The sequence below is a fragment of the Kogia breviceps genome, chromosome 5, assembly GCF_026419965.1.
Source record: "Kogia breviceps isolate mKogBre1 chromosome 5, mKogBre1 haplotype 1, whole genome shotgun sequence".
In the NCBI taxonomy this organism is placed as follows: domain Eukaryota; kingdom Metazoa; phylum Chordata; class Mammalia; order Artiodactyla; family Physeteridae; genus Kogia; species Kogia breviceps.
The window spans coordinates 135660524-135732612 of record NC_081314.1 but is presented as its reverse complement, the minus strand read 5'-3'; the positions used below and the strand labels follow the sequence as shown (position 1 = coordinate 135732612).

The window sequence follows — 72089 nt, the reverse complement described above, 5'->3', positions numbered from 1 at the left end:
TACTCTATTGAAAACTTCAACTTCCTTGCTGTGCTCTCTAAGCCCCTTCCGTACAACTTTTTCCTTTATATAATTATTCATCATTTGATGTATTTGTTCTCACCTAGAAGAATGTATGCTCCTTGAGGACAGGGACTTTTGTCTCCTGATTTCTTTTCCATAAAATGATCCCCCAAGCTTCAAGCAAGACCTTATAGTTTATGCACAATATATATTTGTTGAATGAATAAATGTGAGAATGAATGAATTTAAAGCTACCATAACTTACTAATTTTGTATTATTTCATGTTGGAGGGTTGACCTCAGTTCTCATTGGAAGAATTTTGACATCTTCATCTATCTATTACAACTCTTTGGTCTGTTCACATTTACATATCTGGGTAGCCCAGGACCCTGGTAGGGTCTGTCTTTTAGTTGTGTGCTCTTGATCTATTTATTTATTTTAATTTTATTTTTATTTTTTGTGATATTTATTTATTTTCTTATTATTTTTAAAACATCTTTATTGGAGTATAATTGCTTTACAATGGTGTGTTAGTTTCTGCTTTATTACAAAATGAATCAGTTATACATATACATATATCCCCATATTCCTTCCCTCTTGCATCTCCCTCCCTCCCACACTCCTTATCCCACCCCTCTAGGTGGTCACGAAGCACTGAGCTGATCTCCCTGTGCTATGCGGCTGCTTCCCACTAGCTATCTATTTTACATTTGGTAGTGTATATATATCCATGCCACTCTCTCACTTTGTCCCAGCTTACCCTTCCCCCTCCCCGTGTCCTCAAGTCCATTCTCTAGTAGGTCTGCGTCTTTATTCCCATCTTGCCCCTAGGTTCTTCATGACCATTTTTTTTTTTTTTTTAGATTCCATATATATGTTTTAGCATACAGTATTTGTTTTTCTCTTTCTGACTTACTTCACTCTGTATGAAAGACTCTAGGTCCATCCACCTCACTATAAATAACTCAATTTCATTTCTTTTCTAGGTCCATCCACCTCACTATAAATAACTCAATTTCATTTCTTTTTATGGCTGAATGATATTCCACTGTATATATGTGCCACATCTTCTTTATCCGTTCATCTGTTGATGGACACTTAGGTTGGTTCCATGTCCTGGCTATTGTAAATAGAGCTGCAATGACCATTGTGTTACATGACTCTTTTTGAATTATGGTTTTCTCATGGTATATGCCCAGTAGTGGGATTGCTGGGTCGTATGGTAGTTATATTTTTAGTTTCTGAAGGAACTTCCATACTGTTCTCCATAGTGGCTGTATCAATTTACATGCCCACCAACAGATCAAGAGGGTTCCCTTTTCTCCACAACCTCTCCAGCATTTATAGTCTGTAGATTTTTTGATGATAGCCATTCTGACTGGTGTGAGGTGATACCTCATTGTAGTTTTGATTTGCATTTCTCTAATGATTAATGATGTTGAGCATTCTTTCATGTGTTTGTTGGCAATCTGTATATCTTCTTTGGAGAAATGTCTATTTAGGTCTTCTGGCCATTTTTGGATTGGGTTCTTTGTTTTTTTGATATTGAGCTGCATGAGTTGCTTGTATGTTTTGGAGATTCATCCTTTGTCAGTTGCTTCATATGCAAATATTTTCTCCCATTCTAAAGGTAGTCTTTTCGTGTTGTTTATGGTTTCCTTTGCTGTGCAAAAGTTTTAAGTTTCATTAGGTCCCATTTGTTTATTTTTATTTTTATTTCCATTTCTCTAGGAGGTGGGTCAAAAAGGATCTTGCTGTGATTTATGTCATAGAGTGTTCTGCCTATGTTTTCCTCTAAGAGTTTGGTAAGTCTGCCCTTACATTTACATCTTTAATCCATTTTAAGTTTATTTTTGTGTATGGTGTTAGGGAGTGTTCTAATTTCCTTCTTTTATATGTAGCTGTCCAGTTTGCCCAGCATCACTAATTGAAGAGGCTGTCTTTTCTCCATTGTATATTCTTGCCTCCTTTATCTAAGATAAGGTGACCATATGTGCATGGGTTTATCTCTGGGCTTTCTATCCTGTTCCATTGATCTATATTTCTTTTTTTGTGCCAGTACCATACTGTCCTAATTACTGTAGCTTTGTAGTGTAGTCTGAACTACACTACACTACTGAACTACTATTTCGACTACTAGTTGAAATCAGGGAGCCTGATTCGATCTATTTAATGAAATTTTTTAAAAGTATATTTGACTTACAATATTATATTAGTTTCACGTGTACAACATAGTGCTTCAATAGTTTTATAGATTATACTCCATTTAAAGTTATTATAAAATATTGGCTATATTCCCTGTGCTGTACAATGTATGGTTGTAGCTTATTTCCTTTATACACAGTTGTTTTTATCTCTTAATCTCCTAACACTATCTTGCCCCTACCCCATTCCCTTCCTCCTTGATAACAAGTATTTTGCTCTCTAAGCAAATTTTCCATCTGAACTCACCATATGACAGCTGCTTAAATAGCATCCTCACATGCTGTGCATACATCCAGCTGAGAGAATTATCTAGGAGAACATTACCTTTACCTTGGTAAATGAATATCTTTTTTTCTTCTGTCAATTAAGACTTTTAGGTGAATATATATGCACCAACCTCACTAATGATATGTATGTTTTTTATGTTTTAAGAGGAGCATTCCCTTACATTTTGCACAATAGAAGCCAAAACTTAATGAGTGCTTATGCGGTAAGAACTACCGTACTAATTTCCTTACTCTTTCTTTTTGTTCTCATAACAATCCTGTAAGGTAGGTACTATTAACCCTTGTCCCATTATTTAATTTATGATATTTTACATAATTTAGATCATTGAAATCATATTGTGATTTTTAATATAATTAGCATTTTACCACTAGGGATTTCATTTGACATTAAAATGCCTTATAAATATTTTTTTAATTATGGCATAGTGGTCCATAACATTAATATACTTTTCCCTTATTGTAATTTTCCTCTATCTTACTATTTCTCTATTATTGAACATTTAAGTGGTTTCCCTTTTTTTTCTTATTGTAAATACAACTGTGATAAAAGTCTTTGTGCATATGCTGTTATCATTGTTTTATGTCTTATCCTTAGGCTGAAATCTTATGATTATTACATGTACTGTACAGCTTTTGGAGTCTTTTGGTTGCTTTGTTTTCTAGGAATGATCCATGACTTTGGTTCTATGTTTTCTGGTAGCTGTCATAGAAATTAATTATATGATTTTGTGTCTATAGGATAAAAATAAATCTGCTTCTCAAATGATATTGTGTCTGGTCCTGAGATCTGAGAAAACATACTTCCATGAGAGTTCATAATATACAATACAATGAAGTAAATGATATCTATACAGTAAAGAGAATTTCATGTGAGAATGCAAAGTCCTTGAAGTCAGGTTTTTTTTTTTTTCCATAATTATAAGAATAAACTTCAGAAAACTGGTTCTTACCAGAATTCTCAACAATGGCAGATGGCATAACTACAAAGAACACATTAGTAAGTTAATCCTATTGTAGTTGGAGAAAATGTCATAGTCCAGATATTTTAGGTCTTCTACTTTGAATTTATCCCAGGATATGTGTTAGAGAGTTCTACATAAAAAAATGAGCATAACACTGAAGGATCCTGTATGAATTTTGTTTCTCTCACTAAGTTCAGACAACTACTTTATCCCACTGATTCTAGGTGAAATTTCTGGAACAGTACCAGGAATTCAGGAATTCTATTTATGTTCTGGTTAAATGGAAAGCCATGTGGTTCAACAGTTAGCTATGTTAACAGTAGAATTTTATGAAAGTTACTGTCACCTGCTATAGGTTTTTTTTCCTTTATTTAAGAATATGAGGATTGCATTCATGATACTTCAATACTGTAGACTTTGGATCAATCTGTTTTTTGATCTTTTGGGAAAGATCTAAAGGAAAATCAAAATTGACAACTGCACCCATGTTGCCAATTCAGTTTATATTTTACTTTTATATTACTGTTTATATGAGAACCATCTCAGGCTGCCAGGATACTGACCTGGGAGAAATTGTCCTGGTTACAGTGTAAACATCATCTAAGTAATAGAATATAAGGAGACATTGCAAACATTTAAAATAAAAGGTGATGTAGTCCTGACGGATAGTTTATGGGGTTAAAAAATGGTAAAGATAGACAAAATAAACTTCATCAATTAAATGAAGACAGCAGTTGCAAAGCTAAATACAATATTTACCTATTAATACATCAAAGGAAAAACCTGTAATAATAGGAGCAGAAGCAATCTGCAGTTACCAAGAAGATGAGGTAGTGGGCTGCCTTCCTGAGGCATGAACAAGGGCCATTGCAGTAATGGATCATAAATGTCTTCATGCTCATCTGTCTAGGGCAGCCCAGAATATTGCTTAATAAATTCATTAAAAATGGGCTGGGTCAATATGTTTCCGGAGTACAAGAGGTAAGGGGTCTATCCCCAGGTATATGTTAACAAAAATAATTTCATTATGTAATTGATTCTTCTTAGCTCACAGAGGACAGAGAGAAGTATCTAGAATCTCCCAAAGAAAAAAAGTCAAATCACCAGAAGTCTCCTAGGAAAATATTAATTGTCCTGATAAATTTATCCCTCTTCAAAGTCTAGCTCTTCAGCTTATAGGCTCAGTTAGATGGTTTGGTGCATTACTATATTGAGAATAAATCCATTTCTCAGGGGCCGATGAACATTAACAAGTTCAGGTGGGTCATCTATAAAACCTATAGTCAACTCATTCATATATGAAAAGAAATAATTGTTGCTGGAAATGCAATACTTAAGTGTGCTTGATTTGAGAATTCTCCTCATACTTAACCTACATGGAAATCTGAATTATAATCTGATCATTTTATTAATTTACAGAGACCAATTACTGTTACAGGGAAATGGAAATACCAAAAGCCCATTTTATCTCCACATCACCTCTATTTTATATGGGGAATGGAATCATAATGAGAAGCCAATTTGTTAACTTACCCTGAGAAATCACTGTTAGAATGGCCAAAAGACTTAAACCCAATATAATCAGCTTACTCTTTTCCTGTAAGGAATGGTAAGACTGAACATAATTAAAAAGTTGTTTTCTGGGTCAAGAATCAGAACACAGGCAGTTACATAAACTGAATGTTTAATGACATAAAACTAAGATAAGTTAATAAATTCATTATACAGTGTATTTAATCATCCTAATGTGACTAGAAGTACTTGAAGTCCCATATTAAGGTCACCTTTGCCTTGAAGAATACTTGTGTCCCTCAATGTAACTCTGACATACCAGAGAACCTCACTAAAGCTTTGATAGCCCCTATCAAATCATATCAAAGTGAATACTTTGCTCGGTGAACTGTTTGCAATCTATGCCTAGGAAACTAGTCAAGACTTTCCTTTATTATTATAAGACTCCAGTAGGAAGCTTGTAAAAAAAAAAATGAGATAAATTTCCCTTCTAATAATTTTGACTTTGGTTTTCAAATGGTTGATCTACTTACCCCTTTCTGTAAGTAATTATGTAACTCAAAAAATTGACTGCTACATATGTAGGAGAATTACTATCTTACTTTTTTTCTATGGGTGAAGGGAAATTGGAAATAGTAAGAATAATGTTTTTACTAGTTAAAGAAATTCTTCAATATCTCAATAATTTAGAAATTTGACTGTCCCACACTAGGCCATAAAATGTGTGGCCTATGAAATCATCTAACTCAGCTTTTATTAATTTCATGTGCCTCGATTTGGTTACTGGCTGTCTGTCCGTACATCTCTTGCAACTATATTTAAAATGCTGTGTTCACATACTTTTTTTTGTGACAATAATCACAATTTTCAGTGTTTTGGTACATTGAAGGATACATAACCTCCAGAACTTTATGACACTATCTAAGATATTATTACTTTATTGTTCCAAACATAGTATTTATCTCATCGGTAATATTTCTAGCAAATTTGGAGTGTACTGACACTAGGTGGCAGTAGTGATCACCTGCTTTAAACACAAAAAAGGTAACTATATATTAAAGATAGCCAGAACTATAAAAGGCAAAACAGAATGAAAACAAGTGCGGCAAAAGTCTTATGAAATAAAGTATAAATGAAAAGTATTACATAGTCTGAATGTATTACTACACATTGATAAGATTGCAATTGGTAATAAAGTTACAACAGTGAGCCAAGAAATAGAGCTTGAAATAATAGGAACTGAAATATTAGAAATAAGCAAATTTAAGAAAAACATAACTGGTGTTAGATAATTTATTGTAAAATTATAAATTTAGGAAAGATTATGTATAGAAAAATAATTGACATAGATGAAACGAAAAATATAATTGATGCTGTAGAAAAATAGTAATGTTCTTAATTATAGGTTCTTTTTAACATATTTGTTGAATATTTAGAAAAACCGTAAGCACATTTATGTTTCTGAAAAAGCTCAATAATTTACAAAAATAATAAATTTTGCTTGTATTGTCAACTCATGATGCTAGAAAACTAGAGATTAACTTAACAAAAACTTTACTGAAATATGTACTTTAATTAAATAATGTGTTAAAAAAATAAGAGAATAAAACATTTAGAAAATGAGACATGCATAATAAAATCTAAATTTGTATCTCAACATATAAAATGAAACATATGCAGAGCTTTAAATGTTCAGGATTTAGCAAGACATATTTGTATAGTTCAAAAGTTAGGAAAAGGCTAAAAAGGCAATTACAAAATATGTAAGAAGAAATAATAAAAATCAAAGCAAATGCTAAAAAATAAGAGTATAGAAGATTTGTAGGGGTAATAAATTGATCAGTAGTTTGGAAAAATCAAGAAAATAGGAAAAAACCTCTTGATGTAAATGTTGTGTCTGTGTGTGTGTGTGTTTCTTGTGTAATGAAATTAAACATGAGCAAGAAGATATAACATAGCAACAGAAGGGTTTATTTCCCTTCAAATAATAGTACAACAGCATTCAGGTTGCATGCTAAGAAATTGAAAATATCTGAATAACACTCATGTTTTATTCCATAAATACTTCAAAAAGGAATGGACAATTTAATTTGATCAATAATTATGAAAGCAAGTAAAAATAGTCCCAATAAATAGTTCCAAATTATTTTTTTCTAGATGTTCAAAGATCAGATAGACCAACATGAAAATACATTTTGTAAAGTTAACATTATTTTTGTACTTAAAAAGTATACCACAAAAGGTGACTAAAATTCAATTATATGAATACTTTGTAAAATTCCTAAATAAAACACTAAGAAATAAGCATAATGATAAATTGGACTTTTTATTGTATTCTCATAAACTATTAATTCTAATGATGGTGCCATGTTGTTTTCTTTTCCATATTTTTATATCTACTGAAAAAGTTCTAATGTGGAAAACTTCTTTATTCAGATAAATATTAAGATAATTTTGGAAAGTTCACCAAATATCACTCTGTGATATTGATTAGGATTCTATTATTTTTATGAATTAAAATGGAAAGATAGTGATCATTTCTGTATTTTATATTCTCTTACAATGGATGGCATAAATCTTCATTCTTTCAAGTCTTCTATATCCTTCCATAAAGTTTTTCACCAGTGTTATGCACATTTCATGAAAAATCGTTTTCTCTATTTGACATTGTTATTGAAATTAGAATAAGCTTTCATCCAATTATACTTTCTAAAAGGCTTTGTTCATATGCCTGAAAGTCTTTGAGTAATGTTTATTTTATAACTCTCCATATAATTTTTACTCTCAAAAATAGTTGATTTTCTTGTGTTTCCCAAATGTGTCCATATGATACATTTTATAATGATATTGATATTCCACTATATCATCTCTCAGTTTATTTTCTTTTCCATCATCTACATAAAGATGATCAATAACAGTGGTAATTGTGGAAATCCTTGCCTTATTCCAGTGTTCATTCACAATGTATAACCATGGTTTTCATACTGATAATGCAGTTTAATAGTACATTAAATGAAGCAATCTTCTTGGACAACAAAAAAATGAAGGATTAGCTTCCCTTTAGCAATACAGAGTTATTTAATAAAAAAGATATATCTTTACCTTTTCAATTATTATCACTATTGGAATTGTGTCAAGAAAAGGATCTGGATTTTTAATATCAGATGTTTTTAAAAATATCAATCCATAGAAAATTATTGTGTTTTGCCTCTAATAATTCTGTCTCATAAAAACCCTGATCCTTTCCATGGTAAATAGAGCTTTCCTGCCATATTTATACCATTAGTCTTTATACCATCATCATTCTTTATACTATCAGCAACAACTAGATAGAAGTGGAAACATTTTATTAACAAAAATAGCATAGTAATTGGATATTGTATATGGCAATAAAGGAGCAAACAAGCCAAAAAAAACACCCAAAAAACTATTGGACTATTTTGCCAGGCAGGACTCAATGAGAATGTAGCATTATTTATTATTTTTATACATTTACAATCCCTTGTCTAGAACTTAAAATATCATTGACTCTTCACATTGTATTATTGATGTTTTATGTGATCTTTGCAGTATTGGATAAATACTTCTTAATGTGTCTTTTCCTGAACATAGGATTTGACTAGGAGCTATTGAGAAAATCAGTTAAATCAGTATAAGTGATTAATTAACAAAGGAGAAGTGTATTTTAGATCTCACTATACTAAAAATACCCCTCAATATACACATTTTATTCTATAGACCTCAAATAATGCATGTGTTACACTAACTATAACACACAGAGGTGCTGTACACACACAAAAATTATATACATACTTACTTTTTACTGGAAAACATGCTATAGATATCTCATGTTTAAGAAATGTTGATGCTTATAAAAGTGAAAACCATATAACCACATAAAAACATACAAACCAGTAAGAATGACAGTGCTATAAATTAGCCTAAAAACATTATTTACAATCAAATGTCAAAATCAATCCTGTCAAAAAAGTAAAACAAAGCAAAAGCAGTATTTATCTAAACATTTGTTTTCTCTGCCAAAATAAACGTCACGAAAATGTTGGTGATTAAACAATAGGATCTCATGGTGACCTGGAGTCTCTGTGCATCTGTGCTTCAAGTCTGTAGAGGGGTGATGTTCTTATTTCAAGGCAAGCTTCAATAATATGTGTGGCTTTCAAGCTATGCAAACTCATGACGCTTGGTTACAGAGATGAAGTACGGCAATTTTGTTTTTATTGCTAAAAGTATACGATATACCTTCAGGAATTTATGAGGCAGCAGTAAAGGAATTCCAGCATTAATGGGTGTGGGCATCCCCTCTAAATGAACACATGGTCTTCATGCAAATTAGCTGATGAAATGCAGGGCATGGTGGCTTGTGGTTCGTCACACCTACTACAAGGGTGTATAAAAGGCTCCAAGGAAGCCGAGAAGTTCATATTCTGCAAGCAAAAGCTTTGCTCTCACCTACATCTTCAACTATTGACAAGATGAGCTATTACTATGGCAACTACTACGGCGGTCTGGGTTATGGCCTTGATGGCTTGGGCAATGGCTATGGCCATGGCTGTGGCTATGATGGCTACAGATACGTCTTCTACCGCCCATGTTACTATGGAAGATATTGCTTCTCTGGCTTTTACTGAGAAACCCTGCATTCAACCTCACACGTGACTGAGAACTTTCAGCCAATTCTCTTCTTCTTGATTCTACCGTCTGGACACTTCATTCCATTGGTGCCTCTCTCAGATGAAATTATCATGAGCCAATCCTAGGTCACCTTGATAGATGTTCATATTTCAGCATACCAGGACTGACTTGATAAAAATCATCTGAACTTGCAATTCTAATTTGGGACTGTGTGGTGGATTTACAGTTTGGGTAATAATTCTCCTTTTGGATACATACTTTGGCAGAACTCTCATTCCAAATTGTTCACATGAGATCTGTGAAAATGTACTTTCATTAAACTTACTTTGGCTGGCATTTTAAATGTGTCCTAGTTGTCTGTCCTTCATAAATAGGATTTCTGTACATACGGGCATTGAGCATGAGTTTATGCATGTGTCTGTCTGCAATCTGTGTGTGTGTTCTTCATGAAAGTTCCGACAGTGGCATTGTACTTGCAATCCTATGTAACCATGAGGGTAGAGAGACTGTCCAGCAATTCTTTTCACATTTTATTAAAAGTATATCAACGAAGCAGCTGCAGCTGCTCTTAACCAGCCTCATATCTTCACAGTGGGATTGTTATGCAACATTATTGCATCATTTGCCAGTGTTGTATTCTACGGTCTGCTGTCTTTTGCTGTTTTCAAGCAGGACCTAACTCTGCTGTATTGTTGGAAACTGTGTTCTTAATGGATTTCTTCTACTGAGGCTGTTTTTTTGGCTTCACTTAAACAACAATTGAAGGAGCTCAAACAACCTTCAGAATCACAGAGTAATTGGTTTACTAAGTCGCCATCCTTGCTTTCAGGTACACAGGACTATAAGTTATATTTGGATACATGCCTCAGCAAGTCCTTGCATGGAGTGCCCAAAGAGACACTTGTCATACTGTAGAACTTTGCTCCTCAAAATGTCCTACCTTGATTAGGTTTACTCCCTTGATAATCAAACTAATTATACTTAGGCAATTCGGTTTGTGATTCTATTTAAAGGGCCAGAAGTCCCAGTGTTTTGTGTGTGGGTATGTTAATAATCATTTCTGTTTCCAGGTTTCCAGAACAGCTTGCATTGTCCTTGGCTGTTCTGTTTACCTATTCTTTGTATCTCCCGGTGGTATCTTCACCTTTTATTCAACTTGCTTCATTGGTAATAAAACCCTGCAAAAATGGAGATTGTATGGAACTCTACTGCCTCTCTGAAGTACTTTTTTTTTCAGTTATCAGGAAGAAATTTCTTTTAAGATGTCTTTGAATGAATGACAGCTTTTGAAAGACAACTGCAGTCAAGCTATAACCACAAAATTGGTCAACAATTGACCTACTTGTATATTAACATATGACAGTGACATCCTTAGCTTCGGAGTTTATAAACCAAACCGATCAGACAGAATACATGAAATCCAGAAAAAAGGGGGAGAAATCCTGAAAGATGCTATATTTAATTTTTTTCAAGCACATAGGATGATCATGACAAACGAAGCAGTGTCTCTGCTTACGAAAAAATATTGATAATGCATGCCTTCAGCTGTTGACTCACAAAATAGTAGGAACAGAGACTGGTAACAAATTTTAGACATGAGGTAGAGCGTGTCACATGCAGTACAAGTTCAAGGGGCCAATACCAAAGTTTTTATGAACTGTACAAAATAATTATACATTAGCCCATATTTCAAAAATATTATTAGATGAACTAGTGTTGGACATCTAAGAAAAAGGCTGCTAATTGTCAACAAGAGCTTTAACTTATTAATTTGGTTGTGCTTGGTGATGCCACGCTGGCACCTCCCATGACAGATGTAATCATGCATTTATTCAACCCAAGAGTAATTATCATCACATTGTGCCCAATCTGTACTAAGTATAAGCGGTAGAAAGACATAAAAAAGTTTCCAGGGATATTGATGAACTTACTGGTCAGATGGAAATTCAGATAATAAATATATGATTACAATTCTCTGTATTGACTTTTAGAAAGATTTATGTATTGGGAGCAATTGAACCCCATAGGTGGGGCATTCAATTAAGTCTGTGTTGTCAGTGAAAGTTCCCCCCAAAAAGATACTGCCCGAGCTTAGTATTAAATAAATATACCAGAAGGGAGGATTTAGAATGTGTTGGGCATAGTGTTTGTTAGCCTGATTCTTTCAGCAGTTTGTTTCCCCATAATCAATAACTAGATGCAGTTTTCTCTAGTAGACATGTACTTATTCATTTTCAGGAGAGTTTCATTTAGAAACTAGAAATTGGAAGGTGGAGTTAGATTGCCTGGGAAGCTCTTCCAACTTCATAGGTGATAACCATCATCAACAATAATGGTAGCAGTTATCTAGGAATTGCTGCCAGTGGGAATATGAAATCGAAGAGAGATAACTTAGAAGAGTCAGTGGCCTGGTTTGTAACCATTATAAGTCTAAAGAAGATTAAAGTTCTAGAACCAATTGTATCAGAAAGGCATTAGTTTGATGGTCATAGATTTTAATCAGGAATATACTGCTTTAGGCTTTCATTGGATTCTCTTTAAATGAAATATCACTTAAGGATATTCTCACTTAGCAAAGAATATCATATTTTCCGGGCTTCCCTGGTGGCGCAGTGGTTGAGAATCTGCCTGCCAATGCAGGGACCCGTGAGCCACAACTACTGAGCCTGTGCATCTGGAGCCTGTGCTCCTCAACAAGAGAGTCCACGATAGTGAGAGGCCCGTGCACCGCAATGAAGAGTGGCCCTTGCTTGCCACAACTAGAGAAAAAGCCCTTGCACAGAAACGAAGACCCAACACAGCCAAAAAAATAAAAATATACATAAATTAAAAAAAAAAGAATATTGTATTTTCAAAGCACTTTCCTATGTTTCCTTCAGTAATATTTACAACAACTTTTGGATTTACACAGCCATTTTGATCCCAGTTTTTCAAAATAAATTTTAAAAAACTCTCCAATGTCACATTAAATGACATAACCAGACCAAAAGCTAAATTGTTTAACTTTGGTTTACTGATCTGTACAGAGGAGGAATCTTTCTTTGGGTAAAGAACAGTGTACTCATTTGAAGTTTGACAGATGGAATGTGGCATTAAAGCAGTACTGATTTTGTAGCTATGCTAAAAGTCAGAAAACTGGTCCTTAGAAGCTCAGCCTCCAATACATTTACTTTTGAAATTAATAATAATGTGCATAATATTCCAAATTTACCATCTTATTATTTTCTCAATTCTTCTTGAACCCCTTCTGAATTGTAAATGTGTGACAAAACTTAGATGATGAAGTTTAGGACTATTGCTATGACTTAATTTTAGGAATTTGAGTGTTAAAAGCATTCAGGATAGAAAGGTTAAGATACTATATTAGTTTTCTACGGCTGCTTAACAATAACTATACATTTATCAAGTTAAAGCAGCATCCATTTCTTTGCTCTCACTTCTGTGGGTGGGAACTTGGTCAAGGTGTCCCTGGGTTCTCTGCACAGAGTATCCTAAAGCTGAAATAAGGGGATCAACTGGGCTGAGTTCTTGTCTGGAGGCTCTGGGGAAGAGTCTGTTCCCAAGCTCATACTGGTGTGGACAGAATCCAGTTCCTATGTTTGTAGGATTGGGTCCCCATTTCTATACTGACTATCAGCTAAAGGCTACTCTGAGTAAGTAGAGGTCACTTCCATGCCTGGCCACGTGGGCCCCTCCACCTTCAAGCCAGCAAAGACATGTCATATCCTTACGCTCTGAGCCTATGACTTCTTATTCTGCTACCAGCCAGAGGAAACTCTGCTCTTACAGGGATCTTATGATTAGGTTAGGCCCAACCAGATTATCTCCCTTTCTTAACTGTGACATATGAAATAGCCTGATCACAGGAGTAAAACTCATTATATTCACAGTGTTGGGAGCACTGCAGGGTGTGTACACCAGGAAAGGGGATGGTTAGCCATGTTAGCCAGCTTAACATGCTGCCTAACCAAGAGACATGTTCTCATACCACCCTGAACAAACACCTCCCACCCGATTCAGAGCAACCCCAAAGCCCTGCTATGACCTCCTTAGGTATTTGTGTAAAATTATGTCTTAAATGGCGCTGCTAAGAGTGCTTTCAGTACCATCTGCCTGCCATGCTCTTCTCTCAGGCAGCCCTACATGGCTCATGTTCTCACCCTTCCAGTCTTCACTTAGAAGACACTTATTTAGGATGGGCCTTCCCCAACAATCTGTCTACAACTTCAGTTCACCCATTGGTCATTGCCTATCCCCCACCTCTGCTTTATAATTTGTCCTTAGCAGTGACCACTATCACTACCTCTTTTGATTGATTACCTGATTGCTGGGTCATTTGCCCTACTCCCCACTAGAAAGTAACCTTCTGGAATACAGGGCTCTTGTCAGCTTTGTTTACTACTGTGAAATATCTTTTCCAGTGCCTAAAAAAGTACTGAGCACAAAGTAGCCATTCGGTAAATATTTGGTGAATGACTAAATTAAGTCTGTATTTGTTGATGGTCTATCTCCCCCAGTAAAATGTTAGCCCCCTGGGGATGGGGGATTTGTTTTTCTTTTTACTACTTTGTTTCCAAGATAAGTAGGTAAATGTTCTCTATTATTTGTTGAAGGAATGACAGTTAATTTGAATTTGGAGGAAGCAGAAAAAGAAGCTGGACTCAGGTATAAATCCAGGTCCCTGGCTTTGATAGCTGATGATTTTTGAAGTTGTGAGCCAACATTAAAAACAGTAAGGAAGAGAGAAACAAAACAAAACAAAACCATTGACCACATGGTGGGTGAAAGGGAAGATGATTGGTGTTTTTTTGTCTTTAAAAACGTTTCACATATTGAATTTGAGGTAAGTTTCAAAGAGAGTAAGTGTGCTGATGGGAGAGAGAAGGTGGGGAGTTGCCAGTTACTGTCTGATGGTGACTGCTCTGGGAAATGAAGAGGTGGTAGGCAAGAGTGAGAGAACAGGAGAGTGAGAAGGTGTTCTAAAAGACAGACAGATCTTGGCATGACTGTGGGTACAGGGGAAGGTCCAATAAACATAGGTTTATGGGCAGAGTTGAGTATTCAGTTGGGATGAGAGGAAACATATTTGTGATGTAGCTAATCTTCAGAGTTTTACGAGGTGATGATTCTTTTTTCAGCTATGCACAGTAAATGCAAAGTAATTAATTTGCTAATATATTTCATTACTTATGTTTATTAATATAATTTTTAAAATTTAAATATAAGGTGTGCGTGTATGTGATAAACGATATTTTTCAGCCAGTACTAAGACGTGAAACTCCCTGTACTATTGTTCTAGTCACAGACATAGAAGCTCCTAAAAATACTGTGGATTGTATGAAGGGAAAAAGGATAAGAGGTGACATTTGGTAAGGTATACTACTGGTATTCTTTGAAGCAGGGAGTAAGAGGGTGTATTTTTCAGTGATGTATACTCAAGGTATAGCCTGTGTCTGAACCATACTGGGCACTCAGTAGATGTTTCTAGAGGGACAATTTACAATTTCATGAGATGCAACACAAACCCGAGGAGAGGAGTGTGTTTTTAATATAAGTCTCACTGACATTTTGAAGAGAAAGATAAATAAAGAAATAGGAAGATAATGAAAACTATTAAAAATATCATATTAAAATAGAACACATAGATAAAAGATAAAACACAGTTTTCAAGTGCAGAAGGATGGAGCAGCAGGAGAAGTTTCTGACTAACAGAAACAAATCATTTTGTTTGTGTCAAATCACTTGAAAATATCAAGAGCTAACAATGAAAAAGCAAGATGGTCTTGATATAGAGAGGTAGAACCACAAATCTGGAATCACACAGTTCTCTGTAGACATTTAGCTAAAGGACAATAACCCAGTCTCCCAACAAATCAATATCCCATGATTATGTTCCAGATTATACCAGGGTCAAGACAACTGCCCAGACCTCCAAAGAGAGCTCCTTGTTGACTTCATTTTCCATTCATTTTTTTCACACAAAGTCCACTAGTTACATAATACTTGTATATCAATGCTTTAATATCTCATCCTATGCTAGAATGTAGCCTCCATGAAGTACATGGACTAGCTTTCCATTTTTACCCTGAGTATATTAATGCCTGAGAAATAGTGATCATTAGGTAAATATCTGTTGAATGGATTAACCCCAAAGGGTTGCGCAGGCTGCCTTCAGCAGGCTAACAACTCCCTTAGATGTTTCTAAATGCCAATATTACATTAATCAATACTCATGACGGGGTTTCTATAGAATTAAGAAAAGCTAAGCTATGAGTAGCATGCTTTGTTTTATTAAGTCAACTAAAGTAGATTTAAAACAAAATATTTAAAACTTTTATTTTTTATTTCTTTTTTAAAGCAATTATCTTTTTCTTAAATAGTTTAAGTATTTCTTGTTTAAACGTTTAAGAGTTTTCTCTGAAGTTGTTCTCCTTCTGAAGGTCAAACAACTTTACCCTCACCTGGCAATAGAGACAGTATCCTGTATGAACCACATAGTGAGCCCCCAAAACACAGGTTCTTGAGCCAGAAAACTGGTTTTGAAGCTCCTCTCAGCCACTGATTAGCTGTGTGAACTTGTGCAGATAATTAAGCAGGACAGTAATAGTACTACAAAGGATTGTTTTGAGTTTGAGTTCAACACATGTAAAGAACTTCAGATAGTAGAGGCCTTCCCTGGCAGTCCAGTGGTTAGGACTTTGCCTTCCAATGCAGGGGGTGTGGGTTCGATCCCTGGTCAGGGAGCTAAGATCCCACATGCCTCGGGGCCGAAAAGACAAAACAGAAACAATATTGTAATGAATTCAATAAAAAGACTTTAAAAATGGTCCCCATCAAAAAAAAAATCTTAAAAGAAAAAACTTCAGATAGTGCCTGGCTCTTATCAGTTGCTTATTAAATATTATCTATTATCATAGTTTATTTTAAAAATGAAAGTATACATGACACACGAGGTCTAGAAGCATCCTATCTGGTTGTTTCCCAATCAATGTGTCATTTACCTGTGTACTCTCCATCGAGAACCATCCAAAAAACTTCCTTTTTCTGGACCCCCAAAGATCTGTGGGAATTTTTAAATTGCTTACAAGTTCTTGCACTTCCTTTGCAGCTATTGGAGGTACAACGATGGAAAAAAGAAAGCTTATATATTATTACCTTGACAAATTGGCTGATGCCCAGAGTCTACTGAGTTGAAAGACATTTTGAGGGAATTGGATTTTCTCCTTACCCATTACAGTTTGTTCAATTTTTCCACAGTTGTTTCAAAACCACAGAATAAGACTGACTTTTATATGAATATACTTAAAAGGCATATATGGATTAAAGACAAAATAAATCACTGTTATAAGAAATAAAATGATTCCTAAACATGGATATTTGTCAAAATCTTAAGATGTTAGGGCAGTAGTATCTCACAAAAACAAAAGACTGGAAAGAGTGTCTTTCTACAGGAACCAGTGTGTCATAGAGTGAATGGGGGAGAGTTTGGTCCCTTCTGTGCTGGCTAAGAGGCAGTGCGGGATGAGAATGAGAAGAGGAGGCAGATAACTTGGTGTTTCATGTACAGACAAAATTTAGGGCTGGAGGTTTGCTTCTCTTTTAGGAGTTGAAGTAGAAGAACATAGGAAGTAATTCCTAGGTTGAATCGCATGAGAACCTCTGTTATTGAGGATAAAGCAAAATGACTGATCTTATTGGGTTATGACCAGGACCAAAGACAATAGTCTTTTAAAAAATTTACCTTAAATTGTATTGAAACTAAATTCTTCCAGCTAAAGTAGATTCAAATAGAGCACTTCTTTACCACTAATAATTTCCTTCAGTTTGTAGTTTGCAAAGTTCCATCAACACAGAAATATATAAACACCTAATCACACTCTACTCTTAATTAACTGGTAGGGAAAACTAGTGTAGTAAGTGTAAAAGAAGTTCAAAAATCATCAATATTCTTTGATATGCAATTATTTTGAGCTTTTATTTAAAGTGGGACAAGCTGAATATACTGGTCTCAGGTCACTTGCATCTATATCTAATGATAGTGGGAATAAACAGTGGAATAAACAAAAATATAAGGCAGCTGTGCACTATGGGAAAATAAACTCCCCAAACTGCAGTGCGGGAATTTCAAATTTACCTGATGAACTAAGATTTTAGTCCTCAACTGTCACTAAAGATCATTGTTGTATAACTGTTGTCTGGGTTGCAGGTTTCTCACTTGTTTATAAAATAATAAAGGACACAAATACACGGTACCGCAAGTTTCTCTGAATCCTGAAATTTTAAGATCTTATGATAATCGGGAATTTAGTATCTGGAATCAGAATAGAGTTGGGGGTAGGGAGCTATTTATAGTGATTAGAAGGATCTCTTTTTATGCAATCTTCAACGGTATATACCAAGCATGTTACTGTACCTGAAATGTGATGATTGAGAAATTCCTTTGCCTTCAGTTTGTGGCTCTTTTAAAAATTAAATGACATCACTGCACTACAAACTGGGGTTCTCAGCTGACTTTAAAAGCACTTTGTTTTAAGACATACAACATAGTTGATTGTCATTTTTCATAGGACTAGTATTTTGGAGGAAATTATGGTTCAATTTATGTGAATGCTTCGGAGAAGAAAGATAACACGCATAATTTAGAAAAGAGTCAACAGCCATGGAACAGCAAAGGGAAGGGTATAATTAGAGGGTAAATGCAATCTCATGCGATGCAATTTGAAGAATGGAAGCTTATAGAAATTTGTTTATGGAGCTTGAAACTCAGAAACCCAAACAAGTTTAGGGATTATAAACACAATAGTGTCTTATTAGCAGTGAAATAATTTTCTAGGAATTCAAATAAAACAGAAAATAAAATATGTCAGATAACTTTAAAATAAGGAGTCGTGAAAAGAAGTGGAAGGCGTGGTTTGAAGTTAGGAAACAAGATAGTTGACATAGTTTTCAAATAATGTGTTCTTTTGGGTGATGCTTAGAGGCGTGGCTTTCACGCTCACCAGCATATATAAATGCTCTTGTGCAGTCACAGTCACAAAGCTGACCTACAATACCAAGTCAGACGCACCACTCCTGACACCATGAGCTACTACGGCAACTACTGCCGAGGCCTGGGCTACAGCTGTGGAGACTTTGGTGGCCTGGGCTATGGCTACTGCCACGGATATGGCAGCTTCCGCAGGCTGGGCTATGGCTGTGGTTATGGAGGCTATGGATATGGCTGCTACCATCCGCATTACTATAGAAGATACTGATGTTCTGGCTTCTACTGAACAATTATATGAAGATTTATAATTTGTGGACCTCGTCTTCTGTGAGACTCTGATTCATCTAGAAAACTTGATTCCATAACCTGCTTGCTTCATTTATCCTGTTTTGAGAATGAAACTGGTATTTGGACCACCTGGTTTCGGATATTAATATGAAGACAACTTGATGAACTAGATGCTGGTGTTTGTTTAGTGATGCTCTCAGGGATTCTCCTTCTATATAGGACAAAGAATCATTATACCCTAGCAAGTCTTTGCCTTTTAGCTTCCGATGTCTAATAATAAACTTTTTCTCACCTAGTAAATGTGTTTTAAGCCTCAGTTTTTTAATCACATTAAAATTGCTGTGATGCATTAATACAATCATCAATCATGGCAACGTTTTCTTCTTATAGCTAAGAAATTTACCAATATGTCTTATTTCATAATTATCTCTTCCTCCTTCTTTTTCCTTTCTTCTTTCCTTACCTCTTCCTTCTCCTTTGCCTCATCTTCTTCTCCTTTATTTTATCATTCTCCTCTTCCTCGGGCTTCCCTGGTGGCACAGGGGTTGAGAGTCCGCCTGCCGATGCAGGGGAGGTGGGTTCGTGCCCCGGTCCGGGAAGATCCCACATGCCGCGGAGCAGCTGGGCCCGTGAGCCATGGCCGCTGAGCCTGCGCGTCCGGAGCCTGTGCTCCGCAATGGGTGAGGCCACAACAGTGAGAGGTCCGCGTACCACACACACAGAAAAATAATTAATAAAAAAAATAATAAATTCATTTGAGGGCTTCCATGGTGTCGCAGTGGTTCAGAGTCCGCCTGCCGATGTAGGGGACACGGGTTTGTTCCCAGGTCCGGGAAGATCCCACGTGCCGCGGAGCGGCTGGGCCCGTGAGCCGTGGCCGCTGAGCCTGCGCGTCCGGAGCCTGCGCTCTGAAACGCGAGAGGCCACAACAGTGAGAGGCCCGCGTACCGCAAACAAACAAACAAAAAAAACCTCTCCCCAAAATACTAATTTAAGGCCAGAGGTATCTGAGGCAAGTTTGTCCTTCGGTGAGTGATGGAATTTACTGACTAAGAGTGAAAATGAATCATGAGGATTTTGAATGGATTATTCTATCCAACAGTTGACTATTCTAGGAATGCTAAAAGTGTAAATGCTTTTAGCATTCCTAAAATGCTAGATATGGTTTATCTAGATTGTTCATTGTAAATGAAGCTGAAATTTATGGACCACAGTTCTGCTGAAGATTGGAAATTACCAATGTAGCCAGATGAAGGCTATGTGAATATCAAACTTTAGATGCTGACATGTCTGAAACCTTCTCTTGCCTATTAGATTTCCTCACTTGGAAAGAAAAATGTGTCTTTTGTGGAAAAGTGGATTCTGAAAACCATATCGGGTAGTTTGAGGTCTGTCATATGTTGATACAGAGAATACTGTTGCTCCTTTTTTGAGTCCTTTGCTCGCCATTAGTGATGTTGATGCTGTGTCAGACTTGTGTACCATGAGAATATGACAAATCAAACCTTTGTGGTTGCTCACCTACTAATAAATATAACAGAAGTGTGCAATTCTTAATAGTAAATATTAAAACATATAGAGGTTAAAGAAGGTCTAAATATGAGGAAAATATATCATGACTGTGGATCAGAAGAATCATTATTATCTGCTAACTTTGATTTCTAGATTCAGTGCCATTATAATAAAAAATCTGAACAGAATTAGTTTTTACTACTTTTGTCTTTTAACCTTCTTACTAGCCTTATAAGCGGTTGATCTAGTACATTAACATTACATCCTTATGATACTGAATCATCCATTCAACAAACAGAGAATTAAAAAAGAATTATTCTAGTGTACTTTTAAATCTTTCAGGAATTAAAACACTGAATATAGGTTTTGCAATTTTTTTTTGTTGAGTGTATTCTGAAATATTTTATATATTTTTTTACTTTTGTTAATAGGTATTTTTCTATCATGATATCTTTTACTTCCTTGTGTATATGAAACCTATTCATTTTCTTTGACAATTTTATACTGTGTTACTGATGAATCATTTTAGCTTTTGAGTTCGTTTCATCATTGATTCGCAAGGGTTTTTCCAGATATGCTACTGTGTTGCCTGCAAGTATAGTTTAATTTTTTAAAATCTTTTTCTAGTTCTTACTCATCTATCGATATTTTGTGCCCAACTGCATTTGCTAATATCTCCAGGACAAAGTTTACTACTAGTGCATAGGGTAGGCATCTTTGCCTTTCTCCTAAATTTTGTGGAAATGCCTCTAGGGTTTCACAGTTACCTAAAATGCTAACTTTAAGTCAATTTTATTATGTTAGAAAATGAACCATCAATTCTTATCTTCTTGAATGCTTTTATAAAGAATGAGTGTTGAAAGTGGCCAAAAGTTATTCAGCATTTATGGAAATAGTAATATGATTTTTCTCCTTGAATCAATTAATGTGATGCATTATATTAATGAGTGTCCTTATATCGACATCACTTATATTCTTCAAGTAAATTCCATTTCCTTATGATGTATTCTTTTTATGATGGTATTATATTCTATTTGCTAATATTTTTTGCAGAATTTATGCATATGTAGTCAGAAGTAATATTAGTGTGTAATTTTCTTTCATGTGTGCCTTTTTCTTCATTGAATTTACATAAATGTCAGATAAGTGATTCAGAAAACATATTTGGAGACTTCATTCATTTTCAATGCTCTTGAACAATTTATGTTGCACAAGGATTATGTCTTAGAATTTTTGGTAAACTAGCCTTTGAAACTAATGGAACCTCCAGCTTTTTGTGTGTGGAGCAGTTCTTTCTTTTTCTTCTCAAAAATTAGTCTTTAATATTTCTATCTCTAATGGGTTCAATTCTAGTGAAACATTTCCCCTAGAAAATTATGTATCTTATTCAGGGTTTTCCATTTTTTTAAATTTTTTAAAATATTAAATTAATTTTATTCGAGTACAGTTGCTTTACAATGTTGTGTTAGTTTTGCAGTATGGCAAAGTGAATCAGTTATACATGTACATATATCCACTCTCTTTAGGATTCTTTTCCCATATAGGTCATTACAGAGTATTGAGGGGATTTTCAAATTTATTTGAGTAAAAGTCTACAAAGAAGATTTCCCCCTCTCTTTTGCTGTCTCTCTCTCTCTTTCTTTATGCAGTTATACATGTTTACTTACATTTAAATTATATTATATATATTAGTTCATTTTATTTATATTTTTCTTCTTCCTTAAAAAATTAATTTAGCTGGTAGTTTTTCTATTTTTTGTTTCCGATGACCATAATTTTGAGTAATTAATTATTCTATTGTTTTTTTACAAATTTCTGTGCTTTATCTGATCGATAGCTGTTTTGATCTTTATTATACCTTCCTTCTGCTTTCTTTTAGTTTACTTGTTTGTACCTCTATTGCATACTTGTATTTTACTTATATATGTGCTTAAAACTAAATTTTTTTCTGCTATCTTTGTAATGTATACACCATATTATAATATGTAGCATTTTCACTATCATTATTACCATTTAAAAATTCTGTGATTTGTTTGTATTTTTTTCACTCAAGATTTCATAGTTCTGTGTTTGTTTTAATTTCTGGGTTTTTATTGATTTATAACTATTAATTTCTACTGTATGACATTATTATGAGAGAATATTTTTATAATATTTCCTTCATGGAATTTTTAATCTTTCTTTGTGATATAATACATTTTTGTAATGTTTCATACATGCAAGAGAATAATTTTTATTTTCTATTATCAAAATGTAAAGTTATATATAATTTTAAAGTCAGTCACTATGGTTTATATTATTTTGGTCCTCCATATTATTACTTATGCTTTTCCATTTTATCTGTCTTGTTCTGACATTGCTGTGTTGTTTACATCTCCACGCATCTCTAGTATATTTTACTCTGTAAAGGTGGTTGCCGTGTTGTTTTTTCATATACAGTCGTAGCCATTATTTCTTTATTTTAAAGTGTCTAACTTTATAGGATGGCTTCCATTTTGTTTTATCATCTGGTTAGATTCTACTTTGATAACAGAGTTACAAACAACTGCTTTTTCATTCTCCTTTGACTGATATACATTTCCCTATACATTTTTTTTTTTTTTTTTTTTTTTTTTTTTTTTTGCGGTACGCGGGCCTCTCACTGCTGTGGCCTCTCCTGTCGCGGAGCACAGGCTCTGGACGCGCAGGCTCAGCGGCCACGGCTCACGGGCCCAGCCGCTCGGCAGCACGTGGGATCTTCCCGGAACGGGGCACCAACCCGCGTCCCCTGCATCGGCAGGCGGATTCTCAACCACTGCGCCACCAGGGAAGCCCGAGGTAAATATCTGTTGAATGGATTAACCCCAAAGGGTTGCGCAGGCTGCCTTCAGCAGGCTAACAACTCCCTTAGATGTTTCTAAATGCCAATATTACATTAATCAATACTCATGATGGGGTTTCTATAGAAGTAACAAAAGCTAAGCTATGAGTAGCATGCTTTGTTTTATTAAGTCAACTAAAGTAGATTTAAAACAAAATATTTAAAACTTTTATTTTTTATTTCTTTTTTAAAGCAATTATCTTTTTCTTAAATAGTTTAAGTATTTCTTGTTTAAACGTTTAAGAGTTTTCTCTGAAGTTGTTCTCCTTCTGAAGGTCAAACAACTTTACCCTCACCTGGCAATAGAGACAGTATCCTGTATGAACCACATAGTGAGCCCCCAAAACACAGGTTCTTGAGCCAGAAAACTGGTTTTGAAGCTCCTCTCAGCCACTGATTAGCTGTGTGAACTTGTGCAGATAATTAAGCAGGAGAGTAAAAGTACTACAAAGGATTGTTTTGAGTTTGAGTTCAACACATGTAAAGAACTTCAGATAGTAGAGGCCTTCCCTGGCAGTCCAGTGGTTAGGACTTTGCCTTCCAATGCAGGGGGTGTGGGTTCGATCCCTGGTCAGGGAGCTAAGATCCCACATGCCTCGGGGCCGAAAAGACAAAACAGAAACAATATTGTAACGAATTCAATAAAAAGACTTTAAAAATGGTCCCCATCAAAAAAAAAAATCTTAAAAGAAAAAAACTTCAGATAGTGCCTGGCTCTTATCAGTTGCTTATTAAATATTATCTATTATCATAGTTTATTTTAAAAATGAAAGTATACATGACACAGGAGGTCTAGAAGCATCCTATCTGGTTGTTTTCCAATCAATGTGTCATTTACCTGTGTACTCTCCATCGAGAACCATCCAAAAAACTTCCTTTTTCTGGACCCCCAAAGATCTGTGGCAATTTTTAAATTGCTTACAAGTTCTTGCACTTCCTTTGCAGCTATTGGAGGTACAACGATGGAAAAAAGAAAGCTTATATATTATTACCTTGACAAATTGGCTGATGCCCAGAGTCTACTGAGTTGAAAGACATTTTGAGGGAATTGGATTTTCTCCTTACCCATTACAGTTTGTTCAATTTTTCCACAGTTGTTTCCAAACCACAGAATAAGACTGACTTTTATATGAATATACTAAAAAAGGCATATATGGATTAAAGACAAAATAAATCACTGTTATAAGAAATAAAATGATTCCTAAACATGGATATTTGTCAAAATCTTAAGATGTTAGGGCAGTAGTATCTCACAAAAATAAAAGACTGGAAAGAGTCTTTCTACAGGAACCAGTGTGTCATAGAGTGAATGAGGGAGAGTTTGGTCCCTTCTGTGCTGGCTAAGAGGCAGTGCGGGATGAGAATGAGAAGAGGAGGCAGATAACTTGGTGTTTCATGTACAGACAAAATTTAGGGCTGGAGGTTTGCTTCTCTTTTAGGAGTTGAAGTAGAAGAACATAGGAAGTAATTCCTAGGTTGAATCGCATGAGAACCTCTGTTATTGAGGATAAAGCAAAATGACTGATCTTATTGGGTTATGACCAGGACCAAAGACAATAGTCTTTTAAAAAATTTACCTTAAATTGTATTGAAACTAAATTCTTCCAGCTAAAGTAGATTCAAATAGAGCACTTCTTTACCACTAATAATTTCCTTCAGTTTATAGTTTGCAAAGTTCCATCAACATAGAAATATATAAACACCTAATCACACTCTACTCTTAATTAACTGGTAGGGAAAACTAGTGTAGTAAGTGTAAAAGAAGTTCAAAAATCATCAATACTTTTTGATATTCAATTATTTTGAGCTTTTTTTTTAAAGTGGGACAAACTGAATATACTGGTTTCAGGTCACTTGCATCTATATCTAATGATAGTGGGAATAAACAGTGGAATAAACAAAAATATAAGGCAGCTGTGCACTATGGGAAAATAAACTCCCCAAACTGCAGTGCGGGAATTTCAAATTTACCTGATGAACTAAGATTTTAGTCCTCAACTGTCACTAAAGATCATTGTTGTATAACTGTTGTCTGGGTTGCAGGTTTCTCACTTGTTTATAAAATAATAAAGGACACAAATACACGGTACCGCAAGTTTCTCTGAATCCTGAAATTTTAAGATCTTATGATAATCGGGAATTTAGTATCTGGAATCAGAATAGAGTTGGGGGTAGGGAGCTATTTATAGTGATTAGAAGGATCTCTTTTTATGCAATCTTCAACGGTATATACCAAGCATGTTACTGTACCTGAAATGTGATGATTGAGAAATTCCTTTGCCTTCAGTTTGTGGCTCTTTTAAAAATTAAATGACATCACTGCACTACAAACTGGGGTTCTCAGCTGACTTTAAAAGCACTTTGTTTTAAGACATACAACATAGTTGATTGTCATTTTTCATAGGACTAGTATTTTGGAGGAAATTATGGTTCAATTTATGTGAATGCTTCGGAGAAGAAAGATAACACGCATAATTTAGAAAAGAGTCAACAGCCATGGAACAGCAAAGGGAAGGGTATAATTAGAGGGTAAATGCAATCTCATGCGATGCAATTTGAAGAATGGAAGCTTATAGAAATTTGTTTATGGAGCTTGAAACTCAGAAACCCAAACAAGTTTAGGGATTATAAACACAATAGTGTCTTATTAGCAGTGAAATAATTTTCTAGGAATTCAAATAAAACAGAAAATAAAATATGTCAGATAACTTTAAAATAAGGAGTCGTGAAAAGAAGTGGAAGGCGTGGTTTGAAGTTAGGAAACAAGATAGTTGACATAGTTTTCAAATAATGTGTTCTTTTGGGTGATGCTTAGAGGCGTGGCTTTCACGCTCACCAGCATATATAAATGCTCTTGTGCAGTCACAGTCACAAAGCTGACCTACAATACCAAGTCAGACGCACCACTCCTGACACCATGAGCTACTACGGCAACTACTGCCGAGGCCTGGGCTACAGCTGTGGAGACTTTGGTGGCCTGGGCTATGGCTACTGCCACGGATATGGCAGCTTCCGCAGGCTGGGCTATGGCTGTGGTTATGGAGGCTATGGATATGGCTGCTACCATCCGCATTACTATAGAAGATACTGATGTTCTGGCTTCTACTGAACAATTATATGAAGATTTATAATTTGTGGACCTCGTCTTCTGTGAGACTCTGATTCATCTAGAAAACTTGATTCCATAACCTGCTTGCTTCATTTATCCTGTTCTGATAATGAAACTGTTATTTGGACCACCTGGTTTCGGATATTAATATGAAGACAACTTGATGAACTAGATGCTGGTGTTTGTTTAGTGATGCTCTCAGGGATTCTCCTTCTATATAGGACGAAGAATCATTATACCCTAGCAAGTCTTTGCCTTTTAGCTTCCAATATCTAATAATAAACTTTTTCTCACCTAGTAAATGTGTTTTAAGCTTCAATTTTTTAATCACATTAAAATTGCTGTGATGCATTAATACAATCAACAATCATGGCAACGTTTTCTTCTTATAGCTAAGAAATTGACCAATATGTCTTATTTCATAATTATCTCTTCCTCCTTCTTTTTCCTTTCTTCTTTCCTTACCTCTTCCTTCTCCTTTTCCTCATCTTCTTCTCCTTTATTTTATCATTCTCCTCTTCCTCGGGCTTCCCTGGTGGCGCAGGGGTTGAGAGTCCGCCTGCCGATGCAGAGGAGGTGGGTTCGTGCCCCGGTCCGGGAAGATCCCACATGCCACTGAGCGGCTGGGCCCATGAGCCGTGGCCGCGGAGCCTGCGCGTCCGGAGCCTGTGCTCCGCAATGGGTGAGGCCACAACAGTGAGAGGTCCGCGTACCACACACACACACAAAATTAATTAAAAAAATAATAAATTCATTTGAGGGCTTCCCTGGTGTCGCAGTGGTTCAGAGTCCGCCTGCCGATGTAGGGGACACCGGTTCGTGCCCCGGTCCGGGAAGATCCCACGTGCCACGGAGCGGCTGGGCCCGTGAGCCGTGGCCGCTGAGCCTGCGCGTCCGGAGCCTGCGCTCCGAAACACGAGAGGCCACAACAGTGAGAGGCCCGCGTACCGCAAACAAACAAACAAAAAAAACCTCTCCCCAAAATACTAATTTAAGGCCAGAGGTATCTGAGGCAAGTTTGTCCTTCGGTGAGTGATGGAATTTACTGACTAAGAGTGAAAATGAATCATGAGGATTTTGAATGGATTATTCTATCCAACAGTTGACTATTCTAGGAATGCTAAAAGTGTAAATGCTTTTAGCATTCCTAAAATGCTAGATATGGTTTATCTAGATTGTTCATTGTAAATGAAGCTGAAATTTATGGACCACAGTTCTGCTGAAGATTGGAAATTACCAATGTAGCCAGATGAAGGCTATGTGAATATCAAACTTTAGATGCTGACATGTCTGAAACCTTCTCTTGCCTATTAGATTTCCTCACTTGGAAAGAAAAATGTGTCTTTTGTGGAAAAGTGGATTCTGAAAACCATATCGGGTAGTTTGAGGTCTGTCATATGTTGATACAGAGAATACTGTTGCTCCTTTTTTGAGTCCTTTGCTCGCCATTAGTGATGTTGATGCTGTGTCAGACTTGTGTACCATGAGAATATGACAAATCAAACCTTTGTGGTTGCTCACCTACTAATAAATATAACAGAAGTGTGCAATTCTTAATAGTAAATATTAAAACATATAGAGGTTAAAGAAGGTCTAAATATGAGGAAAATATATCATGACTGTGGATCAGAAGAATCATTATTATCTGCTAACTTTGATTTCTAGATTCAGTGCCATTATAATAAAAAATCTGAACAGAATTAGTTTTTACTACTTTTGTCTTTTAACCTTCTTACTAGCCTTATAAGCGGTTGATCTAGTACATTAACATTACATCCTTATGATACTGAATCATCCATTCAACAAACAGAGAATTAAAAAAGAATTATTCTAGTGTACTTTTAAATCTTTCAGGAATTAAAACACTGAATATAGGTTTTGCAATTTTTTGTTGAGTGTATTCTGAAATATTTTATATATTTTTTTACTTTTGTTAATAGGTATTTTTCTATCATGATATCTTTTACTTCCTTGTGTATATGAAACCTATTCATTTTCTTTGACAATTTTATACTGTGTTACTGATGAATCATTTTAGCTTTTGAGTTCGTTTCATCATTGATTCGCAAGGGTTTTTCCAGATATGCTACTGTGTTGCCTGCAAGTATAGTTTAATTTTTTAAAATCTTTTTCTAGTTCTTACTCATCTATCGATATTTTGTGCCCAACTGCATTTGCTAATATCTCCAGGACAAAGTTTACTACTAGTGCATAGGGTAGGCATCTTTGCCTTTCTCCTAAATTTTGTGGAAATGCCTCTAGGGTTTCACAGTTACCTAAAATGCTAACTTTAAGTCAATTTTATTATGTTAGAAAATGAACCATCAATTCTTATCTTCTTGAATGCTTTTATAAAGAATGAGTGTTGAAAGTGGCCAAAAGTTATTCAGCATTTATGGAAATAGTAATATGATTTTTCTCCTTGAATCAATTAATGTGATGCATTATATTAATGAGTGTCCTTATATCGACATCACTTATATTCTTCAAGTAAATTCCATTTCCTTATGATGTATTCTTTTTATGATGGTATTATATTCTATTTGCTAATATTTTTTGCAGAATTTATGCATATGTAGTCAGAAGTAATATTAGTGTGTAATTTTCTTTCATGTGTGCCTTTTTCTTCATTGAATTTACATAAATGTCAGATAAGTGATTCAGAAAACATATTTGGAGACTTCATTCATTTTCAATGCTCTTGAACAATTTATGTTGCACAAGGATTATGTCTTAGAATTTTTGGTAAACTAGCCTTTGAAACTAATGGAACCTCCAGCTTTTTGTGTGTGGAGCAGTTCTTTCTTTTTCTTCTCAAAAATTAGTCTTTAATATTTCTATCTCTAATGGGTTCAATTCTAGTGAAACATTTCCCCTAGAAAATTATGTATCTTATTCAGGGTTTTCAATTTTTTTAAATTTTTTAAAATATTAAATTAATTTTATTCGAGTACAGTTGCTTTACAATGTTGTGTTAGTTTTGCAGTATGGCAAAGTGAATCAGTTATACATGTACATATATCCACTCTCTTTAGGATTCTTTTCCCATATAGGTCATTACAGAGTATTGAGGGGATTTTCAAATTTATTTGAGTAAAAGTCTACAAAGAAGATTTCCCCCTCTCTTTTGCTGTCTCTCTCTCTCTTTCTTTATGCAGTTATACATGTTTACTTACATTTAAATTATATTATATATATTAGTTCATTTTATTTATATTTTTCTTCTTCCTTAAAAAATTAATTTAGCTGGTAGTTTTTCTATTTTTTGTTTCCGATGACCATAATTTTGAGTAATTAATTATTCTATTGTTTTTTTACAAATTTCTGTGCTTTATCTGATCGATAGCTGTTTTGATCTTTATTATACCTTCCTTCTGCTTTCTTTTAGTTTACTTGTTTGTACCTCTATTGCATACTTGTATTTTACTTATATATGTGCTTAAAACTAAATTTTTTTCTGCTATCTTTGTAATGTATACACCATATTATAATATGTAGCATTTTCACTATCATTATTACCATTTAAAAATTCTGTGATTTGTTTGTATTTTTTTCACTCAAGATTTCATAGTTCTGTGTTTGTTTTAATTTCTGGGTTTTTATTGATTTATAACTATTAATTTCTACTGTATGACATTATTATGAGAGAATATTTTTATAATATTTCCTTCATGGAATTTTTAATCTTTCTTTGTGATATAATACATTTTTGTAATGTTTCATACATGCAAGAGAATAATTTTTATTTTCTATTATCAAAATGTAAAGTTATATATAATTTTAAAGTCAGTCACTATGGTTTATATTATTTTGGTCCTCCATATTATTACTTATGCTTTTCCATTTTATCTGTCTTGTTCTGACATTGCTGTGTTGTTTACATCTCCACGCATCTCTAGTATATTTTACTCTGTAAAGGTGGTTGCCGTGTTGTTTTTTCATATACAGTCGTAGCCATTATTTCTTTATTTTAAAGTGTCTAACTTTATAGGATGGCTTCCATTTTGTTTTATCATCTGGTTAGATTCTACTTTGATAACAGAGTTACAAACAACTGCTTTTTCATTCTCCTTTGACTGATATACATTTCCCTATACATTTTTTTTTTTTTTTTTTTTTTTTTTTTTTTTTTGCGGTACGCGGGCCTCTCACTGCTGTGGCCTCTCCTGTCGTGGAGCACAGGCTCTGGACGCGCAGGCTCAGCGGCCACGGCTCACGGGCCCAGCCGCTCGGCGGCACGTGGGATCTTCCCGGAACGGGGCACCAACCCGCGTCCCCTGCATCGGCAGGCGGATTCTCAACCACTGCGCCACCAGGGAAGCCCGAGGTAAATATCTGTTGAATGGATTAACCCCAAAGGGTTGCGCAGGCTGCCTTCAGCAGGCTAACAACTCCCTTAGATGTTTCTAAATGCCAATATTACATTAATCAATACTCATGATGGGGTTTCTATAGAAGTAACAAAAGCTAAGCTATGAGTAGCATGCTTTGTTTTATTAAGTCAACTAAAGTAGATTTAAAACAAAATATTTAAAACTTTTATTTTTTATTTCTTTTTTAAAGCAATTATCTTTTTCTTAAATAGTTTAAGTATTTCTTGTTTAAACGTTTAAGAGTTTTCTCTGAAGTTGTTCTCCTTCTGAAGGTCAAACAACTTTACCCTCACCTGGCAATAGAGACAGTATCCTGTATGAACCACATAGTGAGCCCCCAAAACACAGGTTCTTGAGCCAGAAAACTGGTTTTGAAGCTCCTCTCAGCCACTGATTAGCTGTGTGAACTTGTGCAGATAATTAAGCAGGAGAGTAAAAGTACTACAAAGGATTGTTTTGAGTTTGAGTTCAACACATGTAAAGAACTTCAGATAGTAGAGGCCTTCCCTGGCAGTCCAGTGGTTAGGACTTTGCCTTCCAATGCAGGGGGTGTGGGTTCGATCCCTGGTCAGGGAGCTAAGATCCCACATGCCTCGGGGCCGAAAAGACAAAACAGAAACAATATTGTAACGAATTCAATAAAAAGACTTTAAAAATGGTCCCCATCAAAAAAAAAAATCTTAAAAGAAAAAAACTTCAGATAGTGCCTGGCTCTTATCAGTTGCTTATTAAATATTATCTATTATCATAGTTTATTTTAAAAATGAAAGTATACATGACACAGGAGGTCTAGAAGCATCCTATCTGGTTGTTTTCCAATCAATGTGTCATTTACCTGTGTACTCTCCATCGAGAACCATCCAAAAAACTTCCTTTTTCTGGACCCCCAAAGATCTGTGGCAATTTTTAAATTGCTTACAAGTTCTTGCACTTCCTTTGCAGCTATTGGAGGTACAACGATGGAAAAAAGAAAGCTTATATATTATTACCTTGACAAATTGGCTGATGCCCAGAGTCTACTGAGTTGAAAGACATTTTGAGGGAATTGGATTTTCTCCTTACCCATTACAGTTTGTTCAATTTTTCCACAGTTGTTTCCAAACCACAGAATAAGACTGACTTTTATATGAATATACTAAAAAAGGCATATATGGATTAAAGACAAAATAAATCACTGTTATAAGAAATAAAATGATTCCTAAACATGGATATTTGTCAAAATCTTAAGATGTTAGGGCAGTAGTATCTCACAAAAATAAAAGACTGGAAAGAGTCTTTCTACAGGAACCAGTGTGTCATAGAGTGAATGAGGGAGAGTTTGGTCCCTTCTGTGCTGGCTAAGAGGCAGTGCGGGATGAGAATGAGAAGAGGAGGCAGATAACTTGGTGTTTCATGTACAGACAAAATTTAGGGCTGGAGGTTTGCTTCTCTTTTAGGAGTTGAAGTAGAAGAACATAGGAAGTAATTCCTAGGTTGAATCGCATGAGAACCTCTGTTATTGAGGATAAAGCAAAATGACTGATCTTATTGGGTTATGACCAGGACCAAAGACAATAGTCTTTTAAAAAATTTACCTTAAATTGTATTGAAACTAAATTCTTCCAGCTAAAGTAGATTCAAATAGAGCACTTCTTTACCACTAATAATTTCCTTCAGTTTATAGTTTGCAAAGTTCCATCAACATAGAAATATATAAACACCTAATCACACTCTACTCTTAATTAACTGGTAGGGAAAACTAGTGTAGTAAGTGTAAAAGAAGTTCAAAAATCATCAATACTTTTTGATATTCAATTATTTTGAGCTTTTTTTTTAAAGTGGGACAAACTGAATATACTGGTTTCAGGTCACTTGCATCTATATCTAATGATAGTGGGAATAAACAGTGGAATAAACAAAAATATAAGGCAGCTGTGCACTATGGGAAAATAAACTCCCCAAACTGCAGTGCGGGAATTTCAAATTTACCTGATGAACTAAGATTTTAGTCCTCAACTGTCACTAAAGATCATTGTTGTATAACTGTTGTCTGGGTTGCAGGTTTCTCACTTGTTTATAAAATAATAAAGGACACAAATACACGGTACCGCAAGTTTCTCTGAATCCTGAAATTTTAAGATCTTATGATAATCGGGAATTTAGTATCTGGAATCAGAATAGAGTTGGGGGTAGGGAGCTATTTATAGTGATTAGAAGGATCTCTTTTTATGCAATCTTCAACGGTATATACCAAGCATGTTACTGTACCTGAAATGTGATGATTGAGAAATTCCTTTGCCTTCAGTTTGTGGCTCTTTTAAAAATTAAATGACATCACTGCACTACAAACTGGGGTTCTCAGCTGACTTTAAAAGCACTTTGTTTTAAGACATACAACATAGTTGATTGTCATTTTTCATAGGACTAGTATTTTGGAGGAAATTATGGTTCAATTTATGTGAATGCTTCGGAGAAGAAAGATAACACGCATAATTTAGAAAAGAGTCAACAGCCATGGAACAGCAAAGGGAAGGGTATAATTAGAGGGTAAATGCAATCTCATGCGATGCAATTTGAAGAATGGAAGCTTATAGAAATTTGTTTATGGAGCTTGAAACTCAGAAACCCAAACAAGTTTAGGGATTATAAACACAATAGTGTCTTATTAGCAGTGAAATAATTTTCTAGGAATTCAAATAAAACAGAAAATAAAATATGTCAGATAACTTTAAAATAAGGAGTCGTGAAAAGAAGTGGAAGGCGTGGTTTGAAGTTAGGAAACAAGATAGTTGACATAGTTTTCAAATAATGTGTTCTTTTGGGTGATGCTTAGAGGCGTGGCTTTCACGCTCACCAGCATATATAAATGCTCTTGTGCAGTCACAGTCACAAAGCTGACCTACAATACCAAGTGAGACGCACCACTCCTGACACCATGAGCTACTACGGCAACTACTGCCGAGGCCTGGGCTACAGCTGTGGAGACTTTGGTGGCCTGGGCTATGGCTACTGCCACGGATATGGCAGCTTCCCCAGGCTGGGCTATGGCTGTGGTTATGGAGGCTATGGATATGGCTGCTACCATCCGCATTACTATAGAAGATACTGATGTTCTGGCTTCTACTGAACAATTATATGAAGATTTATAATTTGTGGACCTCGTCTTCTGTGAGACTCTGATTCATCTAGAAAACTTGATTCCATAACCTGCTTGCTTCATTTATCCTGTTCTGATAATGAAACTGTTATTTGGACCACCTGGTTTCGGATATTAATATGAAGACAACTTGATGAACTAGATGCTGGTGTTTGTTTAGTGATGCTCTCAGGGATTCTCCTTCTATATAGGACGAAGAATCATTATACCCTAGCAAGTCTTTGCCTTTTAGCTTCCAATATCTAATAATAAACTTTTTCTCACCTAGTAAATGTGTTTTAAGCTTCAATTTTTTAATCACATTAAAATTGCTGTGATGCATTAATACAATCAACAATCATGGCAACGTTTTCTTCTTATAGCTAAGAAATTGACCAATATGTCTTATTTCATAATTATCTCTTCCTCCTTCTTTTTCCTTTCTTCTTTCCTTACCTCTTCCTTCTCCTTTGCCTCATCTTCTTCTCCTTTATTTTATCATTCTCCTCTTCCTCGGGCTTCCCTGGTGGCGCAGGGGTTGAGAGTCCGCCTGCCGATGCAGAGGAGGTGGGTTCGTGCCCCGGTCCGGGAAGATCCCACATGCCACTGAGCGGCTGGGCCCATGAGCCGTGGCCGCGGAGCCTGCGCGTCCGGAGCCTGTGCTCCGCAATGGGTGAGGCCACAACAGTGAGAGGTCCGCGTACCACACACACACACAAAATTAATTAAAAAAATAATAAATTCATTTGAGGGCTTTCCTGGTGTCGCAGTGGTTCAGAGTCCGCCTGCCGATGTAGGGGACACCGGTTCGTGCCCCGGTCCGGGAAGATCCCACGTGCCACGGAGCGGCTGGGCCCGTGAGCCGTGGCCGCTGAGCCTGCGCGTCCGGAGCCTGCGCTCCGAAACACGAGAGGCCACAACAGTGAGAGGCCCGCGTACCGCAAACAAACAAACAAAAAAAACCTCTCCCCAAAATACTAATTTAAGGCCAGAGGTATCTGAGGCAAGTTTGTCCTTCGGTGAGTGATGGAATTTACTGACTAAGAGTGAAAATGAATCATGAAGATTTTGAATGGATTATTCTATCCAACAGTTGACTATTCTAGGAATGCTAAAAGTGTAAATGCTTTTAGCATTCCTAAAATGCTAGATATGGTTTATCTAGATTGTTCATTGTAAATGAAGCTGAAATTTATGGACCACAGTTCTGCTGAAGATTGGAAATTACCAATGTAGCCAGATGAAGGCTATGTGAATATCAAACTTTAGATGCTGACATGTCTGAAACCTTCTCTTGCCTATTAGATTTCCTCACTTGGAAAGAAAAATGTGTCTTTTGTGGAAAAGTGGATTCTGAAAACCATATCGGGTAGTTTGAGGTCTGTCATATGTTGATACAGAGAATACTGTTGCTCCTTTTTTGAGTCCTTTGCTCGCCATTAGTGATGTTGATGCTGTGTCAGACTTGTGTACCATGAGAATATGACAAATCAAACCTTTGTGGTTGCTCACCTACTAATAAATATAACAGAAGTGTGCAATTCTTAATAGTAAATATTAAAACATATAGAGGTTAAAGAAGGTCTAAATATGAGGAAAATATATCATGACTGTGGATCAGAAGAATCATTATTATCTGCTAACTTTGATTTCTAGATTCAGTGCCATTATAATAAAAAATCTGAACAGAATTAGTTTTTACTACTTTTGTCTTTTAACCTTCTTACTAGCCTTATAAGCGGTTGATCTAGTACATTAACATTACATCCTTATGATACTGAATCATCCATTCAACAAACAGAGAATTAAAAAAGAATTATTCTAGTGTACTTTTAAATCTTTCAGGAATTAAAACACTGAATATAGGTTTTGCAATTTTTTGTTGAGTGTATTCTGAAATATTTTATATATTTTTTTACTTTTGTTAATAGGTATTTTTCTATCATGATATCTTTTACTTCCTTGTGTATATGAAACCTATTCATTTTCTTTGACAATTTTATACTGTGTTACTGATGAATCATTTTAGCTTTTGAGTTCGTTTCATCATTGATTCGCAAGGGTTTTTCCAGATATGCTACTGTGTTGCCTGCAAGTATAGTTTAATTTTTTAAAATCTTTTTCTAGTTCTTACTCATCTATCGATATTTTGTGCCCAACTGCATTTGCTAATATCTCCAGGACAAAGTTTACTACTAGTGCATAGGGTAGGCATCTTTGCCTTTCTCCTAAATTTTGTGGAAATGCCTCTAGGGTTTCACAGTTACCTAAAATGCTAACTTTAAGTCAATTTTATTATGTTAGAAAATGAACCATCAATTCTTATCTTCTTGAATGCTTTTATAAAGAATGAGTGTTGAAAGTGGCCAAAAGTTATTCAGCATTTATGGAAATAGTAATATGATTTTTCTCCTTGAATCAATTAATGTGATGCATTATATTAATGAGTGTCCTTATATCGACATCACTTATATTCTTCAAGTAAATTCCATTTCCTTATGATGTATTCTTTTTATGATGGTATTATATTCTATTTGCTAATATTTTTTGCAGAATTTATGCATATGTAGTCAGAAGTAATATTAGTGTGTAATTTTCTTTCATGTGTGCCTTTTTCTTCATTGAATTTACATAAATGTCAGATAAGTGATTCAGAAAACATATTTGGAGACTTCATTCATTTTCAATGCTCTTGAACAATTTATGTTGCACAAGGATTATGTCTTAGAATTTTTGGTAAACTAGCCTTTGAAACTAATGGAACCTCCAGCTTTTTGTGTGTGGAGCAGTTCTTTCTTTTTCTTCTCAAAAATTAGTCTTTAATATTTCTATCTCTAATGGGTTCAATTCTAGTGAAACATTTCCCCTAGAAAATTATGTATCTTATTCAGGGTTTTCCATTTTTTTAAATTTTTTAAAATATTAAATTAATTTTATTCGAGTACAGTTGCTTTACAATGTTGTGTTAGTTTTGCAGTATGGCAAAGTGAATCAGTTATACATGTACATATATCCACTCTCTTTAGGATTCTTTTCCCATATAGGTCATTACAGAGTATTGAGGGGATTTTCAAATTTATTTGAGTAAAAGTCTACAAAGAAGATTTCCCCCTCTCTTTTGCTGTCTCTCTCTCTCTTTCTTTATGCAGTTATACATGTTTACTTACATTTAAATTATATTATATATATTAGTTCATTTTATTTATATTTTTCTTCTTCCTTAAAAAATTAATTTAGCTGGTAGTTTTTCTATTTTTTGTTTCCGATGACCATAATTTTGAGTAATTAATTATTCTATTGTTTTTTTACAAATTTCTGTGCTTTATCTGATCGATAGCTGTTTTGATCTTTATTATACCTTCCTTCTGCTTTCTTTTAGTTTACTTGTTTGTACCTCTATTGCATACTTGTATTTTACTTATATATGTGCTTAAAACTAAATTTTTTTCTGCTATCTTTGTAATGTATACACCATATTATAATATGTAGCATTTTCACTATCATTATTACCATTTAAAAATTCTGTGATTTGTTTGTATTTTTTTCACTCAAGATTTCATAGTTCTGTGTTTGTTTTAATTTCTGGGTTTTTATTGATTTATAACTATTAATTTCTACTGTATGACATTATTATGAGAGAATATTTTTATAATATTTCCTTCATGGAATTTTTAATCTTTCTTTGTGATATAATACATTTTTGTAATGTTTCATACATGCAAGAGAATAATTTTTATTTTCTATTATCAAAATGTAAAGTTATATATAATTTTAAAGTCAGTCACTATGGTTTATATTATTTTGGTCCTCCATATTATTACTTATGCTTTTCCATTTTATCTGTCTTGTTCTGACATTGCTGTGTTGTTTACATCTCCACGCATCTCTAGTATATTTTACTCTGTAAAGGTGGTTGCCGTGTTGTTTTTTCATATACAGTCGTAGCCATTATTTCTTTATTTTAAAGTGTCTAACTTTATAGGATGGCTTCCATTTTGTTTTATCATCTGGTTAGATTCTACTTTGATAACAGAGTTACAAACAACTGCTTTTTCATTCTCCTTTGACTGATATACATTTCCCTATACATTTTCGGGGCACGAACCCGCGTCCCCTGCATCGGCAGGCAGATTCTCAACCACTGCGCCACCAGGGAAGCCCAAGGTAAATATCTGTTGAAGGGATTAACCCCAAAGGGTTGCGCAGGCTGCCTTCAGCAGGCTAACAACTCCCTTAGATGTTTCTAAATGCCAATATTACATTAATCAATACTCATGATGGGGTTTCTATAGAATTAAGAAAAGCTAAGCTATGAGTAGCATGCTTTGTTTTATTAAGTCAACTAAAGTAGATTTAAAACAAAATATTTAAAACTTTTATTTTTTATTTCTTTTTTAAAGCAATTATCTTTTTCTTAAATAGTTTAAGTATTTCTTGTTTAAACGTTTAAGAGTTTTCTCTGAAGTTGTTCTCCTTCTGAAGGTCAAACAACTTTACCCTCACCTGGCAATAGAGACAGTATCCTGTATGAAGCACATTGTGACCCCAAAAAAACAGGTTCTTGAGCCAGAAAACTGGTTTTGAAGCTCCTCTCAGCCACTGATTAGCTGTGTGAACTTGTGCAGATAATTAAGCAGGACAGTAATAGTACTACAAAGAATTGTTTTGAGTTTGAGTTCAACACATGTAAAGAACTTCAGATAGTAGAGGACTTCCCTGGCAGTCCAGTGGTTAGGACTTTGCCTTCCAATGCAGGGGGTGTGGGTTCGATCCCTGGTCAGGGAGCTAATATCCCACATGCCTCGGGGCCGAAAAAACAAAACAGAAACAATATTGTAACGAACTCAATAAAAAGACTTTAAAAATGGTCCCCATCAAAAAAAAAAATCTTAAAAGAAAAAACTTAAGACAGTGCCTGGCTCTTATCAATTGCTTATTAAATATTATCATAGTTTATTTTACAAATGAAAGTATACATGACACACGAGGTCTAGAAGCATCCTATCTGGTTGTTTTCCAATCAATGTGTCATTTACCTGTGTACTCTCCATCGAGAACCATCCAAAAAACTTCCTTTTTCTGGACCCCCAAAGATCGGTGGCAATTTTTCAATTGCTTACAAGTTCTTGCACTTCCTTTGCAGCTATTGGAGGTACAACGATGGAAAAAAGAAAGCTTATGTATTAATATCTTGACAAATTGGCTGATGCCCAGAGTCTACTGAGTTGAAAGACATTTTGAGGGAATTGGATTTTCTCCTTACCCATTACAGTTTGTTCAATTTTTCCACAGTTGTTTCAAAACCACAGAATAAGACTGACTTTTATATGAATATACTTAAAAGGCATATATGGATTAAAGACAAAATAAATCACTGTTATAAGAAATAAAATGATTCCTAAACATGGATATTTGTCAAAATCTTAAGATGTTAGGGCAGTAGTATCTCACAAAGACAAAAGACTGGAAAGAGTGTCTTTCTACAGGAACCAGTGTGTCATAGAGTGAATGGGGGAGAGTTTGGTCCCTTCTGTGCTGGCTAAGAGGCAGTGCGGGATGAGAATGAGAAGAGGAGGCAGATAACTTGGTGTTTCATGTACAGACAAAATTTAGGGCTGGAGGTTTGCTTCTCTTTTAGGAGTTGAAGTAGAAGAACATAGGAAGTAATTCCTAGGTTGAATCGCATGAGAACCTCTGTTATTGAGGATAAAGCAAAATGACTGATCTTATTGGGTTATGACCAGGACCAAAGACAATAGTCTTTTAAAAAATTTACCTTAAATTGTATTGAAACTAAATTCTTCCAGCTAAAGTAGATTCAAATAGAGCACTTCTTTACCACTAATAATTTCCTTCAGTTTGTAGTTTGCAAAGTTCCATCAACACAGAAATATATAAACACCTAATCACACTCTACTCTTAATTAACTGGTAGGGAAAACTAGTGTAGTAAGTGTAAAAGAAGTTCAAAAATCATCAATATTCTTTGATATGCAATTATTTTGAGCTTTTTTTTAAAGTGGGACAAGCTGAATATACTGGTCTCAGGTCACTTGCATCTATATCTAATGATAGTGGGAATAAACAGTGGAATAAACAAAAATATAAGGCAGCTGTGCACTATGGGAAAATAAACTCCCCAAACTGCAGTGCGGAAATTTCAAATTTACCTGATGAACTAAGATTTTAGTCCTCAACTGTCACTAAAGATCATTGTTGTATAACTGTTTGTCTGGGTTGCAGGTTTCTCACTTGTTTATAAAATAATAAAGGACACAAATACATGGTACCCCAAGTTTCTCTGAATCCTGAAATTTTAAGATCTTATGATAATAGGGAATTTAGTATCTGGAATCAGAATAGAGTTGGGGGTAGGGAGCTATTTATAGTGATTAGAAGGATCTCTTTTTATGCAATCTTCAACGGTATATACCAAGCATGTTACTGTACCTGAAATGTGATGATTGAGAAATTCCTTTGCCTTCAGTTTGTGGCTCTTTTAAAAATTAAATTACATCACTGCTCTACTAACTGGGGTTCTCAGCTGACTTTAAAAGCACTTTGTTTTAAGACATACAACATAGTTGATTGTCATTTTTCATAGGACTAGTATTTTGGAGAAAATTATGGTTCAATTTATGTGAATGCTTCGGAGAAGAAAGATAACATGCATAATTTAGAAAAGAGTCAACAGCCATGGAACAGCAAAGGGAAGGGTATAATTAGAGGGTAAATGCAATCTCATGCAATGCAATTTGAAGAATGGAAGCTTATAGAAATTTGTTTATGGAGCTTGAAACTCAGAAACCCAAACAAGTTTAGGGATTATAAACACAATAGTGTCTTATTAGCAGTGAAATAATTTTCTAGGAATTCAAATAAAACAGAAAATAAAATGTGTCAGATAACTTTAAAATAAGGAGTCGTGAAAAGAAGTGGAAGGCGTGGTTTGAAGTTAGGAAACAAGATAGTTGACATAGTTTTCAAATAATGTGTTCTTTTGGGTGATGTTTAGAGGCGTGGCTTTCACGCTCACCAGCATATATAAATGCTCTTGTGCAGTCACAGTCACAAAGCTGACCTACAATACCAAGTCGGACGCACCACTCCTGACACCATGAGCTACTACGGCAACTACTGCCGAGGCCTGGGCTACAGCTGTGGAGACTTTGGTGGCCTGGGCTATGGCTACTGCCACGGATATGGCAGCTTCCCCAGGCTGGGCTATGGCTGTGGTTATGGAGGCTATGGATATGGCTGCTACCATCCACATTACTATAGAAGATACTGATGTTCTGGCTTCTACTGAACAATTATATGAAGATTTACAATTTGTGGACCTCGTCTTCTGAGAGACTCTGATTCATCTAGAAAACTTGATTCCATAACCTGTTTGCTTCATTTATCCTGTCCTGATAATGAAACTGTTATTTGGACCACCTGGTTTCTCACATTAATGTGAAGACAACTTGATGAACTAGATGCTGGTGTTTGTTTAGTGATGCTCTCAGGGATTCTCCTTCTATATAGGACGAAGAATCATTATACCCTAGCAAGTCTTTGCCTTTTAGCTTCCGATGTCTAATAATAAACTTTTTCTCACCTAGTAAATGTGTTTTAAGCTTCAATTTTTTAATCACATTAAAATTGCTGTGATGCATTAATACAATCATCAATCATGGCAACGTTTTCTTCTTATAGCTAAGAAATTTACCAATATGTCTTTTTTCGTAATTATCTCTTCCTCCTTCTTTTTCCTTTCTTCTTTCCTTACCTCTTCCTTCTCCTTTTCCTCATCTTCTTCTCCTTTATTTTATCATTCTCCTCTTCCTCGGGCTTCCTTGGTGGCGCAGTTGTTGAGAGTCAGCCTGCCGATGCACGGGAGGTGGGTTCGTGCCCTGGTCCGGGAAGATCCCACATGCCGCTGAGCGGCTGGGCCCGTGAGCCATGGCCGCTGAGCTTGCGCGACCAGAGCCTGTGCTCCGCAGCGGGTGAGGCCACAACAGTGAGAGGTCCGCGTACCGCAAAAAAAAAAAAAAAAAATTAAAAAAAAAAAATAATAAATTCATTTGAGGGCTTCCATGGTGTCGCAGTGGTTCAGAGTCCGCCTGCCGATGTAGTGGACACGGGTTCGTGCCCCGGTCCGGGAAGATCCCACGTGCCGCGGAGCGTCTGGGCCCGTGAGCCATGGCCGCTGAGCCTGCGCGTCTGGAGCCTGCGCTCCGAAACGCGAGAGGCCACAACAGTGAGAGGCCCGCGTACCGCAAAAAAACAAACAAACAAACAAAAACCTCTCCCCAAAATACTAATTTAAGGCCAGAGGTATCTGAGGCAAGTTTGTCCTTCGGTGAGTGATTGAATTTACTGACTAAGAGTGAAAATGAATCATGAGGATTTTTTTTTTTTTTTTTTTTTTTTTAACATCTTTATTGGAGTATAATTGTTTTACAATAGTGTTAGTTTTTCCTTTACAACAAACTGAATCAGTTATACATATACATATGTTCCCATATCTCTTCCCTCTTGCATCACCCTCTCTCCCACCCTCCCTATCCCACCCCTCTAGGTGGTCACAAAGCACAGAGGTGATCTCCCTGTGCTATGCAGCAGCTTCCCACCAGCTATCTAATTTACATTTGATAGTGTGTATATGTCCCTGCCACTCTCTCACTTCGTCTCAGCCCACCCTTCCCCCTCCCCATATCCTCAAGTCCATGCTCGAGTAAGTCTGTGTTTTATTCCCGTCCTACCACTAATCTCTTCATGACATTTTTTTCCCTTAGAGTCCATATATATGTGTTAGCATACGGTATTTGTTTTTCTCCTTCTGAGTTACTTCACTCTGTATGACAGACTCCAGGTCCATCCACCTCATTATAAATAACTCAGTTTCATTTCTTTTTATGGCTGAGTAATATTCCATTGAATATATGTGCCACATCTTCTTTATCCATTCATCTGTTGATGGACACTTAGGTTGCTTCCATGTCCTGGCTATTGTAAATAGAGCTGCAATGAATATTTTGGTACATGAGTCTTTCTGAATTATGGTTTTCTCAGGGTATATGCCCAGTAGTGGGATTGCTGGGTCGTATGGTAGTTCTATTTGTAGTTTTTTAAGGAACCTCCATACTGTTCTCCATAGCGGCTGTATCAATTTGCATTCCCACCAGCAGTGCAAGAGGGTTCCCTTTTCTCCACACCCTCTCCAGCATTTATTGTTTCTAGAGTTTTTGATGATGGCCAATCTGACCGGTGTGAGATGATATCTCATTGTAGTTTTGATTTGCATTTCTCTAATGATTAATGAGGTTGAGCATTCTTTCATGTGTTTGTTAGCAATCTGTATATCTTCTTTGGAGAAATGTCTATTTAGTTCTTCTGCCCATTTTTGGATTGGGTTGTTTGTTTTTTTGTTATTGAGCTGCATGAGTTGCTTATAAATTTTGGAAATTAATCCTTTGTCAGTTGCTTCATTTGCAAATATTTTCTCCCATTCTGAGGGTTGTCTTTTGGTCTTGTTTATGGTATCCTTTGCTGTGCAAAAGCTTTTAAGTTTCATTAGGTCCCATTTGTTTATTTGTGTTTTTATTTCCATTTCTCTAGGAGATGGGTCAAAAAGGATCTTGCTGTGATTTATGTCGTATAGTGTTCTGCCTATGTTTTCCTCTAAGAGTTTGATAGTGTCTGGCCTTACATTTAGGTCTTTAACCCATTTTGAGTTTATTTTTGTGTGTGGTGTTAGGGATTGTTCTAATTTCATACTTTTACATGTAGCTGTCCAGTTTTCCCAGCACCACTTATTGAAGAGGCTGTCTTTTCTCCACTGTATATCCTTCCCTCCTTTATCAAAGATAAGGTGACCATATGTGTGTGGGTTTATCTCTGGGCTCTCTATCCTGTTCCATTGATCTATATTTCTGTTTTTGTGCCAGTACCATATTGTCTTGATTACTGTAGCCTTGTAGTAGAGTCTGAAGTCAGGGAGCCTAATTCCTCCAGCTCCATTTCTCGTTCTCAAGATTGCTTTGGCTATTCGGGGTCTTTTGTGTTTCCATACAAATTGTGAAATTTTTTGTTCTAGTTCTGTAAAAAATGCCAGTGGTAATTTGATAGGGATTGCATTGAATCGGTAGATTGCTTTGGGTAGTATAGTCATTTTCACAATGTTGATCCTTCCAATCCAAGAACATGGTATATTTCTCCACCTATTTGTATCATCTTTAATTTCTTTCATCAGTGTCTTATAGTTTTCTGCATACAAGTCTTTTGTCTCCTTAGGTAGGTTTATTCCTAGATATTTTATTCTTTTTGTTGCAATGGTAAATGGGAGCGTTTTCTTAATTTCACTCTCAGATTTTTCATCATTAGTGTATAAGAATGCCAGAGATTTCTGTGCATTAATTTTGTATCCTGCAACTTTACCAAATTCATTGATTAGCTCTAGTAGTTTTCTGGTAGCATCCTTAGGATTCTTTATGTATAGTATCATGTCATCTGCAAACAGTGACAGCTTTACTTCTTCTTTTCCTATTTGGATTCCTTTTATTTCTTTTTCTTCTCTGATTGCTGTGGCTAGAACTTCCAAAACTATGTTGAATAAGAGTGGTGAGAGTGGGCAACCTTGTCTTGTTCCTGATCTTAGTGGAAATGGTTTCAGTTTTTCACCATTGAGAACGATGCTAGCTGTGGGTTTGTCATATATGGCCTTTATTATGTTGAGGAAAGTTCCCTCTATGCCCACTTTCTGCAAGGTTTTTAGCATAAATGAGTGTTGAATTTTGTCAAAAGCTTTCTCTGCATCTATTGAGATGATCATATGGTTTTTCTCCTTCAGTTTGTTGATATGGTGTATCACATTGATTGATTTGCGTATATTGAAGAATCCTTGCATTCCTGGGATAAACCCCACTTGATCATGGTGTATGATCCTTTTAATGTGCTGTTGGATTCTGTTTGCTAATATTTTGTTGAGGATTTTTGCATCTATGTTCATCAGTGATATTGGCCTGTAGTTTTCTTTCTTTGTGACGTCTTTGTCTGGTTTTGGTATCAGGGTGATGTTGGCCTCATAGAATGAGTTTGGGAGTGTTCCTCCCTCTGCTATCTGTTGGAAGAGTTTGAGAAGGATAGGTGTTAGCTCTTCTCTAAATGTTTGATAGAATTCGCCTGTGAAGCCATCTGGTCCTGGACTTTTGTTTGCTGGAAGATTTTTAATCACAGTTTCAATTTCAGTGCTTGTGATTGGTCTGTTCATATTTTCTATTTCTTCCTGGTTCAGTCTCGGCAGGTTGTGCATTTCTAAGAATTTGTCCATTTCTTCCAGGTTGTCCATTTTATTGGCATACAGTTGCTTGTAGTAATCTCTAATAATCTTTTGTATTTCTGCAGTGTCAGTTGTTACATCTCCTTTTTCATTTCTAATTCTATTGATTTGAGTCTTCTCCCTTTTATTCTTGATGAGTCTGGCTAATGGTTTATCAATTTTATTTATCTTCTCAAAGAACCAGCTTTTAGTTTTATTGATCTTTGCTATTGTTTCCTTCACTTCTTTTTCATTTATTTCTGATCTGATCTTTATGATTTCTTTCCTTCTGCTAAATTTGGGGGGTTTTTGTTCTTCTTTCTCTAATTGCTTTAAGTGCAAAGTTAGGTTGTTTATTCGAGATGTTTCCTGTTTCTTAAGGTATGATTGTATTGCTATAAACTTGCCTCTTAGAACTGCTTTTGCTGTATCCCATAGGTTTTGGGTCGTTGTGTCTCCATTGTCATTTGTTTCTAAGTATTTTTTGATTTCCTCTTTGATTTCTTCAGTGATCACTTCGTTATTAAGTAGTGTATTGTTTAGCCTCCATGTGTTTGTATTTTTTACAGATCTTTTCCTATAATTGATATTTAGTCTCATAGCGTTGTGGTCGGAAAAGATACTTGATACGATTTCAATTTTCTTAAATTTGCCAAGGCTAGATTTGTGACCCAATATATGATCAATCCTGGAGAATGTTCCATGAGCACTTGAGAAAAATGTGTATTCTGTTGTTTTTGGATGGAATGTCCTATAAATATCAATTAAGTCCATCTTGTGTAATGTATCATTTAAAGCTTGTGTTTCCTTATTTATTTTCATTTTGGATGATCTGTCCATTGGTGAAAGTGGGGTGTTAAAGTCCCCCATTATAATTGTGTTGCTGTCGATTTCCCCTTTTATGGCTGTTAGTATTTGCCTTATGTATTGAGGTGCTCCTATGTTGGGTGCATAAATATTTACAATTGTTATATCTTCTTCATGGATCGATCCCTTGATCATTATGTAGTGTCCTTCTTTGTCTCTTGTAATAGTCTTTATTTTAAAGTCTATTTTGTCTGATATGAGAATTGCTACTCCAGCTTTCTTCTGATTTCCATTTGCATGGAATATCTTTTTCCATCCCCTTACTTTCAGTCTGTATGTGTCCCTAGGTCTGAAGTGGGTCTCTTGTAGACAGCATATATATGGGTCTTGTTTTTGTATCCATTCAGCCAGTCTGTGTCTTTTGGTGGGAGCATTTAATCCATTTACATTTAAGGTAATTATCGATATGTATGTTCCTATTACCATTTACTTGTTTCGGGTTGTTCTTGTAGGTCTTTTCCTTCTCTTGTGTTTCTTGCCTAGAGAAGTTCCTTTAGGATTTGTTGTAGAGCTGGTTTGGTGGTGCTGAACTCTCTCAGCTTTTGCTTGTCTGTAAAGGTTTTAATTTCTCCCTCAAATCTGAATGAGATCCTTGCTGGGTAGAGTAATCTTGGTTGTAGGTTTTTTTCCTTCATCACTTTAAATATGTCCTGCCACTCCCTTCTGGCTTGTAGAGTTTCTGCTGAAAGATCAGATGTTAATCTTATGGGGATTCCCTTGTGTGTTATTTGTTGTTTTTCCCTTGCTGCTTTTAATATGTTTTCTTTGTATTTAATTTTTGACAGTTTGATTATTATGTGTCGTGGCGTGTTTCTCTTTGGGTTTATCCTGTATGGAACTCTCTGTGTTTCCTGGACTTGATTGACTATTTCCTTTCCTATATTAGGGAAGTTTTCAACTATAATCTCTTCAAATATTTTCTCAGTCCCTTTCTTTTTCTCTTCTTCTTCTGGGACCCCTATAATTCGAATGTTGGTGCGTTTAATGTTGTCCCAGAGGTCTCTGAGACTGTCCTCAGTTCTTTTCATTCTTTTTTCTTTCTTCTGCTCTGCAGTAGTTATTTCCACTATTTTATCTTCCAGGTCACTTATCCGTCCTTCTGCCTCAGTTATTCTGCTATTGATCCCATCTAGAGTATTTTTAATTTCATTTATTGTGTTGCTCATCGTTGCTTGCTTCCTCTTTATTTCTTCTAGGTCCCTGTTAACTGTTTCTTGCAAATTGTCTATTCTATTTCCAAGATTTTGCATCATCTTCACCATCATTATTCTAAATTCTCTTTCAGGTAGATTGGCTATTACCTCTTCATCTGTTAGGTCTGGTGTGTTTTTATCTTGCTCCTTCATCTGTTGTGTGTTTTTCTGTCTTCTCATTTCGCTTATCTTACTGTGTTTGGGGTCTCCTTTTTGCACGCTGCAGGTTCGTAGTTCCTGTTGTTTTGGGTGGCTGTCCCCAGTGGCTAAGGTTGGTTCAGTGGGTTGAGTAGATTCCCTGGTTGGGGGGGACTAGTGCCTCTGTTCTGGTGGATGAGGCTGGATCTTGTCCTTCTGGTGGGCAGGTCCTCGTCTGGTGGTGTGTTTGGGGATGTTGGTAACCTTATTATGATTTTAGGCAGTCTCTCTGCTAATGGATGGGGCTGTAGACCTGTCTTGCTCTTTGTTGGGGATAGGGTGTCCAGCACTGTTCTTTGCTGGTCCTTGAGTGAAGCTGGGTCTTGGTGTTGAGATGGAGGTCTCTGGGAGATTTTCGCCGTCTGATATTACGTGGAGCTCGGAGGTCTCTTGTGGACTAGTGTCTTGAGGTTGGTTCTCCCACCTCAGGGACACCGCCCTGGTGCCTGGCTGGGGCGCCAAGAACCTTTAATCCACACGGCTCAAAATAAAAGGTAGAATAAATAGAGAGGAAAGAAAAGGAAGGAAGGAGGGAGGGAGGGAAGGAAGGAAGAAAGGAAGGAAGAAATGAAGGAAGGAAGCAAGAAAGCAAGGACGGAAGGTGCAGAGGAAGAAAGGGAGGAAGGAAGAGAGGAAGGGAGGAAAGAAGGGGGAAGGAAGGAAGAAAGGAGGGAAGGAGGGAAGAAAGGAAGAAAGAAAGGGAGAAGACAGAGTAGTATAAAGTATAGTTATTAAAATAAAAAATAATTATTAAGAAGAAAAATTTCCTTTTAAAAAACAAAAAAACAAACAAACAAACAAAAAACAAACAGAAAAATGGGTCGGTCTAACCCTAGGACAAATGGTGCAAGCAAAGCTATACAGACAAAATCTCACACAGCAGCACACACATACACACCCACAAAAAGAAAAAAAAGGGGAAAATAATAGTATATCTTGCTCCCAAAGTCCACCTCCTCAACTTGGGATGATTCGTTGTCTATTCAGGTTTTCAACAGATGTAGGGCACTTCAAGTTGATTGTGGAGCTTTAATCCGCCGCTTCTGAGGCTGCTGGGAGAGACCGCCCCCTCTCCTCTCTGTTTGCACAGCTCCTGGGGTTCAGCTTTGGACTTGGTCCCGCCTCTGCATGTAGGTTGTCCGAGGGCGACTGCCCTTCGCTCAGACAGGACGATGTTAAAGGAGCAGTTGATTCGGGGGCTCCAGCTCACTCAGGCTGGGGGGAGGGAGTGGCACGGGGGCGGGGCGAGTCCGCGACGTCAGAGGCCGACGTGACGCTGCACAGGCCCAAGGCGCGCCGTGCGTTCTCCCGGGGAAGCTGTCCCTGGATCCCGGGACCCCGGCAGTGGCGGACTGCACGGGGTCCCGGGAGGGCCGGTGTGGAGAGTGACCTGTGCTCACACACAGGCCTCTTGGTGGTGGCAGCAGCAACCTTAGCGTCCGACACCCGTCTCTACTGTCCGTGCCGACAGCCGCGGCTCGCGCCCGTTTCTGGAGCTCCTCTACGCGGTGCTCTTAATCCCCTCACCTCACACCCGAGGAAGCAAAGAGGCAAGAAAAAGTCTCTTGTCTTTTCGGCAGCTCCGCGCCCGGTTCTAGGGCTCCTTTAAGCGGCGCACTTAATCCCCTCTCCTCGCGCCCAGGCAGCAAAGAGGGAGGAAAAGGTCTCTTGCCTCTTCGGCAGCTCCAGACTTCTCCCGAACTCCCTCCCGGCCAGCCGTGGCGCACTAGCCCCCTTCAAGCTGTCTTCACTCTGCCAACTCCAGCCCTTTCCCCAGGATCCGACTGAAGCCCGAGCCTCAGCTCCCGGCCCCGCCCGCCCCGGCGGGCGAGCAGACAAGCCTCTCGGGCTGGTGAGCGCCGGTCGGCACCGATCCTCTGCGGGAATCTCTCCGCTTTGCCCTCCGCACCCCTGTGGCTGAGCTGTCCTCCGCGGCTCCGGAGCTTCCCCCTCCGGCGCCCGCAGTCTCCGCCCGCGAAGGGGCCTCTAGTGTGTGGGAGTCTTTCCTCCTTCTCGGCTCCCTCCCACTGGCGTAGGTCCCGTCCCTATTCTTTTGTCCCTGTTTATTCTTTTTTCTTTTGCCCTACCCAGATATGTGGGGAGCCTCCTGCCTTTTTGGAGGTCCGAGGTCCTCTGCCAGCGTTCGGTGGGTGCTCTACAGGAGAAGCTCCACGTGTAGATGTACTTCTGATGTCTCTGTGAGGAGGAAGGAGATCTCCGCGTCTTACTCTTCCGCCATCTTTAAGCCGTCTTCAAATGTCTGTCAAAAGCACTTTGTTTTAAGACATACAACATAGTTGATTGTCATTTTTCATAGGACTAGTATTTTGGAGAAAATTATGGTTCAATTTATGTGAATGCTTTGGAGAAGAAAGATAACACGCATACTTTAGAAAAGAGTCAACAGCCATGGAACAGCAAAGGGAAGGGTATAATTAGAGGGTAAATGCAATCTCATGCGATGCAATTTGAAGAATGGAAGCTTATAGAAATTTGTTTATGGAGCTTGAAACTCAGAAACCCAAACAAGTTTAGGGATTATAAACACAATAGTGTCTTATTAGCAGTGAAATAATTTTCTAGGAATTCAAATAAAACAGAAAATAAAATGTGTCACATAACTTTAAAATAAGGAGTCGTGAAACAAGTGGAAGGCGTGGTTTGAAGTTAGGAAACAAGATAGTTGACATAGTTTTCAAATAATGTGTTCTTTTGGGTGATGCTTAGAGGCGTGGCTTTCACGCTCACCAGCATATATAAATGCTCTTGTGCAGTCACAGTCACAAAGCTGACCTACAATACCAAGTCAGACGCACCACTCCTGACACCATGAGCTACTACGGCAACTACTGCCGAGGCCTGGGCTACAGCTGTGGAGACTTTGGTGGCCTGGGCTATGGCTACTGCCACGGATATGGCAGCTTCCCCAGGCTGGGCTATGGCTGTGGTTATGGAGGCTATGGATATGGCTGCTACCATCCGCATTACTATAGAAGATACTGATGTTCTGGCTTCTACTGAACAATTATATGAAGATTTATAATTTGTGGACCTCGTCTTCTGTGAGACTCTGATTCATCTAGAAAACTTGATTCCATAACCTGCTTGCTTCATTTATCCTGTTCTGATAATGAAACTGTTATTTGGACCACCTGGTTTCGGATATTAATATGAAGACAACTTGATGAACTAGATGCTGGTGTTTGTTTAGTGATGCTCTCAGGGATTCTCCTTCTATATAGGACGAAGAATCATTATACCCTAGCAAGTCTTTGCCTTTTAGCTTCCGATGTCTAATAATAAACTTTTTCTCACCTAGTAAATGTGTTTGAAGCTTCAATTTTTAAATCACATTAAAATTGCTGTGATGCATTAATACAATCATCAATCATGGCAACGTTTTCTTCTTATAGCTAAGAAATTTACCAATATGTCTTATTTCATAATTATCTCTTCCTCCTTCTTTTTCCATTCTTCTTTCCTTACCTCTTCCTTCTCCTTTTCCTCATCTTCTTCTCCTTTATTTTATCATTCTCCTCTTCCTCGGGCTTCCCTGGTGGCGCAGGGGTTGAGAGTCCGCCTGCCGATGCAGTGGAGGTGGGTTCGTGCCCCGGTCCGGGAAGATCCCACATGCCGCGGAGCGGCTGGGCCCGTGAGCCATGGCCACTGAGCCTGCGCGTCCGGAGCCTGTGCTCCGAAATGGGTGAGGCCACAACAGTGAGAGGTCCGCGTACTACACACACAAAAAAATAATTAATAAAAAAAAATAATAAATTCATTTGAGTGCTTCCCTGGTGTCGCAGTGGTTCAGAGTCCGCCTGCCGATGTAGGGGACACGGGTTCGTGCCCCGGTCCGGGAAGATCCCACGTGCCGCGGAGCGGCTGGGCCCGTGAGCCATGGCCGCTGAGTCTGCGCGTCCGGAGCCTGCGCTCCGAAACGCGAGAGGCCACAACAGTGAGAGGCCCGCGTCCCGCAAAAACAAACAAACAAACAAACAAACAAAAAACAACCTCTCCCCAAAATACTGATTTAAGGCCAGAGGTATCTGAGGCAAGTTTGTCCTTCGGTGAGTGATGGAATTTACTGACTAAGAGTGAAAATGACTCATGAGGATTTTGAATGGATTATTCTATCCAACAGTTGACTATTCTAGGAATGCTAAAAGTGTAAATGCTTTTAGCATTCCTAAAATGCTAGATATGGTTTATCTAGATTGTTCATTGTAAATGAAGCTGAAATTTATGGACCACAGTTCTGTTGAAGATTGGAAATTACCAATGTAGCCAGATGAAGGCTATGTGAATATCAAACTTTAGATGCTGACATGTCTGAAACCTTCTCTTGCCTATTAGATTTCCTCACTTGGAAAGAAAAATGTGTCTTTTGTGGAAAAGTGGATTCTGAAAACCATATCGGGTAGTTTGAGGTCTGCCATATGTTGATACAGAGAATACTGTTGCTCCTTTTTTGAGTTCTTTGCTCGCCATTAGTGATGTTGATGCTGTGTCAGATTTGTGTACCATGAGAATATGACAAGTCAAACCTTTGTGGTTGCACACCTACTAATAAATATAACAGAAGTGTGCAATTCTTAATAGTAAATATTAAAACATATAGAGGTTAAAGAAGGTCTAAATATGAGGAAAATATATCATGACTGTGGATCAGAAGAATCATTATTATCTGCTAACTTTGATTTCTAGATTCAGTGCCATTATAATAAAAAATCTGAACAGAATTAGTTTTTACTACTTTTGTCTTTTAACCTTCTTACTAGCCTTATAAGCGGTTGATCTAGTACATTAACATTACATCCTTATGATTCTGAATCATCCATTCAACAAACAGAGAATTAAAAAAGAATTATTCTAGTGTACTTTTAAATCTTTCAGGAATTAAAACACTGAATATAGGTTTTGCAATTTTTTGTTGAGTGTATTCTGAAATATTTTATATATTTTTTTACTTTTGTTAATAGGTATTTTTCTATCATGATATCTTTTACTTCCTTGTGTATATGAAACCTATTCATTTTCTTTGACAATTTTATACTGTGTTATTGATGAATCATTTTAGTTTTTGAGTTCATTTCATCATTGATTCGCAAGGGTTTTTCCAGATATGCTACTGTGTTGCCTGCAAGTATAGTTTAATTTTTTAAAATCTTTTTCTAGTTCTTACTCATCTATCGATATTTTGTGCCCAACTGCATTTGCTAATATCTCCAGGACAAAGTTTAATACTAGTGCATAGGGTAGGCATCTTTGCCTTTCTCCTAAATTTTGTGGAAATGCCTCTAGGGTTTCACAGTTACCTAAAATGCTAACTTTAAGTCAATTTTATTATGTTAGAAAATGAACCATCAATTCTTATTTTCTTGAATGCTTTTATAAAGAATGAGTGTTGAAAGTGGCCAAAAGTTATTCAGCATTTATGGAAATAGTAATATGATTTTTCTCCTTGAATCAATTAATGTGATGCATTATATTAATGAGTGTCCTTATATCGACATCACTTATATTCTTCAAGTAAATTCCATTTCCTTATGATGTATTGTTTTTATGATGGTATTATATTCTATTTGCTAATATTTTATGCAGAATTTATGCATATGTAGTCAGAAGTAATATTAGTGTGTAATTTTCTTTCATGTGTGCCTTTTTCTTCATTGAATTTACATAAATGTCAGATAAGTGATTCAGAAAACATATTTGGAGACTTCATTCATTTTCAATGCTCTTGAACAATTTATGTTGCACAAGGATTATGTCTTAGAATTTTTGGTAAACTAGCCTTTGAAACTAATGGAACCTCCAGCTTTTTGTGTGTGGAGCAGTTCTTTCTTTTTCTTCTCAAAAATTAGTCTTTAATATTTCTATCTCTGATGGGTTCAATTCTAGTAAAACATTTCCCCTAGAAAATTATGTATCTTATTCAGGGTTTTCAATTTTTTAAAATTTTTTAAAATATTAAATTAATTTTATTCGAGTACAGTTGATTTACAATGCTGTATTAGTTTTGCAGTATGGCAAAGTGAATCAGTTATACATGTACATATATCCACTCTCTTTAGGATTCTTTTCCCATATAGGTCATTACAGAGTATTGAGGGGATTTTCAAATTTATTTGAGTAAAAGTCTACAAAGAAGATTTCCCCCTCTCTTTCACTGTCTCTCTCTCTCTTTCTTTATGCAATTATACATGTTTACTTACATTTAAATTATATTATATATATTAGTTCATTTTATTTATATTTTTCTTCTTCCTTAAAAAATTAATTTAGCTGGTAGTTTTTCTATTTTTTGTTTCCGATGACCATAATTTTGAGTAATTAATTATTCTATTGTTTTTTTACAAATTTCTGTGCTTTATCTGATCAATAGCTGTTTTGATCTTTATTATACCTTCCTTCTGCTTTCTTTTAGTTTACTTGTTTGTACCTCTATTGCATACTTGTATTTTACTTATATATGTGCTTAAAACTAAATTTTTTTCTGCTATCTTTGTAATGTATACACCATATTATAATATGTAGCATTTTCACTATCATTATTACCATTTAAAAATTCTGTGATTTGTTTGTATTTTTTTCACTCAAGATTTACAGTTTTGTGTTTGTTTTAATTTCTGGGTTTTTATTGATTTATAACTATTAATTTCTACTGTATGACATTATTATGAGAGAATATTTTTATAATATTTCCGTCATGGAATTTTTAATGCTTTCTTTGTGATATAATACAATTTTGTAATGTTTCATACATGCAAGAGAATAATTTTTATTTTCTATTATCAAAATGTAAAGTTATATATAATTTTAAAGTCAGTCACTATGGTTTATATTATTTTGGTCCTCCATATTATTACTTATGCTTTTCCATTTTATCTGTCTTGTTCTGACATTGCTGTGTTGTTTACATCTAAACGCATCTCTAGTTTATTTTACTCTGTAAAGGTGGTTGCCGTGTTGTTTTTTCATATACAGTCGTAGCCATTATTTCTTTATTTTAAAGTGTCTAACTTTATAGGATGGCTTCCATTTTGTTTTATCATCTGGTTAGATTCTACTTTGATAACAGAGTTACAAACAAGTGCTTTTTCATTTTCCTTTGACTGATATACATTTCCCTATACATTTTTTTTTTTTTTTTGCGGTACGCGGGATCTTCCCGGACCGGGGCACGAACCCGCGTCCCCTGCATCGGCAGGCAGATTCTCAACCACTGCGCCACCAGGGAAGCCCGAGGTAAATATCTGTTGAATGGATTAACCCCAAAGGGTTGCGCAGGCTGCCTTCAGCAGGCTAACAACTCCCTTAGATGTTTCTAAATGCCAATATTACATTAATCAATATTCATGATGGGGTTTCTATAGAAGTAACAAAAGCTAAGCTATGAGTAGCATGCTTTGTTTTATTAAGTCAACTAAAGTAGATTTAAAACAAAATATTTAAAACTTTTATTTTTTATTTCTTTTTTGAAGCAATTATCTTTTTCTTAAATAGTTTAAGTATTTCTTGTTTAAACGTTTAAGAGTTTTCTCTGAAGTTGTTCTCCTTCTGAAGGTCAAACAACTTTACCCTCACCTGGCAATAGAGACAGTATCCTGTATGAACCACATAGTGAGCCCCCAAAACACAGGTTCTTGAGCCAGAAAACTGGTTTTGAAGCTCCTCTCGGCCACTGATTAGCTGTGTGAACTTGTGCAGATAATTAAGCAGGACAGTAATAGTACTACAAAGGATTGTTTTGAGTTTGAGTTCAACACATGTAAAGAACTTCAGATAGTAGAGGACTTCCCTGGCAGTCCAGTGGTTAGGACTTTGCCTTCCAATGCAGGGGGTGTGGGTTCGATCCCTGGTCAGGGAGCTAAGATCCCACATGCCTCGGGGCCGAAAAGACAAAACAGAAACAATATTGTAATGAATTCAATAGACTTTAAAAATGGTCCCCATCAAAAAAAAAAAAAATCTTAAAAGAAAAAAACTTCAGATAGTGCCTGGCTCTTATCAGTTGCTTATTAAATATTATCTATTATCATAGTTTATTTTACAAATGAAAGTATACATGACACACGAGGTCTAGAAGCATCCTATCTGGTTGTTTTCCAATCAATGTGTCATTTACCTGTGTACTCTCCATCGAGAACCATCCAAAAAACTTCCTTTTTCTGGACCCCCAAAGATCTGTGGCAATTTTTAAATTGCTTACAAGTTCTTGCACTTACTTTGCAGCTATTGGAGGTACAACGATGGAAAAAAGAAAGCTTATGTATTATTACCTTGACAAATTGGCTGATACCCAGAGTCTACTGAGTTGAAAGACATTTTGAAATGTCTTGAAAATTGAAAAATCCAATTGGATTTTCTCCTTACACATTACAGTTTGTTCAATTTTTCCACAGTTGTTTCAAAACCACAGAATAAGACTGACTTTTATATGAATATAGTTAAAAGGCATATATGGATTAAAGACAAAATAAATCACTGTTATAAGAAATAAAATGATTCCTAAACATGGATATTTGTCAAAATCTTAAGATGTTAGGGCAGTAGTATCTCACAAAAATAAAAGACTGGAAAGAGTCTTTCTACAGGAACCAGTGGGTCATAGAGTGAATGGGGGAGAGTTTGGTCCCTTCTGTGCTGGATAAGAGGCAGTGTGGGATGAGAATGAGAAGAGGAGGCAGATAACTTGGTGTTTCGTGTACAGACAAAATTTAGGGCTGGAGGTTTGCTTCTCTTTTAGGAGTTGAAGTAGAAGAACATAGGAAGTAATTCCTAGGTTGAATCGCATGAGAACCTCTGTTATTGAGGATAAAGCAAAATGACTGATCTTATTGGGTTATGACCAGGACCAAAGACAATAGTCTTTTAAAAAATTTACCGTAAATTGTACTGAAACTAAATTCTTCCAGCTAAAGTAGATTCAAATAGAGCACTTCTTTACCACTAATAATTTCCTTCAGTTTGTAGTTTGCAAAGTTCCATCAACACAGAAATATATAAACACCTAATCACACTCTACTCTTAATTAACTGGTAGGGAAAACTAGTGTAGTAAGTGTAAAAGAAGTTCAAAAATCATCAATATTCTTTGATATTCAATGATTTTGAGCTTTTTTTTTAAAGTGGGACAAGCTGAATATACTGGTTTCAGGTCACTTGCATCTATATCTAATGATAGTGGGAATAAACAGTGGAATAAACAAAAATATAAGGCAGCTGTGCACTATGGGAAAATAAACTCCCGAAACTGCAGTGCGGGAATTTCAAATTTACCTGATGAACTAAGATTTTAGTCCTCAACTGTCACTAAAGATCATTGTTGTATAACTGTTTGTCTGAGTTGCAGGTTTCTCACTTGTTTATAAAATAATAAAGGACACAAATACACGGTACCCCAAGTTTCTCTGAATCCTGAAATTTTAAGATCTTATGATAATCGGGAATTTAGTATCTCGAATCAGAATAGAGTTGGGGGTAGGGAGCTATTTATAGTGATTAGGAGGATCTCTTTTTATGCAATCTTCAACGGTATATACCAAGCATGCTTACTGTACCTGAAATGTGATGATTGAGAAATTCCTTTGCCTTCAGTTTGTGGCTCTTTTAAAAATTAAATGACATCACTGCACTACTAACTGGGGTTCTCAGCTGACTTTAAAAGCACTTTGTTTTAAGACATACAACATAGTTGATTGTCATTTTTCATAGGACTAGTATTTTGGAGGAAATTATGGTTCAATTTATGTGAATGCTTCGGAGAAGAAAGATAACACGCATAATTTAGAAAAGAGTCAACAGCCATGGAACAGCAAAGGGAAGGGTATAATTAGAGGGTAAATGCAATCTCATGCGATGCAATTTGAAGAATGGAAGCTTATAGAAATTTGTTTATGGAGCTTGAAACTCAGAAACCCAAACAAGTTTAGGGATTATAAACACAATAGTGTCTTATTAGCAGTGAAATAATTTTCTAGGAATTCAAATAAAACAGAAAATAAAATGTGTCACATAACTTTAAAATAAGGAGTCGTGAAAAGAAGTGGAAGGCGTGGTTTGAAGTTAGGAAACAAGATAGTTGACATAGTTTTCAAATAATGTGTTCTTTTGGGTGATGTTTAGAGGCGTGGCTTTCACGCTCACCAGCATATATAAATGCTCTTGTGCAGTCACAGTCACAAAGCTGACCTACAATACCAAGTCAGACGCACCACTCCTGACACCATGAGCTACTACGGCAACTACTGCCGAGGCCTGGGCTACAGCTGTGGAGACTTTGGTGGCCTGGGCTATGGCTACTGCCACGGATATGGCAGCTTCCCCAGGCTGGGCTATGGCTGTGGTTATGGAGGCTATGGATATGGCTGCTACCATCCGCATTACTATAGAAGATACTGATGTTCTGGCTTCTACTGAACAATTATATGAAGATTTATAATTTGTGGACCTCGTCTTCTGTGAGACTCTGATTCATCTAGAAAACTTGATTCCATAACCTGCTTGCTTCATTTATCCTGTTCTGATAATGAAACTGTTATTTGGACCACCTGGTTTCGGATATTAATATGAAGACAACTTGATGAACTAGATGCTGGTGTTTGTTTAGTGATGCTCTCAGGGATTCTCCTTCTATATAGGACGAAGAATCATTATACCCTAGCAAGTCTTTGCCTTTTAGCTTCCGATGTCTAATAATAAACTTTTTCTCACCTAGTAAATGTGTTTGAAGCTTCAATTTTTAAATCACATTAAAATTGCTGTGATGCATTAATACAATCATCAATCATGGCAACGTTTTCTTCTTATAGCTAAGAAATTTACCAATATGTCTTATTTCATAATTATCTCTTCCTCCTTCTTTTTCCATTCTTCTTTCCTTACCTCTTCCTTCTCCTTTTCCTCATCTTCTTCTCCTTTATTTTATCATTCTCCTCTTCCTCGGGCTTCCCTGGTGGCGCAGGGGTTGAGAGTCCGCCTGCCGATGCAGGGGAGGTGGGTTCGTGCCCCGGTCCGGGAAGATCCCACATGCCACGGAGCGGCTGGGCCCGTGAGCCATGGCCGCTGAGCCTGCGCGTCCGGAGCCTGTGCTCCGCAATGGGTGAGGCCACAACAGTTAGAGGTCCGCGTACCACACACACAAAAAAATAATTAATAAAAAAAAATAATAAATTCATTTGAGGGCTTCCATGGTGTCGCAGTGGTTCAGAGTCCGCCTGCCGATGTAGGGGACACGGGTTTGTGCCCCGGTCCGGGAAGATCCCACGTGCCGCGGAGCGGCTGGGCCCGTGAGCCATGGCCGCTGAGTCTGCGCGTCCGGAGCCTGCGCTCCGAAACGCGAGAGGCCACAACAGTGAGAGGCCCGCGTACCGCAAAAAAAAAAAAACAAAAAAAACAAATAAAAAAACCTCTCCCCAAAATACTAATTTAAGGCCAGAGGTATCTGAGGCAAGTTTGTCCTTCGGTGAGTGATGGAATTTACTGACTAAGAGTGAAAATGACTCATGAGGATTTTGAATGGATTATTCTATCCAACAGTTGACTATTCTAGGAATGCTAAAAGTGTAAATGCTTTTAGCATTCCTAAAATGCTAGATATGGTTTATCTAGATTGTTCATTGTAAATGAAGCTGAAATTTATGGACCACAGTTCTGTTGAAGATTGGAAATTACCAATGTAGCCAGATGAAGGCTATGTGAATATCAAACTTTAGATGCTGACATGTCTGAAACCTTCTCTTGCCTATTAGATTTCCTCACTTGGAATGAAAAATGTGTCTTTTGTGGAAAAGTGGATTCTGAAAACCATATCGGGTAGTTTGAGGTCTGTCATATGTTGATACAGAGAATATTGTTTCTCCTTTTTTGAGTCCTTTGCTCGCCATTGGTGATGTTGATGCTGTGTCAGACTTGTGTACCATGAAAATATGACAAGTCAAACCTTTGTGGTTGCTCACCTACTAATAAATATAACAGAAGTGTGCAATTCTTAATAGTAAATATTAAAACATATAGAGGTTAAAGAAGGTCTAAATATGAGGAAAATATATCATGACTGTGGATCAGAAGAATCATTATTATCTGCTAACTTTGATTTCTAGATTCAGTGCCGTTATAATAAAAAATCTGAACAGAATTAGTTTTTACTACTTTTGTCTTTTAACCTTCTTACTAGCCTTATAAGCGGTTGATCTAGTACATTAACATTACATCCTTATGATACTGAATCATCCATTCAACAAACAGAGAATTAAAAAGAATTATTCTAGTGTACTTTTAAATCTTTCAGGAATTAAAACACTGAATATAGGTTTTGCAATTTTTTGTTGAGTGTATTCTGAAATATTTTATATATTTTTTTACTTTTGTTAATAGGTATTTTTCTATCATGATATCTTTTACTTCCTTGTGTATATGAAACCTATTCATTTTCTTTGACAATTTTATACTGTGTTATTGATGAATCATTTTAGCTTTTGAGTTCGTTTCATCATTGATTCGCAAGGGTTTTTCCAGATATGCTACTGTGTTGCCGGCAAGTATAGTTTAATTTTTTAAAATCTTTTTCTAGTTCTTACTCATCTATCGATATTTTGTGCCCAACTGCATTTGCTAATATCTCCAGGACAAAGTTTACTACTAGTGCATAGGGTAGGCATCTTTGCCTTTCTCCTAAATTTTGTGGAAATGCCTCTAGGGTTTCACAGTTACCTAAAATGCTAACTTTAAGTCAATTTTATTATGTTAGAAAATGAACCATCAATTCTTATCTTCTTGAATGCTTTTATAAAGAATGAGTGTTGAAAGTGGCCAAAAGTTATTCAGCATTTATGGAAATAGTAATATGATTTTTCTCCTTGAATCAATTAATGTGATGCATTATATTAATGAGTGTCCTTATATCGACATCACTTATATTCTTCAAGTAAATTCCATTTCCTTATGATGTATTCTTTTTATGATGGTATTATATTCTATTTGCTAATATTTTATGCAGAATTTATGCATATGTAGTCAGAAGTAATATTAGTGTGTAATTTTCTTTCATGTGTGCCTTTTTCTTCATTGAATTTACACAAATGTCAGATAAGTGATTCAGAAAACATATTTGGAGACTTCATTCATTTTCAATGCTCTTGAACAATTTATGTTGCACAAGGATTATGTCTTAGAATTTTTGGTAAACTAGCCTTTGAAACTAATGGAACCTCCAGCTTTTTGTGTGTGGAGCAGTTCTTTCTTTTTCTTCTCAAAAATTAGTCTTTAATATTTCTATCTCTGATGGGTTCAATTCTAGTAAAACATTTCCCCTAGAAAATTATGTATCTTATTCAGGGTTTTCAATTTTTTAAAATATTTTTAAATATTAAATTAATTTTATTAGAGTACAGTTGCTTTACAATGCTGTGTTAGTTTTGCAGTACGGCAAAGTGAATCAGTTATACATGTACATATATCCACTCTCTTTAGGATTGTTTTTCCATATAGGTCATTACAGAGTATTGAGGGGATTTTCAAATTTATTTGAGTAAAAGTCTACAAAGAAGTTTTCCTCCTCTCTTTCGCTGTCTCTCTCTCTCTTTCTTTATGCAATTATACATGTTTACTTACATTTAAATTATATTATATATATTAGTTCATTTTATTTATATTTTTCTTCTTCCTTAAAAAATTAATTTAGCTGGTAGTTTTTCTATTTTTTGTTTCTGATGACCATAGTTTTGAGTAATTAATTATTCTATTGTTTTTTTACAAATTTCTGTGCTTTATCTGATCAATAGCTGTTTTGATCTTTATTATACCTTCCTTCTGCTTTCTTTTAGTTTACTTGTTTGTACCTCTATTGCATACTTGTATTTTAATTATATATGTGCTTAAAACTAAATTTTTTTCTGCTATCTTTGTAATGTATACACCATATTATAATATGTAGCATTTTCACTATCATTATTACCATTTAAAAATTCTGTGATTTGTTTGTATTTTTTTCACTCAAGATTTGATAGTTTTGTGTTTGTTTTAATTTCTGGGTTTTTATTGATTTATAATTATTAATTTCTACTGTATGACATTATTATTAGAGAATATTTTTATAATATTTCCTTCATGGAATTTTTAATCTTTCTTTGTGATATAATACGTTTTTGTAATGTTTCATACATGCAAGAGAATAATTTTTATTTTCTATTATCAAAATGTAAAGTTATATATAATTTTAAAGTCAGTCACTATGGTTTATATTATTTTGGTCCTCCATATTATTACTTATGCTTTTCCATTTTATCTGTCTTGTTCTGACATTGCTGTGTTGTTTACATCTCCACGCATCTCTAGTATATTTTACTCTGTAAAGGTGGTTGCCGTGTTGTTTTTTCATATACAGTCGTAGCCATTATTTCTTTATTTTAAAGTGTCTAACTTTATAGGATGGCTTCCATTTTGTTTTATCATCTGGTTAGATTCTACTTTGATAACAGAGTTACAAACAACTGCTTTTTCATTCTCCTTTGACTGATATACATTTCCCTATACATTTTTTTTTTTTTTTTTTTTTTTTTGCGGTACGCGGGATCTTCCCGGACCGGGGCACGAACCCGCGTCCCCTGCATCCGCAGGGAGATTCTCAACCACTGTGCCACCAGGGAAGCCCGAGGTAAATATCTGTTGAATGGATTAACCCCAAAGGGTTGCGCAGGCTGCCTTCAGCAGGCTAACAACTCCCTTAGATGTTTCTAAATGCCAATATTACATTAATCAATACTCATGACGGGGTTTCTATAGAATTAAGAAAAGCTAAGCTATGAGTAGCATGCTTTGTTTTATTAAGTCAACTAAAGTAGATTTAAAACAAAATATTTAAAACTTTTATTTTTTATTTCTTTTTTAAAGCAATTATCTTTTTCTTAAATAGTTTAAGTATTTCTTGTTTAAACGTTTAAGAGTTTTCTCTGAAGTTGTTCTCCTTCTGAAGGTCAAACAACTTTACCCTCACCTGGCAATAGAGACAGTATCCTGTATGAAGCACATTGTGACCCCAAAAACACAGGTTCTTGAGCCAGAAAACTGGTTTTGAAGCTCCTCTCAGCCACTGATTAGCTGTGTGAATTTGTGCAGATAATTAAGCAGGAGAGTAATAGTACTACAAAGGATTGTTTTGAGTTTGAGTTCAACACATGTAAAGAACTTCAGATAGTAGAGGACTTCCTTGGCAGTCCAGTGGTTAGGACTTTGCCTTCCAATGCAGGGGGTGTGGGTTCGATCCCTGGGCAGGGAGCTAAGATCCCACATGCCTCGGGGCCGAAAAGACAAAACAGAAACAATATTGTAATGAATTCAATAAAAAGACTTTAAAAATGGTCCCCATCAAAAAAAAAAAAATCTTAAAAGAAAAAAACTTCAGATAGTGCCTGGCTCTTATCAGTTGCTTATTAAATATTATCTATTATCATAGTTTATTTTAAAAATGAAAGTATACATGACACAGGAGGTCTAGAAGCATCCTATCTGGTTGTTTTCCAATCAATGTGTCATTTACCTGTGTACTCTCCATCGAGAACCATCCAAAAAACTTCCTTTTTCTGGACCCCCAAAGATCTGTGGCAATTTTTAAATTGCTTACAAGTTCTTGCACTTCCTTTGCAGCTATTGGAGGTACAACGATGGAAAAAAGAAAGCTTATGTATTATTACCTTGACAAATTGGCTGATGCCCAGAGTCTACTGAGTTGAAAGACATTTTGAGGGAATTGGATTTTCTCCTTACCCATTACAGTTTGTTCAATTTTTCCACAGTTGTTTCAAAACCACAGAATAAGACTGACTTTTATATGAATATAGTTAAAAGGCATATATGGATTAAAGACAAAATAAATCACTGTTATAAGAAATAAAATGATTCCTAAACATGGATATTTGTCAAAATCTTAAGATGTTAGGGCAGTAGTATCTCACAAAGACAAAAGACTGGAAAGAGTGTCTTTCTACAGGAACCAGTGTGTCATAGAGTGAATGGGGGAGAGTTTGGTCCCTTCTGTGCTGGCTAAGAGGCAGTGCGGGATGAGAATGAGAAGAGCAGGCAGATAACTTGGTGTTTCATGTACAGACAAAATTTAGGGCTGGAGGTTTGCTTCTCTTTTAGGAGTTGAAGTAGAAGAACATAGGAAGTAATTCCTTGGTTGAATCGCATGAGAACCTCTGTTATTGAGGATAAAGCAAAATGACTGATCTTATTGGGTTATGACCAGGACCAAAGACAATAGTCTTTTAAAAAATTTACCGTAAATTGTACTGAAACTAAATTCTTCCAGCTAAAGTAGATTCAAATAGAGCACTTCTTTACCACTAATAATTTCCTTCAGTTTGTAGTTTGCAAAGTTCCATCAACACAGAAATATATAAACACCTAATCACACTCTACTCTTAATTAACTGGTAGGGAAAACCAGTGTAGTAAGTGTAAAAGAAGTTCAAAAATCATCAATACTCTTTGATATTCAATTATTTTGAGCTTTTTTTTTAAAGTGGGACAAGCTGAATATACTGGTTTCAGGTCACTTGCATCTATATCTAATGATAGTGGGAATAAACAGTGGAATAAACAAAAATATAAGGCAGCTGTGCACTATGGGAAAATAAACTCCCCAAACTGCAGTGCGGGAATTTCAAATTTACCTGATGAACTAAGATTTTAGTCCTCAACTGTCACTAAAGATCATTGTTGGATAACTGTTTGTCTGGGTTGCAGGTTTCTCACTTGTTTATAAAATAATAAAGGACACAAATAAATGGTACCCCAAGTTTCTCTGAATCCTGCAATTTTAAGATCTTATGATAATAGGGAATTTAGTATCTGGAATCAGAATAGAGTTGGGGGTAGGGAGCTATTCATAGTGATTAGGAGGATCTCTTTTTATGCAATCTTCAACGGTATATACCAAGCATGCTTACTGTACCGGAAATGTGATGATTGAGAAATTCCTTTGCCTTCAGTTTGTGGCTCTTTTAAAAATTAAATGACATCACTGCACTACTAAATGGGAAAAAGCACTTTGTTTTAAGACATACAACATAGTTGATTGTCATTTTTCATAGGACTGGTATTTTGGAGGAAATTATGGTTCAATTTATGTGAATGCTTCGGAGAAGAAAGATAACACCCATAATTTAGAAAAGAGTCAACAGCCATGGAACAGCAAAGGGAAGGGTATAATTAGAGGGTAAATGCAATCTCATGCGATGCAATTTGAAGAATGGAAGCTTATAGAAATTTGTTTATGGTGCTTGAAACTCAGAAACCCAAACAAGTTTAGGGATTATAAACACAATAGTGTCTTATTAGCAGTGAAATAATTTTCTAGGAATTCAAATAAAACAGAAAATAAAATGTGTCACATAACTTTAAAATAAGGAGTCATGAAAAGAAGTGGAAGGCGTGGTTTGAAGTTAGGAAACAAGATAGTTGACATAGTTTTCAAATAATGTGTTCTTTTGGGTGATGTTTAGAGGCGTGGCTTTCACGCTCACCAGCATATATAAATGCTCTTGTGCAGTCACAGTCACAAAGCTGACCTACAATACCAAGTCAGACGCACCACTCCTGACACCATGAGCTACTACGGCAACTACTGCCGAGGCCTGGGCTACAGCTGTGGAGACTTTGGTGGCCTGGGCTATGGCTACTGCCACGGATATGGCAGCTTCCGCAGGCTGGGCTATGGCTGTGGTTATGGAGGCTATGGATATGGCTGCTACCATCCACATTACTATAGAAGATACTGATGTTCTGGCTTCTACTGAACAATTGTATGAAGATTTACAATTTGTGGACCTCGTCTTCTGTGAGACTCTGATTCATCTAGAAAACTTGATTCCATAACCTGCTTGCTTCATTTATCCTGTCCTGATATTGAAACTGTTATTTGGACCACCTGGTTTCGGACATTAATGTGAAGACAACTTGATGAACTAGATGCTGGTGTTTGTTTAGTGATGCTCTCAGGGATTCTCCTTCTATATAAGACGAAGAATCATTATACCCTAGCAAGTCTTTGCCTTTTAGCTTCCGATGTCTAATAATAAACTTTTTCTCACCTAGTAAATGTGTTTTAAGCTTCAATTTTTTAATCACATTAAAATTGCTGTGATGCATTAATACAATCATCAATCATGGCAACGTTTTCTTCTTATAGCTAAGAAATTTACCAATATGTCTTATTTCATAATTATCTCTTCCTCCTTCTTTTTCCATTCTTCTTTCCTTACCTCTTCCTTCTCCTTTCCCTCATCTTCTTCTCCTTTATTTTATCATTCTCCTCTTCCTCGGGCTTCCCTGGTGGCGCAGTGGTTGAGAGTCCGCCTGCCGATGCAGGAGAGGCGAGTTCGTGCCCCGGTCCGGGAAGATCCCACATGCCGCTGAGCGGCTGGGCCCGTGAGCCATGGCCGCTGAGCCTGCGCGTCCAGAGCCTGTGCTCCGCAGCGGGTGAGGCCACAACAGTGAGAGGTCCGTGTACCACACACAAAAAAAATTAATAAAAAAAATAATAAATTCATTTGAGGGCTTCCCTGGTGTCGCAGTGGTTCAGAGTCCGCCTGCCTATGCAGAGGACACGGGTTCGTGCCCTGGTCCGGGAGGATCCCACATGCATTCTCCTTTGACTGATATACATTTCCCTATACATTTTTTTTTTTTTTTTTTTTTTTTTTTTTTTTTTTTTTTTTGCGGTACGCGGGCCTCTCACTGCTGTGGCCTCTCCCGTTGCGGAGCACAGGCTCCGGATGCGCAGGTTCAGCGGCCATGGCTCACGGGCCCAACCACTCCGCGGCACTTGGGATCCGTGGAACCCATGTCCCCTGCATTGGCAGGCGGACTCTCAACCACTGCGCCACCAGGAAAGCCCTGGCTATACACTTTTAAAAAGATAATTTTGTAGAACGGTTGTAGATTTGCAGAAAATGTTATGCAGATAGCATAGAGAGTTCCCATAAATCCCACACCAAATTTGCCCTATTATTAACATTTTACATTAGTATGGTGCACCTGTTACAACTAATAAAAAATCTATATTGATACAGAATTACCAACTAAAGTCCATACTTTATTCAAAGTCCTTTAGTTTTTATTTAATTTATTTATTTTCTTTTCTAGGATACCATCTAGGGTACCTTGTTTCATTTAGTCATTGCTCCTCTTGACGAGACATGTTCTCAGACTTTCCCTAGCCCCAGTCACCCTGACAATTTTCCAGCAGAACTGGTCAAGTGTTCTGTAGAAAGTCCTTCAGCTGGGATCCATTCAACGTTTTTCTCATGATTGGAGTGGAATTATGGTGTTTGCAAGGAATGTGGCAGAGGTAAATTGCTATTTTCATTCCATATCTAAACAAGAGTGTTGTGTTAGGATGATTTTTTGGTCATGTTTCCTTTGCTGATGATTTTGTAAACTGAAGATCAAGTGTTAAAAAAGAAATTGTGCTGAAGATGTTAAAAAGAATAAAGTAAAAAAAAAAAAAAAGAATTTGTGCTGAATTCTCATATGACCCCAACGAATCAAGTAAATTGAATGGACATTCAATGCAAAATTCACTGTCAGGCCTTTGGGAAAATACTATTAAGTGTATTGTCAAAAATAATACCACAATTTCTTTTATAAAAAGAGGAGAAACTTGATTATGGTCGAACTTTTAAGCAACTCAATTTTAGTAGGAAGAAAATAAATTGTTCAAACTCTTAATGGAGTAGAGTGAAGTGGAAAAGTGGCATACTTGGGGATTTTGAACAAGCATCACCAACATTTTTTCAATCTTAAAAACTGGAAAATTTGCTATAGTTTCCTATGACATTGACTTCATTCAGTGAAGAGCGTACCTATTATTTTGAATAGCAATGAGATATGATACCTGGCTAGAGGTTTTTATAAATGTCAGTCATCTTATGTGTAGTCTTTGATGATACCACATTCATTGTCAGCATAGACACAGAGCATTTCATTGGAATCTGTGTTGACAGTCCTAAATTTAGAAGACAAAAGATTAATGAGATTTTATTCATGTCATTGAGCCATGGAATGAGAATTATGCAAGTCTGTTTTTGTTGTCACACCCTTTTCTGAGGTATATAAGAGTCTCTGGGCAGATAATAAAATTCATACCTGAAAAACAACATTCATATTACATATATATATATATATATATATATATATATATATATATATATCCCCAATCCTAGCAACTACTATGGTGGCCTGAGCTATGGCTGTGCCTGTGGTGGCTTTAGAGGCTTAGGGCTTAGGATATGGCCTTGGAGACTATGACTATGGTTCTAGTTAGGGAGGCTATAGATACAGCTGTTGCCACCCCTGTGCTATGAAGGATATCAATTCTCTGGCTTCTATTGAAAAAGAAAAAAGACTGGTGCTTTGGGACTTTAGAATCCTGATACAACCCTACTGTTTGTTCTTCTTTCAAGTCTTTCTATTTCCATCAAAATTCAGATGCTGCTCTCACCACCTGAGGTAACTCTGAGTTCAGCAAGAAGGGAGAACACTGATTTGACAAAGATTTTCCTAGACTGTTTATAATATGTGACTGTGTTTTATTTTTCTTTCTCATAAGCCATAATAGGATAACAGTGAGAGAGATTATTGGTCTTTATTTACCTGAAGATTTATGTAGAATTAGTTGAAAGATGATTGAACTAAAGGAAAAACCAAAGACTGAAAGGAAGCCCTTTGCAGGTGTTTTTGAGATTAAGCTGCTCTGAACCATAACATGAGCTCGATAAATATCTGTTGTATAAAAGAACTGATTAGTGAGAAAGGGGGAGGTAATTAAAATTTCTGACCTACTATGTGTGAGATAGTTTGCAAGGTGTTTTATATATTTTTTATTGTTTGATTTTCATAATACTTCAAAACATAGGAAGTGAAGTATAAAAAAGTTTCTTTTTAAAAGTATAAAAAAATCTTCAAACAACTCTAAAAAGTAAGAATATTGGGGAAAATATGGATCTATGAGCAAAGAGACTTAGATTTATATCCTCTTTTTACTACTGACTAATTGTATGATATAAGGCAAGTTTCTTAACTTTTTTGATATATTTTAAATTAATCAAATCTGATGATAATTTTTATTTTAAAATACTGTTTTAAAATAAACCTACCCTACACTACACACACATGCATGCAAGCAAATTAGTATATTATGGTGCATAAGACACAGTAGGTGATTGTATTAATTTCCTAGGACTGCTGTAAAAAAGTACCAGTGCTTGGGTGTCTTAAAACAAGATAAATTTATTTTTTCATAGTTTTGGAGGCTAGAAATCCAAAATCAATGTGTCAGCAAGACCACACTCCCTCTGAAACCTGCAGGAGAATCATGTTTTGCCTCTTCCTAGTTTCTGGTGATGTGTTGGCAGCTGTTGGCGTCCCTTGTTTGCAGCTGTATAGCTCCAATCTCTCCCTGCATCATCACATGGTGTTCTCCCTCTGTGTTTCTACATCTTCTTCTGTAAATGTCTGTTCTGTGTCCAAATTTCCCCTTCTTATCGGGACAACAGTCATTAAATAATAGCATTGAATTAAGGCCCACCCTAATGATCTTGACTTCATCTCAAGATGGTTAAGTCTGCAAAAGACCCAATTTTCAAATAAAGTCACATCCACAGGTATGAAGGGACAGGTTACGTCTTGAATATATCTTTGGGGGGGGGGCAAAGTTTAACCAAGATTATTGATCAATATTCTATGTTTAACATTACTTTATTTAGTTCATGTAATTAATAGGTGATTGAATAGAAGCAGATAATTCAACATAAGACTTTTGATTTCAGTCTTAAAATTCCTTCCACAATTCTAAGCATCTCTTCCTATAACTGAAAGAGATTTAAGAAGAGAAAATGATGACTTTGATTTAGAATGGAGTGTGGTTAAACTGACAATTAGACAGCCATTTATAACTGCCCATTAGAGAGCTTGTGGTTTAATTTATAGCCTCTCATAAATATGTACAGTGAAACGGCCTCATCAGCAAAAGCAGAGGTATTAGCCCAAGGTAGCTTATAATTGATTTCAGAGAATGGGTTTGTGATTTTTCACTAGTTGTTCAAATTAACGATGTAAATCAAGATCTTTCCCCAAATTTTCATTGCCAAAAAGATTTCAGCTTCTTTAGATTATGTATGCTTTTCTCCACATCTTTCTTCACCTACCCTATGTAGATAACCCTATCAAACTAAATCCTTATCTCCTAACATCATGAGCTGTAATAGAAATTACTAAGGAGTTCTGGGTTATGAGTGTAGAGATGGATGCGGCAGCTTCCGTAGACTGGTATATGGATGTGCCTCTGTGTGTAGTGGCTATCATACAATTTGTTGTTTGTTCTCTGGCTTCTACAGAATTACTGTCATGATTATCTGATAACTGGTTACCAGAAGCTGGCTTGACAGAGTAAACTGCACACTACAAGATCACCATTAGCCTGATAGATTCAAATTTTGGCCCACTACTCCCTAACTCTGTGAACATGGGCAAGTTAGTCTCTATATGCTTTCATTTTCCCCTCTGTGCATTGTGTTCAGTGCCTGTCTCATATGGTTTTGACAGTTAACTAGAGGTGGCTCCTAATCATGGAATTGTGATGTTTAACTGAGTTGTTTATTTTATTTTAAATAAAAATGTGATATTTATAGGACTTAGCAATAAATGACCATTATGTTTCATTTCTTTAATAAGACACTTAGTTTAAAAAATTGTAAGCAAACATGGCTTTTGCTTCCATTCATTTATTTCAATAGATTATTTTCATTTTTTTACTCCTGCCAAAATGAGCTACTAAGAGCAATTATGGTGGTCTCTTGGGCTATGGCTGTGGATATGAAAGCTTAGAGACCTGGACCATTCCTTTGCTGGCTACAGCTATAGCTCTGGGTGACTGTGACTATAACTGCTGCTGCCAACCTTGTAAGGTAGAATTGTTAGATTAAAAGCTTCTATTGAAGGACTACCGTATAATAAATGTGATATTTCAAGTGAGTATCAGTAACTTCAGTTAGTGTCCAAGAATCAGTCAAATGGCTAACAAAAAATAGAGACAGATGGTTTGAAAGTATGAATGTGGATTTTGCAAAGATTGTTTTTTATTTTTTATAAATTTATTTATTTAATTAATTTATTTTTGGCTGCATTGGGCCTTTGATGCTGCTCATGGGCTTTCTCTAGTTGCGGTGAGCAGGGTGTACTCTTCACTTCAGTGTGCAGGCTTCTCATTGTGGTGGCTTCTCTTGTTGCGGAGCACGGGCTCTAGGCTTGTGGGCTTCAGTAGTTGTGGCACGTGGGCTCAGTAGTTGTGGCTTGCGGACTCTAGATCGCAGGTTCAGTGGTTGTGGAGCACGGGCTTAGTTGATCTGCGGCATGTGGGATCTTCCCAGACCAGAGATCGAACCTGTGTCCCTTACATTGGCAGGTGGATTCTTAACCACTACACCACCAGGGAAGCCCCAGATTATTTATTTTGGAAGAAATATATTAGTGTCCTATGAGTCCACTTCCAGAAGAGAAATAAGGTATTCTCTCTCCCTTACTTGAATGAGCAGGATTTTAAATGCACTATATTATTTTTCTTCAGTTATGTGCACAATAGATAAAGGTCTGACTATTATCTGTGGACTAATTCTAATGGGTAAGAGACTCTCGATTTTAGTCTGGCTCCTCTGATAATGGGACTAAAGGAAAGGAGGCTACTTTGGCATCAGGCAGTAATACTGGAAACCATAAGGAAAAGAATACATGTGTAATTTACAAAATCCAAGTAAGAACTCATTGATGGAACCAACGTGGAACCATTTTTTGCTGCAGCCAAGAGTACCATTGGGCATGCAATATTAGACTCTGTCATATTAATAGTGGCTTTATAAATACATACTGATTTATATACTTCTGCATAAGTTTTTCCTTTGAGGTACTAAATAGATATGTAGCTAGTGTGTTTGATTTTTTTTCTGTAATTATAATTTTTCTACAATTTTGGAATGCTTTCAGTGATGAAGCTATGTTTTTCTAGTGAGGGTAAATTTGGTGTTTAAAAATATTTACAAGTAACTTAGGTACACAAATATTCATAGCAGCTTTATTTTTGGTTGCCCAATGCTGGAACAACCTAAATATCTTTCAGATGGTGAATAAACAGTGACACATACATACAAGGGAATTCTACTTACAGTAAAAAGAAAAGATGCAATAAATTGAATAAATTGCACAAACCTCAAAGTCATAATTTTGGATGAGAAAAGCCATTCTTAAGAAATTGCATAGCATATGAGTCCTCTTATTTGAGATTCTCAAAAAGTAAAAGCTATAGTGATAATAAACAGAGTAGTTGTTGACAAGGAATATGGTCAGGAAGATGATGTCACTATAAAGCTATAGTACAAGGGAGTTTTGGGAGTGATGGAGCTGTTCTGTATCTTTATTGTGGTTGTGGTTATACAAATATGTACATGTACAAAAGCTCAGATCTACACACCAAAATAAAACAAAATACTTTTAATATACAATAATTTAATGAAAATTAAATTAAAAATAATTAATTTTTTAGCCTCCTGATTTTAGTATAGAGATGTAGAAGGTTAGAAAGTAGGAAACTATGAAAACCAAAATTTTCTT

General features: G+C 36.2%; 1 protein-coding gene across 1 annotated transcript; it reads right to left on the bottom strand.

Annotated features, from left to right (window-relative positions):
* Positions 1-26150: 26150 nt before the first annotated feature.
* Positions 26151-57813, bottom strand: LOC136794215 (uncharacterized). Its single transcript, XM_067033521.1, has 6 exons — positions 57645-57813; positions 50245-50445; positions 40951-41170; positions 38903-39009; positions 33653-33853; positions 26151-26374 (listed from the first exon to the last, which is right to left on the bottom strand). The coding sequence occupies exons 1-6, from the start codon at positions 57811-57813 to the stop codon at positions 26151-26153; spliced, it is 1122 nt and encodes a 373-aa protein (XP_066889622.1).
* Between the last annotated feature and the right edge of the window lie 14276 nt (positions 57814-72089).

Excerpts from the sequence above, each read along its gene's own strand:
- LOC136794215 (XM_067033521.1), bottom strand. The coding sequence starts at position 57,813 with ATGCGGATGGTAGCAGCCATATCCATAGCCTCCATAACCACAGCCATA. Across the intron at positions 41,171-50,244 it reads AGCTCATGGTGTCAGGAGTG|TAGAAGCCAGAACATCAGTA; the intron begins GTGCGTCTGACT and ends ATAATTGTTCAG. Across the intron at positions 39,010-40,950 it reads GGTGCGTCCGACTTGGTATT|CTGCAAAGGAAGTGCAAGAA; the intron begins GTAGGTCAGCTT and ends TACCTCCAATAG.